Source organism: Antechinus flavipes, chromosome 3, assembly GCF_016432865.1.
Source record: "Antechinus flavipes isolate AdamAnt ecotype Samford, QLD, Australia chromosome 3, AdamAnt_v2, whole genome shotgun sequence".
Taxonomy (NCBI): domain Eukaryota; kingdom Metazoa; phylum Chordata; class Mammalia; order Dasyuromorphia; family Dasyuridae; genus Antechinus; species Antechinus flavipes.
In genome coordinates, this window is record NC_067400.1 from 28,232,184 (window position 1) to 28,302,606 (window position 70,423).

Here is a 70,423-nt window from a genome sequence, read left to right on the forward strand (position 1 = left end):
CAGCAGCCCAGAATGCTGGTATGCCGCAAATTCTCTAGTCTGGGGACGAGGGAGGGGCTGCGTGGGGCCGAGCCTGCGTGGGGCTGAGTCTGCCTTGGGCAAGAGGGAGGGACGAGGTCTGGAGCTGGGTCAATTAAGCCCCGACGCCCCAAGTCCTTCATTACCCACGAAGGCAGTGAGAAGAAAGCAACTTCCCGGAGCCTGCACGTGGAACACCCGGAAAACCTTAATTCCCAGAATCCCTCGACAAGAGAACTCCAAGTCCCAGAATCCCGTTCGGAAACTCCAACCCTGGCGGGCGCTTTGATTCCTTCAGATTGCGGCGGCTCTTGGCCCCCGCCCCCACCTCCTCCAGGGATGAGCTGGACGGAACTATCTGATCCAGACGGGGTAACTTGTTACCTCTGGGCTCTACCGCCACCTCTTCCTCGCGGTTTCGGGGGAAGGATGTGTGACAGGATGTGGATGGAAGATTAACTGTCGCTCCAGTTTGGGACTGCAGCGAGGTTGCCTCTCCTGAATGGCGGGGAGGGCTGGCTCTTGCGTGGGTCCCCCCGCCGTGTGGTGGTGGTCCAGCCCGGAGGAGGCCTTTCTCGGCGGGGGCCGGAATGGTGGCTCGGGCGGCCCCGCCCCGCCCCGCCCCGCCTGGGAATGTGGACGTTTGGAGGGAGCGCGGTGGGCGGGCCGGAGGGAGGCGCCGAGGCGCCGGGGCCGCGGCGGAGGAGGCGGAGGCGAAGGAGGCCGGCGGCGGCGGGAGCGCCCGGAACGGCGGCTGCGGCATCGGCGGCGGCGGCGGCGGGGCAGCGGCGGCGGCGGCGGGGCTCAGCCAGGTTCCCCGCGGCGCGGCCGCTCCGACGCGGGGCGGCGGGGAGATGCCCACGCAGCGGGACAGCAGCAGCATGTCCCACCCGGGCCCGGGCGGCGGCGGCGGGGGCGGCGGCGGCGGCGGGGGCGGCGGCGGCAGCGGGGACCACGCGCACCAGGTCCGGGTGAAAGCCTACTACAAAGGGTGAGTGAGCGCGGGGGCCCGGGCGGGCATCCGGGGAGTGGAAGCCCTCGGAAGGCGGGGGCTGCGGTGTCCTTGACTCTTTGGAGCCTAGCGTGGGGTTTGTGGCACGGGCTAGGGCTGACCGTGCCGGGAGAGCTCCCGGGGAGGGGAAGCTCCCGGAGGGCAGGCGCTGCTTGTGCCTTTGTGTCCCTGGAGCCTAGCGCGGGGTTTGTGGCGCGGGCGAGGGCTGACCGTCCCGGGGAGGGGAAGCCTCCGGAGGGCAGGCGCTGCCTTTGCCCTTGTGTCCCCCAGTCTGACAGCGCCCTCCCCGTGGTGTGGGGAGCTCCGGAGGAGGTCTGACTGGGCAGAAGGAAGATCAGGAGGAGTGGAAGCTGCTGGAAGGCAAGGCTGGTTCCATCCCGGTGCCCTCCGAACTTGGAACTTCCAAGTTTGTCTAATATGGACCAGTTCGCAATCTAGCAATTACTACGCCTTTAGTAACCATCTCCTGGGTCCGGCACTTTGGTACAGAAAGGGGGGACAGACAATCCCTGCCCTCCGGGAGCTTACGGTCTGAGGGAGAGCGCAGAGATTGCACACGAACGAGACAGGATTAATAATTATCGGAGGGCTCCCGAAGTAGGGGGTGGGCACTGGCTTTCAGGTAGGACTTGTAGGCGCGGAGAGTCACTTTCTCTCATTCTCTTGGTAGCCCTTTGTCAAAGGCCGTGTGGTGGAGAGAGCGGAGTAGGTGCAGTTAGTCCCAGGCCCGCTCCTGCCCGAGCCAGCCGCCTCCTTGTCCGGTCCTTTGTCTCTTCGGGGAACTTGATGACTTTTGTGCGGTTGAGCGAGTCCTGGGTTGTGAACAAAGCCCAGAGAAGTGTGTGTGGTCCAGGGAAGAGGTCTGGCATTGGAGTCAGGGCCTGCCTTGGAGGCCAGCAGGGGTGTTAGGAATTGTGGGACTGCCGGCCTCAGTTTCCCCCTCTGAAACCTCAGCTCGGTGGGGCTGCGCGGCCTCCACGTTCCCTCCCGGCTTGGAGGGAGGATGCCGGTTCCCGGGGCTGGGGGGAGGCCCTCAGGAAGGCTATGAGCTCAGCAGCTTGTTGAGCGTTTGCTTTTTCTTTTTTCAGCGCTTGTGCCCGGCTTTGAGGAGCTGGGCTTGGTCTGGAATGTGGGGCAAGTGCAGCCTTCCTCTGGCCTCCATGTGGTGAATCCTTGAGGGGGTGGGCCCCCGGAGTCCCAGAGACAAAGAGAACTCAGAAGCTACGCTTAAAGCTTCCCATGCCCACGGGAGGCTGTGCGGCCTGGGAAGGTCAGCTCGGGCTCGGGTCCTCAGTGTCTGGCATTTCAGGGGGCTCCCTGAGCACTGCCTGGGGACCACCAACCCTGGCCCGGACCGGGGGGAGAGACCGCCCCACCGCCCGGGCCGGCTCCCACTCATCCTGGGTGGGGACCCGGGGCTCGCATGGGCAAGAATAGGCTTGGCTGTGGGTTGGCCTGTGGCAGGAGTTTAGGAGGAGGGCTGCGGGCCAGGCTTGTTTTTCCCTGGGCACAGGCTGCGGGGCCAAGTCCCGAGGAACAATAGGAAAACCAAGTTACGCAAGTGACCTCTGTCCGAGGCATAAATCATCACCTGTTTGGGGCTGCCGGGCTCCCCCCAGATGGAGAAGGGGCCCGGGGACCCGGGACGTTTGGGATGAGAACCCTCCAAGTGAGAACAAAAGCTGCCCGTGCCCCCGGGCCGCCCAGCCGGGCTTCTCCCGTGGTCACTCTGGTCCTGCTGCCCCGTCTCGGCCCGGGGAAAGTGCTTGGGCCAAGCTTCTGGGTTAAGACTTTCCATTTCGGGGCTTTTCCTCTCCCGGATTGGAGGCTTCCGGCTCGGTGGGACAGTTTTCCTTGGCCGTTGCTTTGTGAGGCGCGAGCCTCGGTGGTCGCTGGGACCAGCTTGGGGCTCCCCGGGAAGCCGGGGTTCCCCGAACACACACCTGGGAGCGGGAGCTGGCCGCTTATCCGGGCAGAAGTAAGTGGCTTACGTGTGCCATGCCCGCATTCCTGAATGGATCAGTGGCTTTGTGAGTGCCCAGCCCGCCGCTCCCTCCGTGGCTAAGGTCGGCCCGGCTTCGTCCTCCGCTTGTAGTAATTTAGGGTCACGCTGGTCACGGGTGCGCGGGGAGAAGGCCACGGACAGCAGGGGTTTAGCGCCTCGGCCAGAGGTGGGCTGTTCCTAATGGGCTCTTGTTCCTAGCGGGGTTCGGGGATTTTGGGGTTTTACCTCAGCTGCGGCTCCCCCGAGCAGCGTGGGGAAAACGTGTTGTGGGCACATGCATCTAAATCGAAACACTGATTTTAAAGGTTTTTATTTAACAGCCAGAGCTCCTGAATCCCAGTGTTTTTCCTTGGAGGCGTTTTCCATTTTTGAAAGAAACCGAGATAGATAGATAGATAACAACCAAGGTGCTTGGTGTGTGATTGGCATTGGGATCCCATGTTTCTCTGACCATCGAGTTCTTGAAGGGGACGGTCTCATTTGTTCAGGGATGTCTTTGTGAATTCCAAAGTGCAGCTGCTGATAGCTGGGTAATTATTAGTTGTGACTTCAGTTTTTTATAAGAAATCGATGCTTTCTTCTTCATTTAAAAATTGGTAAGCCAGGAATCCTGGCCAGGAACTCTTCCAGCCTGCTCCAGCTCTGATAGAGAGCCACCAATGAAAACTGCACTTGTGTCCTTGAGAAACTGTCTCACTTGATCATTTCTCTACTTCCTGCCCTGAAATCGAACCTAAGGAGGACTCCATTTTTATTAGCAATATTCTCAGCCGAGCTGGTTGTTGGACTACAGATTACAATGAGTCACTGACGGAGCTGGTGAATAAACAGGTTGGCTAACTAGGACACCTTTGGCCTGATTTTCATATTTTAAAAAATCCTCTTTCCCAGAAGACATGTTAGCCTGAGAATGACTAGCATCTTCCTCCTGTTCTTCATTCCGAGCCCTCAGCTTAGAGATCAATGGGTCAGTCTCTTTCCTCTCTCCAGCATCATTTTTTTTGATAACAGCTAGGATCATTTTGTAACTTCTTTCCCCCAGAACGAGAAGAATCCTCAAGTTCCTTTAAATTTGATCTTTGTGAAAATGTGCTGTCTCTAGATAAAGAAACTTAAACCACACACTTAATTTGATTAGTTTCAAGTGTTTAAGTAGGAGATTGGTTTCTCCCCCATCCCACTGGCAGCTTTTCCTTGGATTTCCTGGGATCATTACTTTGTTGTTTTACAGAAATGGAATAAAAGTTCTGTTGGCTAGTGAGAGATTAACATCACAGAAGCATTTTCTTGGTGAGCTCTGGTTTAGTGGGGCAGGGCTTATCAGTTAAATACTTAAGGAAAAAGTCAAAAAGTCGGATACCTTGTAAAATAGACAGGGGATGTGCAGAAATGTTTTCTGAAATGACATTTCTCAGAACACTATTGAGCCATGATAATTTTGAAGATTTGGCTGTATATACCAGCATGATAGAATTAGGAAATTGTGGAGTAACTGTTTGTATTTGAAATTGACCTTGAGAGGAAATAAGTAGAATTTTTCTCATAGTTTACAAGTCTTGGCAAGACTCTATTCCGCTGGTACATTTGCTTTCTGATTGCTCTAAAGATGACATTAATGAGCAAGAAGGCATGTGTCTGGGCTGTTACGGGCTCGTTTGGATCCTCTTTGGGCCTCACTTCCCGTCTTTGTGGGGGTAGTTTCTTTGGAGAGGACTCCAAGCCCCTGATGTCCAGCTTTTGTTTCTTTCCTCCTTACACTCCCTTGAGGGCTGTTCACCTCAGGAGGGCATCTCAGCCGCTTGTATTTAGGTTAACCACCTTCTGGTATCCTTGACTTTCTTGGCTGAACTCTCTCTGTCCTTGGCGATCCATTCTGATTAGCTGTGACTCGCCTCCCACCTCTTGAAATTATACTATATTACTCTTTACATATTTTGGAGGGCATGATCTAGGGCTGGAAACCCGGGGCGACCCAAGCAATGGACTTGGCAGAGAAGGTGCCACTGGTGGATGGGCCTCCCCACAAATTCCACGTGTCGGTGCCCCCTTCGCCGTTCCCCTGGGGATAGTGTCAGCTCCTCGAGGCCGGGTCTGGCTTGCTCTGTGTCTCCGAGACCCTCTGGGGTGCCTGGGGTCCTCATGTGTTTGCAGAGTTGGTGCTGTTACACAGACCGGGCTCAGTGCAGCGCCTGGCACAGAGCAGGGGCTTCTAATCAGCCGGCCGCTGCAGCTCCGATCAAAATAACCTGGGGCAGCGGCCCCAGCGGCTCTTGCCAGGCTCCCGGGGAAGCGGCCCTCACCAGGCTCTGGAGGAAGTGGCCCCAGCGGTCCTCGCCAGGCTCCCGGGGAAGCGGCCCTTGCCAGGCTCCTGGGGCAGCAGCCTTTGCTAGAACCTGTCTGTGTTTTCAGTCCGTTTCACCAATGTGCACTCTAATTCTCCCTTGTATTCCTCAGCCGCACCAGACCCTCTGTAAGGGCTCGGCCCCCATGGTTCTCATCTAAACTTTGTATCTCTTCCAGAAACTAACTCAGCAACAAAAGAGAAATGCTTAATAAGATGTTTATTGAATTGGATTTACAAACCCTTTTCCAAGCCTGTAATTACAAGAAGGGAGAGAGATTCCTCTCTAGGCAGCACAGTGACAGCCAAGGAGTAAATGGGAAAAACAAACAACGTCAGGGGCAGAGAAAAAATAATAAGCTTCGTCATTAAGTGGCCCCAAACTGACTTCCCTTCTCCCCACTGGCCCAGCTTGTCTCTCCCTTCTTGATTTTTTAACCATAAGGTCTCAGGACCCCCAAAGTCAGAGTTGGGGGCTTTGTCCAGTGGGATCTCTGCTTCTTACTGCCACTCCCTGCGGTGCAGCCTGGCTGTGGGCACCCCCTGACTGAGCAGGGAGCCCTCGAGGTCTGCCTGACGCCTCTGGAGAATAGGCTTCTAACTCTTCAGGCCTTGGCCCCTCCCTGCCTGACCAGGAGCCCCTCCAGGCTCTAGGGGAGTGGGAGACCTGGCTTCCTGTCTCTGCTGACAGAGCTGCTGCGCAGCAGAGCCGATCGATCAATGAACATGGATCCAGCACTTAGTGGTGTCTGTGCCCTTCAGGGGCTCTGCCTTCTCATCTGACAGGCCCAGAACCAGTCAGGGCCTCCCAAGATGCTCAGGCCAGATGGAAGGTGACCTCCGGGGGGCTGGCCTGCCATCGCCCTGCCTGGAGAAGTACCCGAGGGCAGGCCGCTCATTTTACAGATGAGAAAACTGAGCCCCTGCTGGCCCTTGGCAAGGCCCAGTTCTACTTCTCTTGTCCTCCCAGGGTGGTTCAATCCCCCTTTAATTCCAGGCCTTCCCTACCATTGTTGCCAGTGTATGTGGAAAACTCTCTTTTGTTTCCTTTGCTAGCCCCAAAGCTCAGCTGGCCTGTCCTGGATTGGTGATCCACGGATCTCCTCCTCACCTTGGGCTCGGGGTCTGGCACCCCATGATCTGGAAAAACCATGGGGAATTTTTTGCCCTCCCCCTTCACCAGGGAAAAAGTCTTCTAGCTTTGTGGATTTCCTTCTCTTTTTTTCTGGATATTATACAATGCTCTACATATGTTTTCTGAATTTCCGAGTTTCTAAACTTATTCTATGTTGTCTGCTGCCTGCACAAAATTTCCCCAAATTTCCTATTAATAATTTCTTATGCTGACACACTGCATGTGTGGGGGGCGATGGGGCGATGGGGAAAGTTGCAGTGTGGAAGGGATAACTGTAATAATTGCTTTGAACCAGGAATGGGAAATAGATCCCACTCCATCCTTTCTTTTACCCCTTACTCCTGATGGATATTTGGATTGGGGGAGGGAAGGCAGGAGGTCAGCTTGTGTGAACTGGAACGGATTTGGTAGGGAACAAAGAATGCCCGGTTCTTTCTCTCCTCTCTTCCAGCCTGTCGTGTACATAGGGCATCGTTAGATCTGGGAGGAGACTGTTGAGTCTCCCAAGAAAATGGAGCCTTATGGACCTTCTCTGGGGATACAGAAACTGCTTTATGGAAGCGCTTTTTGGAAGGAATGATGAGCCAATGATGGCGAGAGAGGAGCTCCATTTTCTGTGTTTCTGACTTCAATGAGACAGACTGGCTTCAAACCATTTTGTGAAGGGAATATTCCTCATTGAGAGAAGTTAGATCATTTTCATGGAGTTCCTTTTCAGAGAAGGAGCGGAAGAAGGAGGAGTACTTTTAAGGTCAAGAATGTAGAACTTAAGCATGCTGGATAAAGGTTAGATGGGACAGTCTTACATTCCTAGTATTTAAGATGGTATTGAGATGCGTCATTTTAGGGAGCCTTGTGAATGAGCACAAATGTTGAAGGCCAGTAGTAGGCAGAAGCTTGCTGCTGCTGAAGGGGGAGCTGGAAGTAGAAATCAGGGCTCCTAACTTAAATAGCATCTATGACTTTTTTTCATTAACATTTAAAATATTCCAATAAATGGGATTCATTGTTATTGCTTTCCACTGTTGATCCCAAGTTTTGAAAGAGTCCCTGGTCTCCCTGAAAGGGTCTGAACCCTAAAGAAAGTGAACCTAGATTGCCTTCTGGTTCTCATTAAACCCTTAGTACTCTAACTGGGATCTAGTGATGGTGAAGTGTGTGTAAATACCGCCTTTCCAATTACTCAGAGAAATGTTGATCTAAAACCACCTGACATGATTTAGTTCCCAAGACTTAGGGAGCTCTTGTTGGGGAGAGAACACACACTTAATGTGACGTCCCCTAGCCCTGTACAGATGGTGTCAGGGGCCTTCCTAACCTCCCTTTTCTCTGCAAATGCATTCCACCACTTAGATGGTTTTGTGATGTTTCAGTGTGAACCAAAGCATTTATATTTACATGTATCATTACCTAAGAATAATTTTAATAGCTCCCTCCTTTATACTGTGAAAAAAAGGAAATGGTTGATTCGTGTGCAATAGTGCTTTCTGTTTTCTTGTAAATGAAAAACTTTAACAAAGAAAAGATCTTTTTCTTTGCCATATGTTCTCTGCTGGGCTGTGGCTCCAGCTAATTTTAAGCCCATTGCTTTTTTATTTAAATAGGCACCTTAAAATGCCGCATTTGAGGACAAGAGTTTCTTTTTTTCTCTTTCCTTTTAAAGAATCAGTTTCTTTTCTCTTATCTTTATGTGAAGGGTGATTGGCAATAATTTTTCCTGTAAGTGGAAAGAAAAGTGAGGAGCTTCAGGACTTTTTTAAAAGGGTATTTTCCTTGCAATATTTCCCGGAAGGGGTACATATCCTCTCTTTGTTCAGTATGTTACTTTATCAATCAAACAAGAATTAAGTACCTATCATGTGTCTGATAGAACAGGCTAGGCCATGGAATGATGGAGATAAAATTAAAACAATCACGAGTCACTGAGTGCTAATATTCTCTAATCCATCTTTTAATTTGTTTATATTAATTTTTTTTAAAATTTGAGTTCCACATTCTCTCAGTTTCCTAATTCTCCCCCAATCTTTGAGAAGGCAAGCAGGTCAAAATGGTCTAAATGGATACATGACCTAAATATAGAGAGATTACAAGAAAATTTGAAGAAAATGGAACATATGACATCAGATTTATGGAGAGGTGAACAATTTATGAATAAACAAGAAATAGATAACATTATGTTAAATTAAAAATCTTTGTACAAATAAATGTAGGCATAATCAGAAGAAAAACAGAAAATTGGGGGGGCGGGGTTTATAGAGCTTCCCAGATAAAGGTCTTATGTCTTAAATATATAAAGAACTTTGTAAAAATCCACAAGAATATTAGTCATTCCTCCAATGATAAATGGTCAAAGGAAATTGAACAGGCACTTTTTGGATAAAGAAATCGAACCAATTTATAGTCATGAAAAAATGCTCAAAAATCTGATAATTGATTAGAAAAATACAAATTAAAACAATCTTGAGATATTTCTCACCAATCATATTGCCTAAAATGATTGAAAGGGAAAGCTAGGGAAAAAGAGCTGATATGTTTCAAAATATTTATAATAGCATATAAATGTGGGGGCAAAGAACTGGAAAATGCAGAGATGCCTATCAGTTGGGGAATGGCTGAACTAGTTGTATATGATCTTGATGCTGTGCCTATGCTCTAAGAACTGATAAGCCCAGTGATCTTAGAAAAACATGGATAGACTTGCATGAAATAATGAAGAGCAAAATAAGCAGAACAAGAGAATTTGTGCACAGTGACAGCAATGTTGTTTTAAGAATGACTTTGAGTAAGTGATTTTGACTATGATTAACACTTGTATTAACTGCAAAGAACCTGAGAAGGAAGAATCTATTAGCATCCAGGGAAAGAACTGATAAACAAAAGTAATATATAGAATGATTTTGCAAAAAATACACATTTGTGTCTAATGATGGGTATCTCCAGAATAAGGAGAAAGGAGGAAAGAAAAAGAAAAGAAATTTATGTGATAATTGTTATATATTTATAAAGAATAGCAAGTTATATACAACAGATTTGCAGCTTCTTGTGTAGTCATGCTATATTGTCGAAGTGCTTATTTTATTTCATAAATTAAAAATAAATAAGTAAAAAGAAAAAAGAAAAGTAAAATATCAATTATACATGTGAACTTATGAAAAACATTTTATATTATTCATGTTGCAAGAAAACAATAAAAAGCAAGAAACAAAGAAAGTGAAAATTTTTTTCTTTAGTCTGGACTCAGAGTTTTTATCAGTTCTATCTTTCAAAGTAGGTATCTTTTTTCATCATAGGTCCTTTGGAAGTGACTTGACTCATTGTTTTGTTCAGAATAACTAAGTCTTTCACAGTTCATCATCCTTAGAACATTGCGTTTACTGTGTACTATATTCTGCTGGTTCTGCTTGCTTCATTTTGCACAAATTCATATAAGTCTCAGGTTTTTTTTGAAGCTGTTTGCTCATCATTTTTTATACCACAGTAATATTCTATCATGTATCTATCATGACTTACTTATGTTTTTTTAACTTGGTTTCCATTTCTTTGCCACAACAACAAAAAAGTTATTATTAATATTTTTGTCATATGGGTCATTTCCCCTTTTCTTTGATCTCTTTGGGATATAGACCTAGGAGTGGTATTGTGTACTTACTTGCAAATTGTTCTCAAGAATAGTTGAACTTGTTCACAACTCCAATAGTAGTGCATTAGTATCTGCATTTTTCTCTGTTCTCTCCAGCATTTATCCTTTTTCCTTGTGTGATGTTATCCAATCTGATAGAATTAAGGTGATTTACAGAATTTTTTTTCAGGTGACTATTGATAGCTTTGATTTCTTCTTCTGAAAGCTACCTAGTTCATAGCCTTTGATCATTTATCATTTAGGGAATGGCTTTTGTTTTCATAAATTTGCTGCTGTATTTGGGAAATGAGGCCTTTATCGGAGAGACTTGCTGTAAACATTGTTTCCTCAAATTTCCTTCTAATTTTGGGTGCATTGGTTTTGTTTGTGCAAAAACTTTTAAATTTCATGTAATCAAAATTATCTATTTCCTATGAATCTGTCTCTTGTTTAAATAGATTTATAAATTCTTCCCTTATCTGTAAATCTGATAGGTAAATTATTCCTTGCTCCCCTAATTGTGCTATTTCCCTTTACATCTAAATCATGTATCCTTACAGCCAGGCCTGTACTTTAGGATGATGACATGATTTTGTGACAGCATTCTCTTATGATTTGCTTGTTTAAACTCAATTCAACAAACGATGTGCCCCTACTACTCGGTCTTGGAGAAGTAGACCTTTCCCTCAAGTGACTTCCTCTATATTTCACATTTTTATTGATATAAAACAAAAGTTGTCACCTTCCTTTGTCAACAGGTGTCTCCCCCTCCTCCTGAAGGAGCTCTTTTCATATCAGGGAAGCCCAGCAAGCTGATGGACACATCGGCCAAATCCGGAGGGGGCTGCCCTGTCCGCCCTCTGCCAAACGGAGGGAGAGGGTGCCAGCTGCTTGCTCCCTGGGGGCTGCCCTCTGCCTGAGGATGACCAGGTTGGGGCTCTGCTGCTGTTGGAGTAATTGTGCGTGGGTGTCCTGCTGACTTCCCTTTGCGAGGCCTTCCTGTCATCTTGTTTTGTCAGAGCGTTCCGGGACGCTCGCGTTTCCCTACGTGTTTAGCCAAGGCTAGGCCAGTGATCCATGGTGGGCCCGAGGAGGGGCCGTGAGCTGAACAGCGAGTTTGAACCAGCCGAGCACAGTGGGGAGCATAGGAGGAGGGGCTGTGTGTGTGTGGGGTGCTCCGCAGAATCGAGGTGCTCCATGAGCCGCTGAGGATGGCAGGGACTGAAGGCAGGCTGCGTGTGGAGACAGTCTCCAGCCGCTTGAGCTGAAATCAGCCAGTCCTCGAGTTGGTGAAACACCGGCTTGGTGCCAGTCACTGTTGTAGGTTCTGGGGATCACTTTGGCAAAAATGGAGCGCTTCCTGCCCTCGGGGAGCTTCGATTCCATCCCAGTCACTCACACACAGAATCAATGGGGGTGGGCGTCCTGGCACCTGGGAGGGGGGGGGGTCAGGAAAAGGTTCCCGTGGAAGGTGGTGCCTAAGGGAGAGAGGTGCAAGGGGGTGCAAACGCAAGGCAAGCCCTGGTGCCTGCTCGTTTGCCTGGGCCTTAGCATGGAGCCTGGCATTGACTGACCGACTGACCTTAGAGTGAGGGAAAGAGACTCAGGGAGGCCAAGGTGGTAAATCACTGAATCTGAGAGCTCTGGAGGATCCCAGGGCAGAAGCAGGCTCCTGGGACGCATTCGGACAGGCCTTGTCAACCCTCTCTTTAGGAGGATACCTCTGAGGGTCCTTGTAGGATGGGCTTGATGGGGCAGGCGGGGAGAGTGCTGTCAGCATCCAGGGGAGGCGACAGGGTGGAAGTGGGGCTGTCCGGGCCGTGGATGCCCAGGGTACGGAGTTAGAGATGGCCAGCTTGGTTGGATATGTGAGGGAGAGGGGGCGAAGGGCCCAAGGTAAGGCATGGACCCTGAGCACTGGGTGGACGCCTTTGACAAAAAGAAAGTTGGGGGATGGGGTCGGGGGGAAGTAGCAAGTTCTGTAGTGAGCAGATGGGGTTTGAGACACTATGGGATCCCCGGTGTGGGGCGGCCTTGGTGAGGGCCGTCCCCGCATGGCCATAGTCTTGAGGGATCCACTGAGGGCACCAGGAGAGATGTGGAAGACGGTAGAGACCCTGGAGTGCACCCAGAGGTGCTGTGATTGAGGGATGAGAAGGGGAAGGGATGGTCTGGCAGGGAGGGGAGAAGCAGGAACCTACATCTGGAAGCCCTTGGGAGGCCACAGTGTCAGGCCACAGGAGGTCACTGAGCTTCTGCCTGGGCACATTGGAGACTTTGGAAAGAGCAGGGGAGGCTGTCTGATGGGGAAGGCAGGCAGGCTGGATCTAGCCTCCAGGCAGGAGACAGGAGCTGTGGGAAGTGGGAGGTGAGACGGAAGTGCATCCCCTTGAAAAGAAGAGGGAAGGTTCTCTGTCGGGGCTGGGGCTGGGGATAAAGGAGAGAATCTAGAACTCTGAAGTTTTTAAAACAAATATTTTAAAAATTGTTTGAAATGTAACTGGGAAAAATAGAAATTTAAAAAAAAGAAGAGAAAATGAGATGTCTTGTCAAAAAGGGTGCAGATGGAAAGAGGGTAAGGCGAGCTGTTGGCTGAGAGGATCAGCTGGGAGGTGAGACTGAGGACATTGGAGAGGCTGTCAGTGTTATACATTGAAGTCTGGAAGCAGATAGGAAGACTTAAGAAATTCTTTGAACAAGAATTTGTCATTTCCTCTGGCCATCCCCCCATGGTAGAATGCCCTCCCTCTTCCTCTCTGCCCCCTGCCTTCCCGGTGTCCTTCAAGTCCTAGCGAGATGCTAACCTTCTGCGAGACAACTTTCCCCTAACTTTTAATGCCAGGGCTTTCCCTTTAAGATAGCTTCAGTTTATCTAGTGCAAGTCTTGTTTATACAGTTATGTTTGCCTCAGGTCTTCTCCTTAGAGCTGAAGGACACAACTTTAGGAAGGGAATTGTTTTCCCTTCTCATTGCATCCCCAGAGCTTAGCATCTTGCCTGCTTTGTGAAAGCAGAGGGAACGAATGCCCTTGGGGCTGGTACTCAGCTGCTTTGGGCTGTGGATCTGCTGATGAATTTGGAGTGAATCTCAAAGGAGACATGAAATCCTTGTAAAAAATCATGGCCTCCACTTCTCCCTGTGCTGCCGCTCTGCCAGAATGACCTCCATCCTCCCCAGGGGCTCGTTACTGTGCCGGATGGTGACCACTAGCCAAAGATGTTGGCAAGGAAGAGGGAGGGGGAGGAGCACTCTTAGGCCAGAGCCAGAGGCGATGATGGGTTTGGGGGGTTACGTGTTCTGAGGGGAGAGACTTGGGTGTGTTTGCAGGCAGTAGCAAAGGAGCTCTAGGGAATGAAGAGATTGAACACGAGGGAAGGAGCCTGGAGCTAGGGCGAACCAGGGCTGCCAGGGCCCCCTCCTCAGAAGCAAGACTGGAAGAGGCCTGAAGTGGGGGTGATAAAGAGGCTTTTGTTTTGGGGGGAGGGCGCTATGATGCAGCTCTGCTGAAGGTTTGGAGATGTTGTGGTAAGAGAGTTAATAGGCTGAGAATAAAAACCTTGTTACTCAGCAGTGCTCAGAAAACCAAAGGATAGAAAAAGTGATGGAACAGGAAGAGGGGAAGCTGTTCTGAGAAGAGGGGCACAGCCTGGCCTCCCATGCCTGCTGTTCTGGTCTGGCTCAGCTGCTGGTTAGGAAGCATTTCACTCCCTTCTTGTTTAAAGCTCTTTTGCATAGATTAGCCTCCCTCTCTTCCCTCCCTCTGTCCCTTCCTTCCCTCTTCCTTTCCCTTCCTTCCTCCTTTTCTCTTCCTTCCTAACTTTCTTCCTCCCTCCTTCCCCTTCCTTTCCCTTCCCTTCCCTCCTTCCTTTTCTTGCCTCCTTTCTGTCTCTCTTACACTTTTTCCATATATTTTCCTTCCAGGGAATGATTGTATTCTACTGTCATTTGTCCATTACAGATTGTGCAGCCTATTCCCCAGGCAGTAGGCCCTCGCTACATTTCCTCCTTTTTGCTCTTGCTTGCTACCACAAGAAGTGCTTCTAGAACACTTTCGGTGGACCTAGGAACTTCCTGTCCTTGACCTCCTTGGGGACGTATGCCCCTTAATGAGATCCGGTTTTTCTCACATCCTTCTTCGTGTTTTCCAGAGTGGTCGGGCCAGCCGGCCCACAGCTTTGTCGTGTCCGGCAGCCCTTTGTCGGAAGGCCCTTTCTGACCCAGTCTGGCCCCTTGCCTGGGATGGCTCCTCAGCCATCACCCCCTTCTTTCCTTCCCAGACCTGCCTTTCTCTCCTCCTTCCTCTGGGGCTCAGGGGTCCGGGGGCAGCTTTAGAGGCCTGGGCTGCCTCCCAGGGCTTTGGCTTGTCGCAGGGTGCTGCTCCTCTCCTTCCTCGGTGCCCATGTGGGTCACCCAAAGGGGGTGTAGTTGCTGAATGGACCCGAGCGCCATCTCACCTTTTCTCAGATGAGGAGACTGAGCCTTCAAGCAGTTTGCCCACAATTACATGGGTAGTAGCAAAAAGAACAGATTGGCAAAATTTGGGGATACATGAATGGAACTAGGATAAACTTCCAGAGTTGTCCACATTTGGAATATTGTGTTCCGCTTAGGGAAATGTCATTTGACGAGCTACACGGAGAAATTGGAGTGTGATTAAAGGAGGACATCTGGGATAGGAAGGGGTCTGGGACCCTTGTCACTAGGACAAATGGTTCAGAGCAATGGGAGGTTTACAAAGCACTTTCTGGGAAACTGAGAGACTCAGCGAGCTTAAGTGATGTGGGACCCCACATGTCCTGCCTTCAGGAAATAATCTAGATGAACCTATCTAAGTGTATTAATACCAGTAATTGACCCATCTCTTGATCAACGGAACTAGTTATCCCAGGGATAACAGCGCAATCCTATTTGAGAGCCCATATCGAAAATTAGGGTTTCCCACCTCGATGTCCAGTGCTCTCTAAATTACCCCAGGTGGCCTCCCTCATAGAAGGCCCTTCATGGCTCAGCCTAGGAAGGAGGATGCCAAGTCACATGGGACATTGTTAACTGACTTTATGTGTTTGAATGGGTGTAGCAATGAACAGGTTGTAAAGAGCTAGTAACCGGGAAGAAGTTACAGGAAGAAGGATTTTGCTTTGGACCCAGGAAGGATTTCCTGACAATGATAAGTTGTCCTGCATTGGGACTGCCTGCTTTATGAAATCCTGAGCTCCCTGTCAATAGACATTCAAGCACGAAGTGGAATGCTGTGTCTGATAGTGAACACTCACATAACTCTTTAAGGCTTACAAAGTTCTTTGCATATATGATATGATTTGATCTTCTGGGAGGAAGGGACTATTATTTTTCCAGTTTTACAGACAAGAAAACTGAGGCTGAGATCTATTGAGCCGTCCAACGTATCACCTCAAAAATTCCTGAATTGGGCAGAAGGTTGGACAAGAGGACCTCTGAGCAGCCTTTCAAGTCTAAGGACCTAAATTCTAAATTAACAATGATCAATTTTATTGTAATTATAGAGTGATCAAAATATCTTGGGCTTGTTAGTAATAGGAATTGTCTCTTAACTGGTTATTCGTTGACTGACCAGCACCTCAGTATTCAGTTGATTTTTTTATTGTTAAGTTTAAAACATGTGTCTTTTTTCCCTCAGGGACATCATGATAACACACTTCGAACCATCTATTTCCTTTGAAGGACTTTGCAATGAGGTTCGCGACATGTGTTCCTTCGATAACGAACAGCTCTTCACAATGAAATGGATAGATGAGGAAGGTGAGTGAAACAGTAATCATCAGCAAACATTTAGTAAGCACCTGCTGTGTGCCAGACACTGTGCCAAGTGCTGGGGATACAAAAAGAAGCAAAAGCCAGTCCCTCTTCTCAAGAATCCTGTAGTCCATTGGGGAAGACAAGCAACCAGAGAGACACACACAAGTTCTGTCCAGGCCAGATAGGAAATGACAGAGGGAAGGGACCAGAATTAATAGGGACTGGGAAAGCCTCCTGGAAAAGTGAGCTTTTAGCTGGGACCGAAAAGGAAGCCATGGAGGTCAAGGGCCAGAGCAGAGGAGAGGGGGTGTTCCAGCCACAGCTGGGAGAGGGGGCACTTTGTGGATCAACCTGGATGTCAGCGGATCAAAGAATCCACGTTGGGGAGGGAGGGGTAGGATGGCGAGGGTAGTGTTGGGAAGGGCTTTGACTGCCAGGTGTGGCATTTCCTCATTGATCTCAGAGGCGAAGGAGGACTGACATGGTCAGATGGACACTTTGGGAAAGTCACTAGAGACTGAGTGGAAGGCAGTCGAAGGGAGAGTGTTCTGCGGCCTCAGAGCCCCGACAGCTGCTGCTGTGGCCCAGGTGTGATGACGGGGACCTGCCCGAGGAGGGGACACGGTGGAGACGTGTGCCAATGATAAATGGCCTTGGCAGCAGCTTGGATGTCGGGGTCCGGGATGAGCTCTAGTTTGAGAACCATCTGTAGTAATAGAGAAGGTGGGAGGCAGGGAGGCTTTAAATGGAAAGATAATGAGCTCAGTTTTGGCTATGTTGAGTTGAAGATGTCTGGTGGACATCTGGTTTATAAAATGTCTGAAAGACGCTGGAAGTGTGAGAATGGGTCAGCAGAGAGGTTGGGGCAGGACAGTGGATCTGGGGTCATCAGCATCACCGTGGTCATTAAATCCATGGGAGCCAATGAGATGATCACCAAGTGACATAGAGTAGGGGCAGAGAAGAGGGCCCAAGACAGAGCCCTGTGGGAGAGACCTGGGGAAGGATCCAGCAAAGGAGCTGTCAGGTGAGACGGTGGGCATGTCATTTGTAAATAGTCTTTTTGCTTTTCTCAGTTGTATTTTTTCTAAATACATGTAAAGATAGTTTTCAACATTCATATATATATATATATATTTGCAAATACAAGTGTTTTTATTTTTTTAAATTAAAGCTTTTTATTTTCAAAACATAAGCATGGGTAATTTTTCAACATTGACCCTTGCAAAACTTTCTGTTCCAAATTTTCCGCTCCTTCCCTCCCACCCCCTTCTCTGTATGGCAAATATTCCAATACATGTTAAATATTTAACATTCATTTTTTTAAGATTTTGAGTTTCAGATTTTTTTCTCCTTACTTCTACCCTCTCCAAGACAGCAAGCAATTTAATATAGGCTGTATAGATATACAGTATTTTTAAACACATTTCTGTATTTGTCGTGTTGTGCAAGAAAAATCAGACCAAAAGGGGAAAAACCATGAAAAAGTAAAAGCAAACAAATAAAAAAAAGATGAAAACACTATGCTTTGATCCAGTTCAGTTTCCATAGTTCTCTCTCTCTGGATGTGTACAGCTTTTTCTATCCCAAGTCTGTTAGAGTTCTCTTGAATCACTTCATTGCTGAGAAGAGCTAAGTCCGTCTTAGTTGTTGTTGTTGTTGTGTACAATGTTATTCTGGTTCTGCTCATTTCACTCCACATCAGTTCATGTAAGTCTCTCCAGTCCTCTCTGAAATCACCCTGCTGATTGTCTCTTTCAGAACAATAATATTCCACAATATTCATAGATATAAATTATTCAGCCATTCTCCATCTGATGGGCATCCACAGTTTCCATCTCCTTGTTATTACAAAAAAGGCTGCCACAGACATTTTTGCACACGTCTGTCCTTTTCCCTTTTTTATGATGTTTTTGGGATACAGGCCTAGTAGAGACACTGCTGAATCAAAGGGTATGCACAGTTTGAAAGCACTTTGGGCATAGTTCCAGATTGCTCTCCAGAATGGTTGGAGCCATTCACAACTCCACCAACAATGTATCAGTGTCCCAGTTTTCCCGCTTCCCCTCCAACATTCATCATCATTTTTTCCTCTCATCTTGGCCAATCTGAGAGGTATGTAGTGGTATCTCAGAGTTGTCTTAATTTTCATCTCTGTGATCAATAGCGAGTTAGAGAATTTTTTTCATTTGGTGTTAATTTTGTTATCTGAAAATTGTCTGTTCAGATCCTTTGACCATTTACCAGTACAGTGGATAAAAATGGATGTTTTGGTATTGTTTGTAACTTATGCATGCACACACATAACAGAAATTTGATATCTTTAATTCTTCCTCTGTCAATATTTCCCTCTTCTTCAAGCAAGAAGTTTGACTTACATTGTAAACACAGTGTTTTGTGCTTCCTTGCTCCCCACTGGGAATGAAATTAACAGGTTTGATTTTGGGGGGCAGTCAAGTCCTCTTCTGGCAGGGAGCTCGTTGTGGTGAGGAAGTGACCTCCGGCTTCTCCAGACTTCCTGTCAGGACTAACCAAGCTGGAAAAGCTTTGGGTGCAGTCCCGTGGAAGGCCGGGCCAGCCCTGCTGAGGTTCGGGGTGTTCCTCTCCTGACTGGTCACAGGGTGAGGCGTGCATGGCCTCAGCAGTCTCAGAGACCACGTAGTGACTTAGGCAGAGGGCTTGGGGTCTGGAGATCTGTAGTGGTGAAGGGACTGCCCCCAAGATTCAGTCTCACGTCCTAGGGGGCGTGGCAGAAACCACTCTGGCAGGACTTTATAAACTCCTGTCATTCCAAAGTGGAAAGTCGGCTTAAGAAAATACTCACACATGCAAATGGAGTATAATCTCATTTTCAAGAACATTGATTCAGCAAATATTTGTGGACCAGTTATGCGCCTGAGAGAGATACAGAGATAGTGGAAATACTGTCCCTGCCCTCAGAATTTAAAGTCAAGGTCCAAAATGTGTCAGTGATGGAAGATATGGATTAGCCCAAAAGAATGATATGGGACCCACATAGGAGTCACCGGGAGAATGCAGAGAGGGAGTGGGGGGGAGAGGCACATAGACTGGGAGGGAAGGAGGAGAGATTGACCAACAGAGAGGGAGGTTTAAGTGTCCTAAGAAAGTTCATGGGGGAGGCCACTGCAGGAATGGATGGGATTCCTTCCGGAGGGGTTGGGGAGGAGGCCTGCGGGGGCAGGGGAGGCAGGAACCAAATTGCTGAGGGGCCCCGAGTTAATGAGTGACCTTGTTCACTTTGCAGCAGTTAACATGGACTCTTCATACAAACAGCTTTTCTGCACTGGCCAACTTTCTCAGTTAATAATCTTAATTTTAACAATTCTAAAGTAGAATTCCATCTTAAAGAATCCCGTTATCTTTATCTTCATAGAATGAGGTCATTTCTGTAATTCTTGAATGGTGGGAAGGCCCTTCACCACACAGGCAGCCTTTATCAAGCACCGAGCTCTAGGCGGTAGAGAGTTGGAGCCAGATCCAAGCGCGTGGCCGCCCGCCGGCTCCTCTTCTGGCTGCCGCGGGAAGCCTGTGCCCAGCTGGCCTGTCCAGGAGAAATGCCAAACTCAGGGGCACCCACTTCCCATCAGCCTCCGCTCTATTGTCCGTAGCCTGCACTGGACGTCGTCCTGGCAGGAAGCTTCCTTACTGAAGTCGATAGGCCTTCTTCCTGCCTTTCAGAGCCTCATTGGAGTGTACATGAGTCTGCCTGGCCTGGGCTCCAGCCATCCTGGAGGTCCAGCTCCTGCATCCTCCCCTCCTTCTAGCCTGGTCGTTTTTTGCACCCAGCCCCTGGGGTCTCCAGGATGCATTTTTTTAGGGAAAAATTTCACCAGGGTCACAGGAGACCCTTGTAGGATTATCTAAGGACAAATGGCCAATTTCTGGTTTTCCTAAAAATGCATCTTAAACATCGCAGTGTGTGTGGGAGGGTTGGTGTCTAGGCAGGGAATGGTCTCTTTGAGTATAACTGGGCCTCGAATATATGCAGGTTTTTGTAGTATTCATTAAATTATTTTAGACTGAAGGATCATGGAGTCTGTGTTGGCTTCTTTCTTTGATATTGTTGTGACAATAATTTAAAATAACCCGAACTTTTTGCCGATTGAATGAAACAAACACTGAAGGAGGGGAAATGTGTTGACCTTTCACACTGTAATTCATTGTCACGTCCCCCTGCCCGGTACAAGCAGAATCGTTACTCCACAAGGTTATAGATTTTTTGAATATGATTGAGCTGGTAGCTCTTATATTATCTAGAAAATAGTTAATTTTGCTGTAGAATGGTATTTTGGGTTCCCCCTTCACCCAGCCTTCCCCCGCTTGGCTTATGGCATCAGTGTGGTTTTCTTCCTGTTCTAAACTTGAAAGTGCCAGGCAGAGCCTGGGCCTCCAGGAAACACTTCATCATCACTGGGACTGGGGCCATTTTTGTTTTTTTTTCTCTGTATGGGCTTTAGGGTCTTTTATGAAGTTATTTAACAGTTTTTCCCAAGGTGAAGTGGAGGCCCAACTCCTAATTAGAGTAGAAGAGAGAGCTATAGTCGATTTCCCAGGCAGATCAGAAAAGCTATTATTAAGAAAAAACTATCTATCTAATTGTAAGATTTCATGTTAGAATAAACAAAGAGCTTAACTGTACTTAATCTCTTAAAACATATTTAAAAACATCTGCCCTTTTTTTTTATTTGAAACATGTTCCACAGATTTGTTTTGATATGCATGTGGAAAAACTGGTTTACTTAATCTAAGCAAACAATTTAGAACAAAAATAGCTGATTTTCCTTCTTAAGTAGGCATTTTTGTAAAAGACTAGTTCTTGTTCCAAAAAAAAAAAGTCTTTTAGACCATGTACCCCATAATCTTGATTTGTGGTTATATAAGCACCATGATGTCACAGAATTGGTAGGGGACCTTGGGAATGAACCGTAGTTCCACCCCTTATTTATGGATGAAATAAATCGCGAGATCTAGAAGCATGAAGGGACTGGCCCACAGTCACCCAGAAGGAACAGAACTGGATGCAGAACTTGGTCTTCTGGTTTGAAATCCAGTCTGCTTGGCTGTGTCTGAGATGAATTCTCCTGATGCAGCCTAACATAGTGAATAAACTTCAAAAATAGATGGCTAATAGGGAAACTTTTTCCTAGTTAAGACTAGAACTATAAACCATAGGTTTCGGAGATAGATGGGACATTAGAGAGATTTTTTAATATATTCTCTACAAGTATCCTGCTGTGTAACTGAGGAACAGCTAAGAATATCTGCCAGCCAGCTCCTGCGGCTTTGGGCTAGTCGGCTGGTTTAAAGAGTAGTTTTGTATTTCTCCTTCCAGTTAGTGTCCAGCTCTTTGGAGAGCTCATTGTCCATTTTGTGTTTGGTTCCCAGAGAGTGATTAAGAGAAGAAGGAAGTCCCGGACTAGTTTCTGAGCTGCTCATTAACCATCCCAGTGAAAGGTCTGCTCAGAGAGGAAGTGGAAATGAGAGAGAAGGGTTTGTGTGGCTTTATATTTGTGTGTGTGTGTATTGTGTGTGCACAAGCATGTGTGTGTTGTACACATATGTGTGTAATGTGTTGTATATGATATACAGAATATATATATGATGTAGTTATAAGATAAACACATAAAATATGAATATAAATATTATCTCATTTGGTCCTCACAGTACCGTGAGAGGTCCGTGCTGTGGTTAGTCCTCATTTTCCAGATGAGGAGACTGAGGTGCACAGCTGGTCAGTGTCTGAGGTTCATCTGCTCCTGGCCGGTGCTCCTCAAGCTCGCGCCTGCCCAGCCTCTCCCCCACTCCAGAGGTTCGGTGGCTCCCCGCTGCTTCTAAGAGAAGGTGCCCGCTCCTTTCTGGAGGCTTGGGCTGGGGCTTCGGGGCCAGTCTCTGTTCGTGTCCCTCGCACATGGCCAGGGCGTCCAGCAGACCTGGGGGCCGGCCTCTGTTCCTGCCAAGCTCCCCATCCCCAGGAAGCCTTTCCTGCCCCACCCCCTGGTCTGTTCCTTTAACTCAGGCCCAGTGAGGAGTGGGTGCCTTCCTGAGAGAGGCCCCCCCCAGGTCAGCTTTTCTGTGGCTCGCTTCCTTCTCTGCCCTGTCCCCGTAGAACGGGAGCTGGCTGTGGGGAGGAGCCCCGTAAATGCTCGTTCCTCGTTGCTCGCCCTGCTGCTGCGGAAGGGCTCGGCGGGCTTTCCGCCCCAAGCAGATTTACACCCCACCTGTTTGCAGAAATGCTAAGATGACTCTTGGTGAGCCACGTCTGTGTGTAACCCATTTCTAGAGCTTGGAGATTTGCATTCGGTCCGTTTTCTCCTTTGAGCCCCTCACCCTGAGGATCGGGGGTTATGATTTGTTGCGGGATTGGTTTGCGGGGAATGCAGCTTTTCTCTCTGACTTCCATGGGGAGAATCGCTGAGGGGAGAAACAAAGTCCCCCCGGGTGGTGAAGCCGCGTTTAGAAGTGCGCCCACAGCCGTTCCCTGCGGGTGTAGCAGCCCTGCCAGACACTGCAGAAGCTTTCCCCACACAGCTTTGGTTTGGCTCACATGCAGCTTGTAGCGTCTGTAAGAGCCGTCTCTTCTTTCCGGTTTCTCCCTCCTCTGTAATTAGGGCCAGAGAAGAGACGGCAGGGTGGCGTTGTTCTGGCGGGCAGGGTCCGTCCCCTTAGCTGCTGGCAGGGACAGCCCCTCCTCATCAAGGAGAAATGGGCCCAACGCGCTGAAGCTGCCCGGGATGGCGTCTCCCTCCCAGCATCCTTCTTCCCTCCTTGTGCCTTTCCCCTGGCTGGGGAGGGGGGAGGGCGCATGTTCCTTCACTTACGGCCTCCCCTCCCCCGGGTGCTCCCTTATACCCTTGGGGCTCCGGGGCCTCCTCCTCTGCGGGGAGCCGGGCGCTCTCGGCCTTCCTCAGGCCACATGAGAGAGCCGGGCGCAGAAGCATTTATGGAGCCCCTGCTGTGTGCAGAGCGCATGGGCTCCCGTTCCCAGGGCAGGCTCTGGCTGCTGCCAGGCAGGGAAGTCTCAGGGTCTTTAGGGTCATGTCATTTCCACAGATAAGATCTTATCAGTCCCTGATGTGGAGCTGTTTGAGGGGGCCTGGGACTTGGGACCTGGAGAAGGAGACAATCCCGGGGAGAAGCCGCAGATCAGGCCGCCACACTTGCTGGGGGCCAGTTCGTGCACAGAGAGAGCCATGGGAGAGCGCCCGTTCTGCTGGGGGGACGAGCAGGCTACTAAGTGTCTCGGCAGCGGGTGGAAGGCTCTGCAGGCGGCTGAGAAAGGCCTGTGCCAGAGGTGCTGCGAGGTGGAGGGCAGGCCCGGGGGGCCAGCGCAAAGGGGCGCAGCCAACGTGACGACCGGCCCCGGGCCCTCCAGACAGGGCTCAGTAGCAGCCCCTTGGATTTGCAGGGGCCGCCGGCCGCAGTGGCCCTCTTCTTGTTTCTAGGGTTCCTCTCCAACCCACAAGGCTGTCGCGTGGCTTCAGGCCATGATGGATCCGCCAGAGGCCATTTGTGTGTGTGACAGCTGTTCGTAGCTAGGCTCCATCTAGTGGTGGGGCAGCCCTGGGCCCAAAGGCGCCTGCCAGGGTGGCCCAGCGTGGTTCCTGGAGGAAGCCGAAGGGTCAGCCAGGCTTCGGGGCCCCTTATCTGCCCCTGCATTCCTTTCTTATCTGCATCCTCCTCCTCGGACCCCCCCGCAGCGGCCCCTCTCCCCGGGTCTGGCTGAGATTAGCCGTCTGAATGGCGACCTTGCCCCCGCCCCTCCTCCCAGGGAGGCAGTGCCGTCCGAGATGTGCCTGGTTCTCCGGTGAGTCTCCAGGGCCTTCCTGGGAAGGAAATCTTGGTAACTGAGCGGCTCTCTCTGTTGTCTTTGATTCCTCCCCCATCTCCCCAAAGGAACAGGAATTAGCGGGGGAAGCTTAGGGTGTGCTGAGCTTGCATTCCGTAAGTCTGAGTTTTTAGTCCTTGTGGGCCCTTGCTTCCTCTTGGCAGAAGTGGGCAGTCTCCCGGGCACTGGGCTCCGGTTCTCCCCGCTTTGTTTCAGGGAGTCGGGCTCGAGTGGCCCCGGCTGGTCCCCGCTGTGGAGCGAGCAGGGGGGTCGCACACGTCCTTTCTGATGGAGAGCACACGGCCCTTCGGCTGAGCCTGGGCGGCCCTGCAAGGGCGCTTCGTCCCTCCCCCGGCTTCCTCTTCTGTGACATGGGGATAATCACAGCGGGCCCCCCTCCCCTCCCCTGATCGAATGATCATGTGTTTCAAGTGCTCCCCTAAGTGTGAGGGGCACCCCCACTCAGTAAATGTTACTGCTCATTCCTGGTCCCACCCCCTCATCCCCCCAATTTGGAGAGTTGGGAAGGGGGTGGCCAGGGAAGAGGTCCTCACTTGATCTTCCCGCTTTTGTTCAAGTGAAATTTGAGTATTGGGTAATTGTACCATTAAGGTGGGATTCTCCTGTAAGCGGAGCTGGAGATTAGCGCTTCCCTTCATTTTCTTACCAAACCTACTCAGAAATCTGAGCTGGACGCTGCCCGCCTGCACGCACAGGGTGACCAGAGACGGCGCGCCTGCGTGCGAGCGCTTCCGTCCGAGGCGGCCCCGGTGCGGAGAAGCGTCACGCGGCTCCTTCCCCGGCTCCTCAGACAGCAGCCGAGCCTGAGGCGGCCGCGCGGAAGCGAGCAGATGGCGGCTGAGGCGGGCGCGGGCTGCGGGGGCGGCCGGTGTCTGGCAGAGAAAGGGCTGCTTTGTGTTCTCCGGCTCTCTGGGAGAGGCTCCGTGTGGGCAGGTGCGTTAGTGTGGCCGCGGTGCCCGCCACTTCCTTTTGTCTTCTGCTCTCTTTACCAGAGGGATGGACACAGACACACACAGGTGCACACAGGCGGGCACCTAGGTGTGCAGTACACACGCTCACACGCTCAGACAGGTGCACACACACACTCACAAACGCCTCCACCCCCAACCTGAGCCGAGCCCTCCCTCTGCTCTCAGCCTTCCCCGGGGGAAAACGGACATGCACCCCCCTTCCGTACTCCCTCCCCCCCCCCCCCCCCCCCCCGGTAGGCTCCGGCCTAGCCCTGCTGCTCTGGCTCTGTCTGTGCACGTGTGCCTCCTGTGGAGGGAGAGGAGGCCGCCTTCAGTCCTTTCCCTTTGGCCCGGGGGGCAGCCTCACTCCAGGGCCGGTGGCCGGTGCCCTGCGCCCGAAGCGCCTCATCTGGAAGGAGCCTAGTGAGCAGTCCCCGCCGCGGCCCTGGCGCCCACTTCTCAGGGAGGGGAACGGAGCAGCGGGACAGCGGAGTGGTTCACTCAGGGTCGGCCTGTGAATCATGACTCGGTTAGGGATACAAGTGTGGTGTTGGTCTCTGATCCAGTCCGTCTCTCGCTGGAAATTGGAAGTGCACAGATTGCCTTTCTGTGGAGGTGACTTAATCTCCTTAGATTTCTCTTGAGAGGTGGAGTGACGGTAGATTGTTGGGTTTGGAGTCAGAAAGAGATGGCTTCAGTTCATGTTTACAGCTTAGTAGCTGTGTGACAAAGGGCAAGTCACTTTTCTTCCTGCCTCAGTCTCCTCATCTGTAGAATGGGGTTGATAACAGCATCCACTTGAGGATTGGATGAGGTTAAGGTTTGCAAAGTTTTTTCCAGTGCTACATAAACACTAGCTCCTTTTGTTGCTCTTGCTTTAAATTCCACTGAAATCTTGCAGAGACATTGCAGCATGTGTCTGGCAGATTTAAGCCTAACTTTCGGCTTTTTTCTCATTAATATTTCATAAAAATTGTACAAAGATCTCTGAACCAAGCCAACTCTGCTATTCAGTGAATTCAGTTAACTGTTAGGAAGCCTGCAGCGCCCAAGGTCTCAGGCGGTGTGTTAGGAAGACAGAGACGAGCGGCCACGGGCCCTGGCTTTGGAAAGCCCGCCCTGCTCCGTGGAGCGGCACGGAAACAGGCGGGCAAAGCCACGTGAGGGCCTTCGTGTCAGCACCTCCAGGAACTGTCAGCGACTAAGAAACGCTTCCTGAGTCGTGGCTCGAGCTGGGAAAGCTCTGTCCGGCGGGGGCGGAGATGCTGGGCCCGTGTGGCTGGAGGGTGGGGTGTGAAAGGGACGCTCAGGACAGGTGACCCAGGCCCCCGTGTATTAGCAGGACTTTCAGTGCCGAGCTGAGGCTGGCTTATATTTGCACGAAGGAGAGGCTGGTGCTTTTTGAGCAGGAAGGGACCCCCGAAATTATTATGGCCAGTTTGGAGCGGAGAGACACTGAAACAAAAGAAGGTGCTCCTCCGGTAGACACAGCGAGGTAGTGATGGCTTGAACCGGGGCCGTGTCTCTGGGCGCAGAGATAGGGACGGATGGGAGAAATGTTACGCTCACAAACGCCAGAATCCAGGAGGACTCTGAGTTAGTGAGTGTGAGGCAAGAGTTGGGGAGTTTAGAAGAAGGGAAGAGTTGGGAGGGATGGCAGTCCTGGTCAGCCACCCCAGCAGCCCACATGTGAGTGGATGGTCCCGGCCTGGGCCGCACAAAGCCTCGGGTTGGGGGTCTGGGGGAGCCTTTTGTAGCCCAGAGGGCAAAAGCAGGGCACAGGCGAGTGTCCGAGGGGATAGCCTAAAATGTGTTGGGAAACCCAGTCCAAGACTAAGGAATGCAAGAGGCCAGCGGCTCATAGATTATTCAGGCGACTCCACATTTATAGTTCCTGAACACTTTTTCCCAGAAGAAAGGAAGGTGCTAGAGACAACGAGCCCCAGACACTGCAAAAATGAGGCAGTGTTCCCAGTTGGACTCTCAAGGGGAGTAATTTCCGAATCCCCTTTTTGTGTGCAGTTGGATCATAGATTTGTTAGCGCAAAAATCAAAATCAACATCTTTTGGAAGAGAAAACAGCATTCCGCTGTAGTGGGTTCAACCTGACCTACGCAAAAGAAGCTGCGATGCTAAAAGAACAAAAAATACTAATACAGGAAAAGATCTTAACGTAGACGCACTTTCTCCAAAGTATAACCTTTGCCAAGCACCGGTGAGCCCGGAAGCACCCAGAAACCATCTCACTGAGCAGATATGGCAGCCAAGGGCAAAGTCTAACTCATTTTAAAAATAAAATTACAGAGGAGGGTGGTGGGAAATCAGGAATATCTCCTTATAAAATAGCTGAGAGAAAGGGAAAAAAAGTCTGAAACACATGGCATCAGGACCAATTAACATGCGATTCAAGAAGGTTTACAGGTGAGATTGGAGGGTGTCCTGTGAGCATTCACCAAAGGGAAATGGGCTGTCATTTTTGGTTCATGCTTCCTGTTAAGGAGTGGGAGCCCTCACTTGTGGGTGCTGGCCCCTCAGTGCCTGGTGTGTTTTGGGAGGAAGAAGAAAATGCTACTAAAGAAGCCAGAAATATAGCGGGAGCAGATCAGGGATACCAGAGGCAACATGGCTATGGAAACAGCAAAGGAGCCATTTCCAAAATAGGTGAAGAGATGAAGATAATCCTGAGCTGCTCCCCAGCATTGAGATTTTAAAAGTAAGCTGTTAAAGGAAAAAAAAGTTTGAATTATTAGCCCCCTCCCCCCCCCAAAAAAAAAAAAAAGCATTCAGGAGAACATCTGTGAAAAAAAGCCAGCTGCACTTATTAAGAGCTACAGTTTTACATGCAGTTCTTTTGCTCCCAAATCTGTGGAATTATTCATTTTATTTGATGAATGTTATGTTCAGAACCAAAATAAATTTTATAAAAAGGGGACATAGTTGCTACTGATCCATGTGTTTAACTTCTCTGGAAATTGAATAGGAGATTAGGCTGGAATGCATTTGGTGAATCAATGATCTCAGGCTTCTCTCTGCAAAAATTTTTTTAGTATATTTTAGTACCCTTGTATTTTTCCAGATATGACTCTCAATCATCATGTTTTTTAAAGAAACAAAGTTTTAGGTGGTAGAAAGGCCACTGAGAGGAGTGTGATAGCCAGAAGTTGGCTCTGGCCCAAAGCTGATGAAGGCTTGTTCTCAGGACCCATTGTCAAAGATCTCCAGGGAAAAGAGGACGTGGGTCAGTCACGGGCCCCAAGCTGGGAGGCCCAGATGCTTCCTTAGTGGCAACTGCCCCAGAGAAGGGCATCTTTAAGGAGCTCAGGGTCAGACATCCTGGAGAAGGGCATCCTTAGAGCACTGGGTCTATCCTTTGTGGAAGATTTATGGGGGGAGCATAGACAGGCCCTGCACCAGTACAGAGAAGCTGGTTTGGGAGCCTTCACCTAGAACTAGAAGATTGCATTTTCCTGGCCTTTTTTTTTTTTTTAAACAAAGTTTCTATAAATGATAGGTTAAGTGTATTTAATTAAATTTTTTGGTGTCTTCCTCTGCATCTCTCATATCCTCAATCTCACATTAAGACTAGACAGTCACCAAGGCCCCTTTTAGCTGTGCAGCTTTCTGATTTGTTCACTCTGATTTTTTTCCTTAAGCAGAAGAATATTTGAACACTTTCTCAAACTTTTAGATTTTCTGTCACTCTTTTAAATATGTTTTTCGGTTTCTAACTATAGCTTGTACTTTGGTATACTGTGTGGGAAGAAGTTTTAAACTTGAGATGGTATGAATATTTTAGGACAGAAATGGAATCTGGTTATGTATGTGCAACCAAGTAGGAAAGATCTGCTAAGCTGGAGCTGCTTAGTTCTCTGTAAGAGAAAGGGCTCTCTGTTCTTGGGTCAGAGAAGAGAGGATGGCCCGGCGATCCCCTCTGCAACATTGCCCTCCTGTGGTCACCTCTAGGCAAGGGAGATCCACAGCTTCCCAGGCTTGCCTTGCCCTTTAGATGCTCTCCCTGCAGGAGATCGGCCTCCCTGGGACAGTCTGCTGATTGTTTCCTGTGCCCAGGCTAGTCCTTGCAGCAGCCGTCCTGCCTCTCCCCTTCCCCTCCCCCCCCCCCCACTTCTTAGTTTGCCTCCAGCTTGTCAGCGTTGTTAAAATACGGTGGCAGACCCAAAAGCAGTGGATTGGCTAGGGCAGGGTGGGGACCGCCACCCTGGCCCGGCCGAGACCCCGACATCCGGCGTCGGGCTCAGAAAACACCAGTGCCGCTTAAAGAAGAGGCGGAGCTTCATTGGGGCCGGTCTGGGGCAAAGACCACGTTTTGCCGTGGAAGTGACAGTGTCACGTGTCGCATTTTTGACTGGCCCGTAAATTGGCAGGAAATGGGAAGGAGAGCAAAGGTGATCTCCGGACTAGGGTCTTCTACTTCAGGTGCTGGGACCATCTTGCCTCAGCAAGCATTTATTAAGTACCTGCTGTCTGCCAGACACTGGGCACGAGGACCCAAACCTGCCCCATCCGATGGAGGGGAGACAACGTGCAAGCAAGCCTGCACAATACAGACACGGGAGAGACTGGGGCTCGCCTTAGAGGTCGGGCGGTGCCGCTCACGTCCACCAGAACCAGCTGCAGGGCCGGAGCAGGGCCGGGGGCTTGCTGAGCATCTGCTGGGAGGGTCCCCTTACCTCGCTCCTCACCCTGCACGGCCTTGTCCCTGGCTTTCTCCTTGATGCGCCCGTCTCCAGGGTGTGTCGCCTGACCGAGGGGGGTCTCCAAGGCTCCCTCTCAGCTTCCCCGGGATTCCCTCCTCATCTCTGCTTCTGCAGCCCTCACAGTCATGAGCTCCAGGCTGGCATCTGCCCTGGCAACACTGGGTGCACCATCCTCGCCCCACCTCCTGGCTTCCCTGTTACTGGTGAGGGCGGCAGCGTCCTCGCGGCTCCCAGCTTCCCTGGTCCCCCGACTCCCGGCCCGGGATCCACCTGCTCTCAGTGTCGCGGGTCGGCCCTTCTCCCCCCGAACGTGGCCACCGCCTCCCTGCAGACGCCGGCCCTCCCCGGCCTGACCTGTTTGCCTGTTCTCTCCCCTCCGTCAGACGGGACTGGCTTCTGCCTTTCTTTGTGTCCTGAAGGCCTAGCAGTGGCTGGCACGCAGCAGGCTCTCAGTCAGTGCCTGTGGGCTGGCTGCTAGGCTTTGGGGGGCCTGACGCCGAAGTGAAAGGACCCCAGCAGCCGGGAGCTTGCATTGCTGAGCAGGGACAAAATGCATAGTGTACAGAGTGACTGACCACAAAAGGGACGCAGGTCATTCTGGGGCATTTGGGGCAGTTGGAACTGCTGTTAATGGAGACAAAAATGCCTGGGATGTGCCTCACAGACCTGCGGGAAGCTGGAGAAGGGACCGTGTGTCTGAGGAGGACAGGACTGGCGTGCATTTGAGGGAGACTTGGGTAGAGCAGCTGGAAAAGGAGGTGAGGGTGTCTTCTTCCCTCCCTCCTTCTCTTTTCTTCCTCCCTTTCTTCCTCCCTCCCTTCCTCCCTTCCTTCCTCCCTTCCTTCCTTCTTTCCTCCCTCCCTCCCTTTTCCCTTTCCTCCCTCCTTCCTTCTCTCTGTCCCTCCCTTCCTTCCTTCTGTCCATCCTTCCTTCTTCCCTTCCTTCCTCCCTCCCTTCCTCCTTTCCTCCCTTCCTCTGTCCCTCCCTTCCTTCCTTCTACCCTCCCTTTTTTCCTTCCATCTTCTCTTCCTCCCTCCTTGGCCAGCTTGATTCAGGAAGAGAAATCTTTCTGACTCCAGCTTCTGGGTGGGATTAGAACTCAGGATCTCCTGATTCAAAGGTTTGCGCTCTAAACATGGCCATCTCACTGCCCCTAGTACAAGGTTTCAGGGCCAAACAGAAATTTATATTTAATCCAGAAGTAAAAGTAAGAAGTCCTCCAGAAATAGGAGGAGAGTCTGGGGTGACTGGAGAAATTCAGAGACTATGGACCTATCATTGCTGTCATCTTTTGAAATTTTGTATAATGCTTTTTTTCCTCTCTTCCCCTTGCTTGTTTCTTAGTTGTCTGGATATGGGGGTGGGCTCCGCACTGATCGCAGCTCCCGAGTCATTGGGGGCTGCTGGTCTTTGCAGTGTGGTTGGAGTGTAAGTTCTCATCACAGAAAGTGAGTGCGGACGTGTCCCCACTGTGACGGCCCCTCGGTCCCCCTAGTGCTGGCAGCGGTGCCCTCTCCGAAGTCCTGGCCTGGGACTTCTCAGTGCATCCATGTTCTTACCTGCTTAAGGTTACAAGGCCTACTGACATGTGGGGCCAGAGACCCCAGATTAAGAAACCCTGATCTAAGTAGGGGGTCACAGGCCTGGAAGAGGCCTCAGAAGCCCTCCAGGCTGACTGCCTCATTTGAACAGACTGAGACCCAGCTGGGCCACCTGTGGTGAAAGCCATAGGTCATGTGAGTGTCATAAATCATTCAGCAGCGATCCCATGGAAGTGGCAGGCCACCTACTCACAGTAAATGCAAAATAGATAAGGAAAAGAACAGAGCATTTGCTTGTGGTATATCTATTAGTCATGCGACAGCAGTCATTTTTTGTCTTTTGTATAATTGGTATTTTCTTGCCATGTTAGATGTGAATCTCAAATACAAATGCAAGAAAACTCAGCATGTTTTATGATCCATATATAATCTCATTTTTGTGTATCTTGTGAGATATTGTGGAAAAATAGAAATCAACGGGGTTTTTAAATTCCTACACGTAATCTCATGTTTGTGTATCCTGTGAGACATTGAAGAAATGGAAATCAGCGGGTTTTTTTAATTGTCTGACTCGTTTCAAACAAAGAGAATCCTTTACATGAGGCAGCTCGAGAGTCACCCACATGTCAGCAATAGTTTTATGTATTTTCAGAGAGGAAAAGCCATTTTTCTTTGAGAGGTCCTCTATTAAGGAAGTTGCTTATTACCTGTGCCGTTGCAGATTTTTCCCTGTTAACCTCTGCTTTACATCTTATCCCTCTAGGAGACCCGTGCACAGTTTCATCTCAGCTGGAGTTGGAGGAAGCCTTTCGGCTCTATGAACTCAACAAAGATTCAGAGCTCCTAATTCACGGTAAAGTGTCGGCTCTGCCGGCTTCTGGGCCCCCTCGTCTCCCTGTTGGTGGTCACTGAAGAGCTGCTGGAGAGGCTTTTCCCCGCTCCTCACGCTCCCACCTTCTCTCCTTCCCCCGGCCTTGCCCGCTCACCTCTGCCTCCCTCAGCACTGGCGGCCAGGCTCTGCCGGCAGCTGCCCTCGATCCCATCCCTTCGGACAGGCCCGGGTGGTTCATTAGCTCCCACCTCTCCCCGGGAATTGGTCCTGGTGGTGGCCTCCCCACCATTAGTGAGCTTTATGTCCATCTGGCTGAACGCGGAGCGCTCCTCAGACCTTTCCCCTTTTCCCAGAAAGCCCTGCCCCCCATTGCTTCCCCTGGCTCTGGGCTCCCACGTCTTTCCTCTTCCATGGCTGTTGCCAAAAATAGCTCTGATCCCTCATTTGCCTCTTCTCCTTCCTTGAAGCTGCTGCACGTCCTTCTTTGGGTCCCGGCTGTGTCAGGCCTGGCCGAGTTGTGGGCCCCGGCCATGTAGTGGGTGCCAGCCCTGTCGTGGGCCCCGGCTGTGTCTGGCTGCGCCTTCTCTGTCCCCTGGATCATTAGCCAGGCGAGTGGGCGAGACTGACCAGGTGTACGCCATGGCTGTTGGGGCCCTCTCGGCTTCTCGGTCTGCCCACGGCTGCCACATCTGTCTCTGCAGAGCTCCAGACTTCCTGCACAGATGGCACTGGCTGTCTTATAGGTGTTTAAAGTCAGCATCGTTATCTCCCGCAAATGCTCTCCCTTTCCAAACACCCCTCTTTTTGTCTGGGGCACCACTGGCCTTCCATTATCCAGACTCCATCTCACCGCTGCCTCCTTCCTCTCCCACAGCCAGCCAGTCCCACCTCATGTGTCCACATCCACACCCCCATCTGTCTCCTCAGGTCTTCTGAGCCCCACGGGTCAGGTCTCCTCTGTGCAGTCCCTCCTTCCGCAGCTGCCGAGCCTTTTTCATGGGGATGACTCTGGGACAGGGACAGGTACACTCTGTGTGGCACCTGTCAGCTGCAGGGTCAGACACAGCCTCTGGGCATGTGAAGGCCTTCACAGCCTGTCTCCAGCCCGCTTTTCTAGCTCATCATGTATTATTCCCATTCAATCCACCCAAATCAACCTCCGCGCTCTTCCTTACACTGAATATTGTCTGTCTTGTAACCCTGCCTTGGATGGTAATGCTGCTTTCTCTGAGGGTCCCTGTTCTCCTTCAGAGCTCACTTAGGCACTTCCTCCACTGTGAGGCTTACCCCATCCCCCCACCAAGTGTTCATCCACTGTGTTCATCCATATCTATGCAGACACATATGGTCTCCATAGGGGGAAGCTCCTCAGTGACTGCTTTATTTTTGGTCTTTACATCTCAGCTGCCCAGCATAATGCCTGATGCCTAGTGGAATAAATGCTTGTTGAATGATTTTCCTCCAGCTTGATTGTTCTAAATCACCTCAGAAAATTTGTGGTGGTCCTTGTGTCTTCCCTCCTTAAAAGACCACCTGTAAACATTTCCTTATTTAGAAGGGAACCTATGAATTGAGTCCAGTGAGCCACAGTCATTTAACATTTCACTTAGACTGTAAACAAGAATCGCCATCACCAGATCATTTCAGAAATCGAGCGCATGTTAATGAAACACTTGGATGCAGCTCTGTACACTCCAGAGGCAGCTGGGACGGAGCGCTGCATTCGTTCCAAGAGGGGCTAACAGATAGCCTCTGCAGAAGTGTGGAGGGAGGAGATGGTGGAACCTGCTTTCCTGCCAAAGTGCAGAACCCATCTGCCTTCCTTTTCTTTTTGTTTAATTATATCAGATATAATCTGATATAATATGATCATGGTGATACAATCCCCCACAATTCTTTTCCCAAGACCAAGACTGTGGAACTTCATATTCTTGCAAACAAATGAGATCTTTTCCTAGACTGGGGAGGGGAGACAGAGACAGAGATAGAGACAGAAGAGAGATACAGAGAGATAGAAGATGATTCTATCATAGGCTTAGGTGAACCAGAAAAGACAAGGATGACAAAGTGAGCAATTTCCCTAAAATGATTGCGTAAATTAGCTGTGTTTTTATGTTCCTGCGTACATTGTCCATATCATGGTTTTCCTTGAAGAGTGATGGAGAAGTTCTGAGCCGTACCATGTTGACAAGATCCTGGTGCTCGCTTCAGTTAGCAAGCCTCAGATTGGAAGCCTGGTGGATGCTGATGTTCTTAGATTGTCACGAGTATATTGTACATTTTGTGTTTTCTAGTGCTGGCTTAATCTCCATTTTTGCTTTTTTCTTGTTTTCTTTCAGTATTTCCATGTGTACCAGAAAGACCTGGAATGCCATGTCCTGGAGAAGATAGTGAGTTGATGTGATTTTATAACCTGTTTTGGTGTAAATGTTCTTTATTGTGACATCCCATGTAAAAGCACAACCAGAGAGTCCTTTATGGCAGTCAGGCAGTTACTTTGTTTGAATCAGTGGGTCAGCAGCCAGTCTGATTGTGACTGTTTCCACCTGTTCCTCCGCTTTTAACAGCCTTTTTCCGCATCAGTTTTAGCTTTCTCCCCACACGTCTTTCTCGCCTATGAGGGTCCCAGTGCGTGTGTCCCTACGGTCGAGGGGACACCACACACACGAGTCTCCTCCATGGGCCTGTAGCACATGTCGGGGACAATCAGAGACCCCTCCATTGTAGGTGGGGTTGGAGCTGAGGGCTTTTCCCATGGCCTGCGTGGGTGTTGACCTGATGGACTGCAGCCTGCGGACATGTTTCCAAGGACATTTAGTCTGATGTAATTTGTGAAATACGCAAACTTCATGGCTAGAGTCGGGGGCTTTTCGCTGAGGCCCTGCCTGGGAAGAGAATAGGGAGGAGTGAGCCTGACTTTTTGACTTTGACACTGATTTTGATATCAGATTTTTGAGAGTTTTTAACTTCTTTGACTTTCTGTAAACTTGAGAAATGGTGATTTGATTTATGTTAAGCTGGATTGGGAAGAAGGGAAGAGAGTACGACAGAGAAATGGGGAGAAGAGAGCAGCAGGTGCAAGTCCAAGGAATCATGACGTCTGCATGGGAGTAATTAAGGACTTAGAAGGGCTGCACATGGACTGACCAGCACAATCTGACAGAGTGGATGGGATGGATGAGCGGACCCTGAGATCTGCTGACTTTGGCTGCAGATCGGTCCGTGCATCACATGCCTGGGATATGACCGGCTGTTTGTGGAGCTGCTGGGGCTGTGGGCTGGGAGGGGAAGTTTAGGGAAGTCCGAGCCCCCACAGCCTCCAGGGGTAGTAGCACCCACAGAGTGCAGCTCCCCCGAGGGCTCAGATAGCCAGGCTAAAGGAGAGCAGCAAAAGGGGGTGAAGTTGTGGCTCGTCTGAGATCACGGCAGGGCAGAGAGAGACGGAGCAGATGGAGGGACGTGTTAAACCCATGGATAGAAGTGGGTGAACAGAGGGGTGAGGGTCTGGGGGCCACTGTGCAGTCCTGCTGGACAAGGGGAGGGGGTCTGTGACCAGCCTGGTAACGACAGAGGGAGGGAGGTGAGATACACCACAGAGGAGAGACCGGCTGTTTTGTGATGAGCTGGAGCAAGCCACGCTGGGCTTCTTGGACCAGTTTTTGTAATAGCTTGATAATGGTTTCATGGAAACTGGCTGCCTTTGCAGCCTCTTTATTTTATTTTATGCATTTAGAAGGTGACACTGAAAATGTGGTCATTAGACTTCAATAGACTGCCAAAGGGGCCCCTTGATGCAAAAATGGTGAGCGCCCTCGAGTGAACCACGGGCAGACAGACAGGCAGAAAGACAGAGAGACAAGACAGGCAGACAGAGACAGGCAGAGACAGATAGGCAGAAAGACAGGCAGACACACTGGCAGACAGACAGATACAGACAGATGGGCAGAAAGACAGTCAGACACACTGGCAGACAGACAGACAGAGGCAGAGAGACCCAAGAGACAGGCTCTCGGGGGCCTCACAGAGAGCCAGGGAAGGAGGGTTGGTGGAAGGAGGACCAGGAAGGGCCAGAGGAAGAGGGCCAGTGCTTGGCTGAGTCAGCAAGAAAGGCTTTTGCTGCTTTGGGCTGCAGGGCTCTTTGGAGAGGGAGGTGGTGGGAAGAGAGTCCTGGTTGCAAGTCTGTGGGAAGGGGGAGAGAAAGAGGCAGGTGACGGAGACAGTGGGTCAAGGGGAAGGATGGGGCGTCTGCTGGGACCAGAGAGAACATGTGAGCTCAGTGCAGGAGGGAGAGGGAGCCCCAGTGAGCAAGGGGACTAGGAAAAATTTCCCTGGGAGGCAGTCCTGGCTAAACTGATGCACAGGGAAGTCCTTCCAAGGCCTGGGGAGACTTGAGAGTGTTGGTAGGTGGTTCTGGAGGGAGATGTGGAGTGTGCAGGATGCAGAGGGCTGTTAAAGATGTTGGAGGCCCAGCGGGACCTGAGTGTGGACGGTGCCACGTTTCTTTTCTCAGCCCCCAGTCTGTGTCTTCTGACTTCGGGCTGGTGGGGAACAGGCCTGCAGAGCGTGTTCCAGGCCTGGCCTTCAGCAGGTTGGAGCTCTCATCATTTCTTTCCTGTGGGGCCAGAACACTTAAAGGCTGCTCTTCAGAGCAGAGTTTGTAGTCTGTCTCACCATGTTTTTGGTTCTGTCCGAACTCCATTTGACCTGATGATTTCAGGAATGAGAAAAATGAAATTATATTTTTCAGGATAATCGTTTTCCTTTGTAAATCTTCTCATTTAAGAACATGACTCTGCGGAGTCTCCACGTTGACCATCCCTGGAATCCAGGACCCACACAGAGGCAGGAACTCCTGCAGAGCATGGATTCCTACACTGACCACACTTTTCCCGCTCCCTTTGAACCTTTCTTCCCACAGTGGGAGGTCCCTCAGAGAGCCTGCCATGAGGATGCCTTCCTAGCACTACAGATTCCCACGCAGGGAGCAGAAAATCCTAGTTTGAGACAGACAAAGTTACCAGTTCCAGAATCATCTTTAAGGCTGAGAGTGAAACAGAGTGTTCAGGTTAAAGCTCCATTAATGGAAAGTCCTTGTCTGGTTTTACTAATAACAAACGAGAAACCAAAACTAAAACTAAACGGGCCCTTTCAGCTGCTTGTTGGTGAGGGCGCCGTACTCGGTACCAGAGCTTCAGAGGCGAGAGGTGCAGCCCCCGTCCTCAGGCGGCTCCCGCTGGGCCGGGCTTGTGGCCCAGACCGAAGCGGGCAGGTGGGACGGGCCCGTGGAGAGGAAGCCCTCGCGCCTAGCAGAGTTAGGAAGGGCTTTTCCTGGGAGGGGCCCGGAGCCACGCTGGGCGATGAGGATTCTGAGCCAGGGCTGGTGAGGGAGAGCCTTGGGGCGGGCGCGCCTCGGCCTGTTTGGCTGGGACGTGACGTGGCCTGAGGCTGAGACACTCACGGGGGGCTTAGAGACGGGGAGGCCGCTGAAGATGCGTGGGCAGGATTGGCGCGAGTTCTGGGGGGCAGGGGAATTTGGCGGGATTATACTGTAACGGCGACTTCCAGGAGACGGGATGTGTTAGGGAGTCAGCGTGCCAGAAACAGACGGGGGCCCTCCAGCTCCACCCTGCGCGGCAGTGGGTCTGGAGAGAAGTGCTGCCATCTTCCAGCGGTGGTCTCTGGACACCATCGGCCGCTGCTCCTCGGCCCGGGCCTTGTTCTCCCCGTCCCCGTGCTGCCGTCCCCAGGCTTCGCCCTTTGACTCGGGCCTCGGCGGCCTCTCAGGCCTCTCTGTTCTTGTCCTCCTCAGAGTCCATCTATCGCCGAGGCGCCCGCCGCTGGAGGAAGCTCTACTGTGCCAATGGCCACACTTTCCAAGCCAAGCGGTTCAACAGGGTAATGTGGCCTGGATGGCTTGTGGTTGTGTGACCCCCGCCCGCCTCCCTTCCCTTGTGCCCTGACGCAGTCTCTTTGATTGCAGAGAAAGATTAGGTTTTGCTTTTTTGTCAACTAAGCAGAGGCTGGCTGGGTTCTTCGGTCACTGCCAGTGACCTCAAAAGGCAACAGTGAAGTTGACTTGTGTCCATGTGGATCTTCCAGGAAGGTTCCACACGTTTCCCTGGGCTTCTGGTCAAGTACCAGAGCCATGGCTATTTAGGAAAAGGGCTCTTCATTCACACCTGAAAGCAGGGGTTCTTCACCTGGGGTCCCCAGACTCCTAACACTGGTGAAGAGAGTTCCAGGCATCTGTGAACCTTGGTAAAAAAAATCTTATCTTTCTTTCAATATTATTAGTTTCTTTTGTAGTCCAATGTATTTTATTTTAGGCCTTTAAGAACATTCTGAGAAGGGGTCCATAAGCTTTGCCAGATTGCCAAAGGGGGGCAGGTCTGTGACTCACATAAAAGGTGGTGAGCCCTCCTTTTAGAGAGGTCTTCATAGCCTGCTGCTCTTTGCTAGTGCCCAGTGGATCGACAGCATCCCTGGTACTCCCCAGGCTGCCAGCTAAAAAGGCAGGCCGAACAGTCTTGGGGAGGAGAGGATGTGGAGGCTTCCGAGGGTTTCCATGATTGTCTCTTAACAAGGGCTTTTCGTATTCTGAGTTAGCTCCCCTTTCTGTCCCTACTCGTGGCCATGAAAAAGCCCAAAGTGTCCATAGGCTCTCTTCCACATTAAGATGGCAGCCCACTTCACTTTTATTGAAGGTTGCATCTCTGTTTCATTTTCTCCCTGATTCTGTATAGTATTGGGAAAATAAAAGGCATGGGGGAATATTGCTCTGTAGTCATAGAATGGAAATGTAGATCCTAAAGGAGATTGGGAAGTCACACCCATTCCATGGGGCCAGCATCGCCCACCTGGGGACCATCCACATTTGTCTAAGTGCTGTTCTCCCCTCCTTTATCCTAGCGAGCCCACTGTGCAATCTGCACCGACCGAATCTGGGGCCTTGGGCGCCAGGGCTACAAGTGCATCAACTGCAAGCTGCTCGTTCACAAGAAGTGCCACAAGCTCGTCACCATTGAATGTGGACGGCATTCTCTGCCCCCGGTAGGACAGTGGCTCCTTGGGACCAAGGCTGGGCCGGCTGGTGGGCAGTGGGCAGGTGGGGCTTTGCATGGGTGGAATGCGCACCTACACATCCGTGTGCACATATGTGTGCACACATACTTATACACACGTCAAGGTGCCCCTGATTCTAGGACTGAGTGCCCACAGTAGTGTTGGTTTGTGAGAGTAATTTTTCACAAAATCTAGAATTTCCAGATAAGTTTTTACAACTAGCAATTTTTTGACAAATTTTGAGAGGCTAGACTGCGATCTCACCCGTGTGCTGAAACCTGCTGTGGAAAGTCCTTCCAGCCGCAGCTTGGCAGCTCTGCGAATGGCCAGGGCCACTGGCCTCGGGTCACTCGGGCAGCCTTTATCCCCCGCTCTCTCTTCCCCTGCACCATCAGGTGTTGTGGTCTCAGGAAGAGACGCCGGAGGATTTTCTTCACTCCACATGACTTTACTTCTGCTGCTTTTCATTTTATCAGTGGCATTTCTTAAGTAATTACTGCATCCTGGGCAAAGGAAAAACAAAAGAGACACCTGTCCTCAAAGTGCTGATGTCCCAGTGGGTGATGGTGTATCTAAGAGAGACTGAGGAGGAGGCTGTGTGGCACAGGGCACCTGCAGCAGGAGGCGGTGCTGCCGGAGCCGAGGCCGGGGCCAGGGGCTCTGCGGGTGGCAGTGGGGAAAGCCTCAAAGAGACTTTGGGCTGGGTGCAGCAGCCCCCAAAATGTGACGCCTCCCTGGATTTGCCCAAACCTTGGGTTTTCATTTTCTTTTAGTGGAAGCTTCTGAATGAGGAACTGATGGGGCAAGTGCTGAGAGCAGAGTTGGGAAGGGAGGCTTGGTTCTGTTGCTAAATTAAGTCGTAGATTGGCCCCACATTTTGCAGGTAGGGGAATTGAGGCCCAGAGAAGTGAGGTTGAGCCAGTAGCAGGAGCTAGGGTGCAAACTCGGGACGCTGTCTGCACTCAGCAGGGCGGCTTCTCCAAGGCCCCTCAGGGAGGAAAGGCAGCAAGGGGGCACAGTGAGGGAGGGCTGGGCTCAGCATGAGGAAGCCTGGATGAGAATCTTGCCTCATCTAACCTCTCAGCCTCAGCATTCTCAGCTGCGAAATGGGAATAACAATGGCATGGTTGTGAACATCAGGGAAAGTAGCCTGTGCAAAGTTCTTCACATGCTAGCTCGATCCTCCTCCTCCTCAGCTATCAAAAGTTAGTGTCAGCATTAAATGAGGAAGGTTCACTTTCATTTACTCTTTCCTGCTAGTTTTTGTTAAACTGGGGTCTTCTCCAGCCTACAGTTTTGGCTGGCTGTGGGAAGGCTGTTTAAAGTTGCCTTTTCCCAGGGAGGGCTTGGGACAGAGACGCTGCTTCACAGGGAAGCGATTTGGTCACAAGCCTGAGCGCTGGGAATTCTTGGGTCTGCTTTCTAAGCTTTCAAATGAGAATGATGTTCCCTCATCCTGGGGAGGGGGTCAGGCTGCAGAAACTAAGGCCTTCTGAAGACCATCCCCTCACGGGCAGTCATCTGTCTTGGTTACACTCTGGCCAGAGTCAGAAGTGCAGACTCTCATCCTGTTGAAATCTTTCTCCAGGAACCAATGATGCCCATGGACCAAACCTCTGTGCATTCAGACCACGTGGAGACAGGTAGGACTGATTGCGGCTCTCTTTCGGGGAGGAAGAAGGCTGCGGGGACGGGGTGCTGTGGAGCTCCCCCGTTACCTGTTTGGTTTCTTCATTGGAGATTTCCCTCAGGGCGAGACCCCAGCACCAGCACCCTCGTTAGTGTCAGGAAACTGAAGCTTGCCCAGAGAGTGTGGGGCCCGCCCGGGGCCAGAGAGTGTGGGACCCACCCGGGGCCAGAGAGCGAGGGGCCCACCCGGGGCCAGAGAGCGAGGGGCCCACCCGGGGCCAGAGAGCGAGGGGCCCACCCGGGGCCAGAGAGCGAGGGGCCCACCCGGGGCCAGAGAGCGAGGGGCCCGCCTGGGGCCAGAGAGCGAGGGGCCCACCTGGGGCCAGAGAGCGAGGGGCCCACCTGGGGCCAGAGAGCGAGGGGCCCGCGTGGGGCCCGCCCGGGGCCACTCCATGGGAAGAGTCAGGAAAGGACATTCGCTCAGGTCTGCAGTCCAGGCTCCCCAGAAAAGGTCCCTGGGCAGTTAGTGCGAGCCTCCAGAATGTCTAGAAATAGACACCCCCCTCGACCTCCACCCCTCAGGCCCCATTCTGCCCTTCTGCGCCAGACACGTCTGATCGTTATCCACGTAGAAGCCCTTCGCAGGCTTGAAGACCGTCTTCACGCTCCCCCACGGAAGTCTCTCTTCCTAGTTATTTTAGTCACACTTAGACACATCCTGGACAGTGTCCAGGATGCCGGCAGAGAAGGTCAGGACTCTTCCTTAGGCCCAGACACGGGCCCTTCCGAGCCCAGCCCGCGGGGGTTCGCCATCTACGTATCCACAGCCCACTCACTGGTGCTTTAGGTTCCTCGTGAGGCATTTTTCCGGTGTGTCTGGTCCCTTGTGATGTGCTCACACAGATGAGGAAACCGAGGCAGGGGTCACACACCCAGGAAGCGTCTGAGACAGATTTGAATTCAGGGAGATGAGTCTCTTGATCCAGGCCCGTGCACTGTCTAGCTGTTCCTTTAGGAGGCTTAGTTTATTTCAAATCTCATTTTATTTTTAAATTGGTTTCTCACTGTCCATAAACATTTATTTTCTCTCTGTTTCTTTTCCCTCCATGTGGGAAAAAAGAAAAACAAAACTTGCCTTATGCCTTTTTCCCATAAACTGTTTAGTCAACTCACACTTAGGAAGTGACTCCTGGGAACCCGCTTATCTCTGTCGGATTTCATTAGTCAGTTTGGTGTTCTACTAGTCCAGGTCTTTTTTTAACTTCCTGTCACTCAGGGTGCTCGTTGTCACTCACAGCTTTGCATCTTCTGAACAGCTAGTGAGGTGCCTTCTGTGTCTGAGCCAGGCACCGACAAAGATGGTCAGCCGTGCAGCTGCTCCAGACGCTCCAAGACGACCTGGAACAGGGGAGCCCTGGGTCTGGCGCACGCCCACGGCCCCCATCAGGGCTTTAAGGCCTAGGGCAAAGATCTCTGTTTCTGTCAGAAAAGGGAAATGAAGTTGGGCTGGCCGATCTGTTTTTGACAAGGCTTGCTGACTCTCTGTAGCAGCTGTTTCCTTTTCTGGAGGCTTGTCGCTTCCTGTTCTAGAGGTTCTAAGAATCATCCCAGACAAGTCCAGCAACCTCTAAATTGGTTAAATTTCTTTTGTGCCTTCATTTGTCTTTTTAATTGGCGGCCCTCATTTCTCCCTCACTGAAATTGTCTCAATGTCCTCAGAATTTCAGTCTTGAGGGTGTTTCTTCAGCTTGGGCTGGCATCCCCTTGTAAGAGATATTGAGAACACAGGATCCTCCTTTCCTTCTCACCAGGTCCCCATCAATTCCACCTACCCAGCTGACAGTTGTTCTTTGTTAGTGAGAATTTGACTCAGAACAGGAGTTCCGCTTACCGGTTTCTCCACCCCATTCAAGGGTGAAAATTATTATCATGACAAGGCAAGAAGCTATTGGTGTCCCCACTTTTGGCAACGAATTCCCACGGCTAAGTTAGAGAGATACCGAGCCTTAGTCACAGGGACACGGGCAGATAGAAATGGTGAAAATCAGAGATTGTTGTAGTAGTGGGAAATGGCATTTCTTTCCCTTACCTCATGTTTTAATGACTCGTTACCTTCTTGCTCCATTTTTATAGTGTGTTTTTTCTTCTAGTGATTCCATATAACCCTTCAAGTCATGAAAGTTTGGACCATGTTGGTGAAGAAAAGGAGGTAAAAATTACTTGTCTTATTGTAGCTGACAGTTTTGTTAACCAATTGACTTAATGGGGGATCATGGTGCAATCCAGGAGATCAAGGGCCAGGGTGTCCAAAAGTCTGGGGGATGTTGCCTGCTCCTCACAAGGTACTGTCCACCTCGGCCCATCCCTTCACCACTGAATTCCCAAACTGAATTGTTTCTTCTCTCAAGGGAGGAGGCTGGAGTGGTGATATTGAAGGCCCTTTCAGCTGTAGGATTATAGGGAACTTGGAGTTTAGAGGTCTTTACAGAAAACGTGTCTTCATCTTGTGATCTCCTTCCAGGAGAATGGTGGTTTAGACACTTGTACTCTGTCATTTCTCAGTGACACTGCCCTCTAGGAGAAACTCCTCTCCCCTCTATCATGAAGAAGAATATGTTAAAACAGAAGAAGCCATCCTTCTGTCATTGGTGAAAGTGCAGCTTCATTCTGCCCCTGTAGCCTGCCTCTTCTCTGCTAATGAGGTCCTTGAAGACAACCCTTGAGCAGAAGGATTTAAACACTGGCTGCTTTTCAGTGGCATTTGGTTCTCCTCCCTTCACTCCACATCAGTTAAATCAAGTCTTCTCAAGTTTCTCCGGAGCCTCTCCCTCTCTCTCCCTCCCTCATTTCTCATGGCACAATCATAATTCCATTACATTTATATCTTTCACATACCACAGTTCATTCCAACATTCTTCATCACATGGGATTTTTCCCAGATTTTTTGCTACCGGGAAAAGGCACCCATTTTCCCCCTTCAATTTCTTTGCTTCCTTTTCTTCTTGTGACCCAGCAGAAAGAGGAAAGGACATGTACAAATACACAGACCACAGAATAGCTTTGCCTAGTAAGTAGTTCTCTAGCAGCTGGCTTCAAATTCATGGTGACTCCCCCATCTAATAACTAACAGCATCAAATGGTTGCCTAGTGATCCTTACTAAGATAATATTAGATTCTTCTGCTCTCTGGGGGAAAAAATAACCAAATTCCTGTTTTCTTTTGGAAAAGGGTCTCAGATTTAGAAAAATTTCTGGCCTTTTCTAAACAGCATTTAAACTTAACATTTGTTTATTATGTGGTAGAAACTATAATGTTGTGGCGAGTACTGCTGGGAGATAAAAGAATACATTAGGATCCATTCCTTTATCGAGCTTTCGGTCTCCTGACATGGAAGCTTTTTAAAAAGAAGCCTAAGATGATTTCCTCACAAAATACTGTCTCATTTCCTTAGCACCCACTTCCTCCTTGACCTCTTCTGGTTTTTGTTGCCAGCATGTCAAGGCACTGCCTCCCAGAAGGCCCTGAGTGCCCAATTTAAGATTGTAAAACCGGCCAATTGTGCATCTCCCGGGAGTCCAGCTCCGCAGGCCCCCTGCTGCGTCTCGTTTGTAGCTTGCCCCTTCCTGACTGAGGAGACTTGGTTTGGGCTGTCCTAAGTCTCCACCAGAGGTGTCAGACACTGGGCACTGCAGGCAGAGCTGAACTGGATAAAAATGTAACTGGGAAATATTGAACCAGAAAGCAAAGCTGCAGCGTGACATCAGCAGAGGTGGCTAGGGGTTTTCTGTGTCCCTGAAGCTCTGCCGCGTGCATTAGACTCGCCTGTCTGGCCTCCAGTGATCCCTTTGCTCCTTCCTTCCTGAACTCCTCTGCGAGCGTCTTCCACGCTCTCTCTTTTGCTAGTCCTCTGTCTCTGGACCTTGAGAGACGTTGTGGAGCTAGAGCGTCTCATCGTTGCAGGGGGAGGGGTCCCTTCGTTGGGTGTTTTTAAGGGTGTTTTCCAGATGTTGCATTTTTTTAAAAATGACAATCCCTTTGACAGGCGATGAGTACTAGGGACAGCGGCAAAGCTTCGTCCAGTCTGGGTCTCCTGGATTTCGATTTGCTCCGTGTGATAGGGAGGGGGAGCTATGCCAAGGTGCTGTTGGTACGACTTAAAAAAACTGAGCGCATTTATGCCATGAAAGTTGTGAAGAAGGAGCTGGTCAACGATGATGAGGTGAGCGGCCCTTGGGGCTCCAGGGCTGGGCCCGTCTACATTGTGTTCTGTGATCGGCCTCGGCCCAGGAGCTCGTAGCCTGCCCCTTCACATGATGCTGTGCCCCGGGCATATTGGGAAAACGCGGCTTCCTTAGTCATTCTGTCCCCTCTTTGGCCCGGCTTCCGTAATCATTCTGTCCCCTCTCTGGCGCTCCTCTGCCCTGGGCTTCTGTGAGGACCTGTGGCCTGACAGCATTGGTTGTCGTGTTTTATCTCATGCGTCAAGGGGACCGTCTTGCAGATTGTGAATTGAATGGACTTGCTTAAAGGACCATTTTATGGCCCATATTTTGGTAATCAGCCTTGCTGGTTGCTTAGGAACGGAGAAGACTTGGGGTTTGGGGGGCATGTTGGTGAAAGTAGAAATCTGAGCACTTGGGGTTCGCTCTCCTGTGTCTCCTCAGGACATCGATTGGGTGCAGACAGAGAAGCACGTCTTTGAGCAGGCCTCCAACCACCCCTTCCTTGTGGGCCTGCACTCTTGCTTCCAGACAGAAAGCAGGTAAAAGGGAGAGAAGGGTCGTGGTCAGGGCCGATGTGTGGTGCGGGATGGTGGATGATAGCTTTATCCCAAGAAAGAGGAAGTGAACATGGTCACATGGTGCCGCGGCTGCCATGGTGCCCTGTCCAGGTCTCCACCATGCTCCTCATGGGTGGGGCACGTCACTTTGTTTAGGAGCCCTGACCTTCAGTCCCTTGCTGCCTGAGGCCTTGGAAGACCCCTGGAGCAGACATCAAGGGGCTTCATACAAAGGGTTCTGAGGCCCTCCTGATGATCCTGTGGGCATTGAGAAGTGTCTCCGCTTATCCAGGGGCTGCCTCACAGGGACTTACTTCTCACACGCAGGCTGCCGGGTCACTCTGTCAGTCAGCAGCCATACAGAGCCCTGCTAAGTACTAGGGAATGTTTCCTAGAGCCTCTGCTCACTTTTCGTTCTTATGGGGGAGAAACAGCACATACAACACATTCATAGGCAGACACAAGATCTAGGGACTCACATACAAGGCCCCCAGCTTGATTACTGAATGAAGAATAATAGCGAAAACCAAAGAACTGTTTGGGGGAATGTTGACATTGTGAATGAAATGCATTTCCCTGGGGCCTCCAGGTTTCTGAAGCTCTTTGCACACATTACGTTAATGGTCTGTGGGCCTGGGGTTGAGGGGAGAAGACCCCCTGCCTCCTGGAATGCTTGTGCTGCTGCTTCTGAGTCGAAGTTGTTCTAACTCTTGCTGGCACAATGAATGGAGGGGAAGAATGGGGCCAGGAGAGCAAGATTCATTGCAAGGAAAGCCAGAGAGTATCCATAAATGGAGAGGAGCCCCCTGGGGCCTCCAGAGGCCTGGTTATGGACCCCACCTCTGGCCCCTTTTTGCACTGTTCCTGTGGCCGCCGCCTCCTTGGCAGTAGCTGCCGCCAGTCTTGCCTTGCCACCGTGGGCAGACCGAGCAAAGCATGCGCTCTGGCTGCTTTTCATTGTATTGTCTACATGTGGCTGTGAAGGCTTGTCCCAGGTTGGAGTTTGAAGGGTGCTCTTCTTTTTTAGGTTGTTCTTTGTGATAGAGTACGTAAATGGAGGAGATCTCATGTTTCATATGCAGCGACAGAGGAAACTCCCAGAAGAACATGCTAGGTAAGCTGTGTGGTCTTCCACAGGGTGGGATTTTTGCCACAAGGGGGAAACCCTCGTAAGTCCCTCCCACTCCTTTGCAGTTCTTAGCTTTGCTTTAATGTTTATTAAATATATCTTAATGTACATTATAGTTTCCAAGGGCTCCTAAACAAATGAATAGTATGATAACATTTTTGAAGGGAATGTTTGCCCTTATTTTCAGGGTCCGTTTATATAACGATATGCTATTTATATAACTTTTTTCTTCCAATTCATCTGAGAGGGCCCCTTGTTGGTAATGCCATTAAGCTCATTTTATGTGTGCTTTTGAAAGTAATTACAGTACATTTCTATTATTTAAAAAAATCTCTCCTCAGCCTAGTCGGCTTTTATTTTGGTTTGGATCAGGCTTTAAATTGGGGATCCTAGTTCAGCCCTGTTAATGAACAGGTGGGAAACTTCTTTGACTCTCTTGTGTTTTATAATTTTGGTTTTATATTATTTTGGGGATATTGACCTTCTTTTGAGATCAGGGATCAAGAATGGAGTTTCAGACCTGGTTCTGCTTTGTCTCACTTTGGACAGACCACTTCCTTCCCATCAATGACTCGGTTGTTTTTTCCCCCTGGTTTTACATCAGCAATCATTCCTGTAAAACTTAAATGGAGCCAGTCTCCAATTAGTGCTGTGTTTGTAGTATTGTTATCAATTGTGATAATTTGTTGAACTGAGAATATCTTGCAGCTATGCTTACTGGTCTACCAGTAGGGCATAGTAAGCTTGGAAATCACAAGGTTAGGAAGTAGAATAAGGTAAATTGAGGCACAACGTTCCAAGAACGATCAGTATTCGTGAAATGTGAATTTGCCAATAATTAGGATCCCAGCTATCCTCTACGAAGCTTAAGACGCTGAGTTGGGGAATGGCTGTCTTGGTTGTGGTTTTTAGGGAAGTGTTAAACAAAGAACAGACTTCTATAGGAGGGGGCAAAGGAATGTTTGGTTAAACAAGCTCAACATTATAGATGGCTAAATCATTGTTACTGGTTACAGAGCTGAACCGTGGGGGCAGTATAATCGGTTGTAAATTGGGAATGATAACTCCCTCTCTGCCTCCCCTAACTAAGACATGCTCACTGTTCGAGTCTACCTGCCAGGTTAGAGAGAATGGACCAGACTTCCTTGGATATCAAAGCAGACATCCTTAAAGGATAGTTTAGCGATATAAAGATACTAGACATGATTCCCTGGTGTCCCCCTGCCTCCTTTCAAGGGTAACAGATTTCTGTGATGTAAGAATACAACAGTAGTTAACAAGAGGTCTAGATTTCTAAACTTAACTCATTATAGGACAATGAAGAACCATGACTTAAACAGTTACAGTACAAAATTAATTAACTCTAAATAGGATCAATTTTTAAAATAGAATCAAGCTGTTATTTCAGCAAGGAACAGTTAAATGAATGGTCTCGGATCCAAATAACAGTGATTCCTGATAGTCTGGGTTATTTAGGACAATCTTTTCCAAGGCTGCTACAAACAGTGAAGCTAATTAATTAATGATTTTGTTGAGATTTATTTCATCTTGAAGTTTGTCCAGTGAGGTTTAGAGAATGAATTTGCTGATTTGCTTTACTCACAAGACCTCAATATTTTTTCCAAAGACCCTCTTTTTATCCAGTAACCACTGATCACTGGGTATGTTTTATATGAACTAATTATGCCACTGCTAAAATAGTGACTAAATAATGTTTTCCTGTGCTCTTTTTTTGTGCCTTTTATATAAAAATTTTGGCAGCCCAGATAGTGTCATAACATATAAAGCAGTACATATGGACCATCATGACTGTTGGTTATTAAAAATGTTGGATTTTTAAAATCCAAAAATCACCTTCTTGTTGGTCACCTTGCTCTTGGCTGCCTTTCTGAACATATTTGGGCAGGTCCTCAAACATGAGACAGGCCTTATGTCAGAATCTGCCTCCTTTCTCCCCCCCAAAAACCACACTTCCCTAAAAACCCTAAAAACCCGGGTTTTGGAGGACCCGGGGTCAGCACCTACAAGATAGGCTGAGGCGTCCCAGGAGGGCTTTTGTGATCATACATTAGCTAATGGTAAAAATACTCCCTTTTCATTCTTGTTCTGAGAGTCCAGTGTGAGGTAGGTGATTGTTGGAAAGGTTGGTAGTTTTAAGTCATTCATTAGCCTATTTGAGGTATGAAAAGATTTCTGTGAAATATAGGACTTTAATGAAAAAGCAGTATTTTAAAATGTGTGTTTTCCAGCTGGTTTATGTGTGGGGTCTGGCATCTGGTGTCAGAATACTGTTGGAGTATGCTTTGGGTATTTTTGACTCCTAACCAGAGAAAAAAACTTGTAATGTGACTTGAGTGTTATTTACATTTGTAAAGCAAATACATATATTTGTCCCTACCAATTAGGTACCAGGTAATTGCAGGTTTAGTGTACATTTCTTTTGAAGCAAACCAGTGACCTTTTTATCTCATTCTAGATTTTATTCTGCAGAAATAAGTCTAGCACTAAATTACCTTCATGAACGAGGGATAATCTATCGAGACCTGAAGTTGGACAATGTGTTGCTGGATTCTGAAGGACACATTAAGCTCACTGATTATGGCATGTGTAAGGTGAGGGAGAAAGACTTCTCCTGGGGAGGGAGGCTGCCAGCCCTTCCCTGAAGCTACTGGCCGCTTGGGGAGAGGCTGAGGAAGGCCGGGGAATGGCTGTTTCCCACCAGTGCGTTCTCCCTGGTGTTCCTGTACACGGCGGGTCAGCTCTTTGTCTTCTCTTTTTCAATGGTACCTCCTCTGGGAGCCCTGGGCAAGACCTCATGGAGGGCACTGAATGTCACAGGCAGCCTTCCTAGTGGTGACAGGGGCTGCCGAGGTTCCATTTGGATACAGATTCCAGATGAGGAGAGGGCAAGGCCTCTGTTTGTAAAGGATTCCACTTGGAGGGTTTCCTCTCTGAGGATATCTGTTCCCCCTTGTTTCCGGGCTCCATGAAGTGATCTTTGCCTGGTCCAAAGGGGTGAGAAGCGCATGGATCGTCTTGTTGGCTGAGCTCAGTGTCAGCTCCAGAGGCTCCTGGGCGAAGTACTGACAGAAAGCCACGCTGTTGTGTAGGCCCATACGGCTATTTCTTTGCATAGGCAAAGGTACTCACTGGACCCTTTTATGTGTATTTCCCATGGCTTTGAAGAGAAATTTTTTCTTACAGTGGTTCTCTCACAGCCTTTTGGATCCTTTTGTATGTGGCTTTTTTTTTTTTTTTTTTAAGTGCCTAGAATCGGACAAGAGGAAGCACAGACAAGCAGGACAATTTTGAAAGATAATATTTATTAGATACTTTTAAAAAAACAAGCAGCATGAAATGAAGATTCATAATTTCATGTGGAATCCTTTTTTTGTGTTGGCTGGAAGTGGGGAAATGCCCTTTTTTGGCATTTTCAGTTCAGAATTTTTTGAATGTTAAATATGGCATATTTCTCAGTAAGTTTTACATTTCATTTCTTTAAAAAGAGAAATTGTAAGAGCAAAGACTTAAAACTACTTTCTTATGTTTAGAAGAGAATTTTTGTTGGTTTCCATTTATATGGTGCTCTGGAGAAATTCAGTGGTCTTCAAATGATTTGGATGAAGAATTATTTTTTTTTGCTTGCTCCTTACAAAAAGGGGGTCTCTTTAGATTCCAAAATCTGACCTACGTGGCATTTGAAGCGCATCCCCACTAGCATGCTGGGGAGGCTCTCCCAGCCAGCCAGCTTAAATCTTCAGGAAAATTAAGTTTCCTCCCACTCCAATCAAAAATCTCCTTCCTTGAAGATTTGAGGCCAGTGATAAGAGAGAAGCAACTTAATGCCTTTGGCTAAATGAATTTATTTTTCTTGTAACAGGTTTTTTGGAAATCAGAAACACTTTGTGAAGCACTTTCACAGTTTTCTTCCAGAAATATTCCCTGTTACTTTCTGCAGGCTTCCACTAGCTGGTTTAGCATTGTGGAAAACTTGCTGGTGGATGGAGGGCCTCTGTTATGAATTCAGCTCACCTGGTTTGGAGTTGACATTGGAAACGATTCATGAGCAGTTTTGATTTACTAATTTTGGACCCAAAATAGAGTTGTGCTTCTTTGGGTGGGTTGTATTCATGTTGTGTAGACTTTCTATTGAGCGATGAAGACTTCATGAGAGAATTGTTTGTCGTTCCTCAGAGCTGATTACGGGAAGAGGACAGGATCTGAGCTCCCTAAATTATTAGTGGTTAACTTCCTTCATGCATATTGGAGCCCTAGTGTAGCTCCTGTATATTATGACAGTTCCAGTATGAAGCATCATCACATGGACAGAATCATTAAAACAGGGTGTTTGTGGGACAGGTTGGATTTATTTATTTAGTTAGTTTAGCGTAGTTTGAAATGAGAGAGTGGCAAGGAGTAAAGTCAGTCTTTTTGAAAAGGTGGTTTTTGTCATAACTATGCAAGACCGATGTTCTCTGAGCTGTGTGTGTATGAAGGATGTCATAGGCATTTAAAAAAGTGGTTCTCATGCTAGGGATCCTTTTTTTTAATTAGGCTATCAGGAAGCATTTCTTAAGCAGGTGCTGTGCATGAGGCACTTGGGATTTACAGCTCAAAGTGAGTCGAGCCCTGCCTTCAAGGAGCTCATACGCTTATCAGAGGAAAACAACCTATAAATATGGCAGCAAACCAGAATACATATAAAGTCAAGAAAAGGTCATGGGGAGAGGGTCTGGCACTCCAAAGAGCTTGAGCTTAGCTTTGAAGGAGGCTGCAGAAATGAAGAAGACAAAGGCATGGGAGAAGTGGGCAGCAAGTGGGGGGAAGGAGGGGTTGACGCAGGGTAGAATGTGTGCAGAGGAATGAACCATTCTAGTTGGGAGGGATTGATTTAAATTAATCCTCGTCTGACCAATGGTGGATTGAGATGAAGCATGTGGTTTTAGAGCAAAATTTAGAGTTCTGCAACACCTCTTTTCTCTCTCTTTTTTTTTTTTTTAAAGGAAGGATTAAGGCCAGGAGACACAACCAGTACTTTCTGTGGTACTCCAAATTACATTGCTCCCGAAATCTTACGAGGAGAAGATTATGGTAAATAAAACAGTTTTTGTTGTTTTGACCTAGGCTGTGGATGAATTAACTCCATTTTTAAAAAAAAGATTATCCGCTGTTTTAGGCATTTACCTTAGAGTTCTCCAGTGTTTTTGTGTTGACTTTATTGGGGGGGGGGGGGAAGCAAGTTAACCTCCCTAGGCCCTAACTAAATTAGAAATGAGAAGGGGGGAAGAGCTCTTTGATCTGCCTGTAGCTAAAAACTTGGATGGGGGCGACTGGAAGAGTGAAGATGCATTTGTATTTTAGGCTGCCCTTAGTCAATTGGGAAAGTTTTACCAGGTATACCTCAGCTAGGAAGGAAGGTCATACTGTCCATCTCTTGGTAGCTCATAGCTTTGTCTGTGAGGCAATTTGATTCCTTACTACCCATTAGATCCCATGGAGAAAATTGAATAGAGGTAAAGGGCCATTGTTGGCTCTTTAGGAACATTGCAGCATCAATCAAAGAATTCAGGCTTGGGGAAGCTGCTCCCCCAGTCAGAAACATTGTTCTATAAAGGTTTATTTTATCCTAAAATATAGTTTCATTATCCTAGGATCTGAGCTTATCTCTTAAGAATTCAATTTCTGATATTATGGAAATTTAAAGGTTCATTTTCTACAAGTTACTCTCTTGAACAGACTTTGAGGAATGCATCATTTTATTTAATCTAATAAGACCTGTAAACCCTGTGATTTTTCTGTGATGAAGGTTGGAATGTATTTAGAAGACTATATAGTAACATAATACTTTCATATACTAGGTAATAAGGACTTTAAGAACTGGGGCTTGAAATTTTTTTTCTTCATTAATTCAAACCTCTTTTTTGAAGGTTTCAGTGTGGACTGGTGGGCACTCGGCGTGCTGATGTTTGAGATGATGGCGGGAAGGTCTCCCTTTGATATTGTTGGAAGTTCTGATAACCCTGATCAGAACACAGAGGATTATCTCTTTCAAGGTGATTAACAGTCAGTCAGCAAAAGTGGAGCCTTTACTTTGTGCCAGAGGCTGTGGCAAATGCTGAGGATACACAGAAAGACCAAAAGAGAGTTTTGTTTGCTTTTCTCCAAAGTAGTCTTTGCTGAATCCCAGATAAGAAACAGGGAGCTTTCTCTGACACTGTCATCCCTGACAGGCAGAAAAGCAGGCCGTGGGGACTTTAGCCCAGCTCAGTTTGGAAGGCGCCTCCATACCTCTGAGGCATTCTGTCCCTCTCGTCCCCAGTGCAGAAATGAGCTGCTTGGTTCTGTGTACCCAATATCTGCAGCCTAGCTGGGACAATGCTGTGGGACAAAGAATTCAGTAACTAGAGTGATCTTTTCCGAGGACCCCCAAAAAGAAAGAGGAAAGAGGACAGCCTACCCAGAAATAAAAGGGGGTATAAAGGGAGAGGCGGATCCCACAGTGGAACAGGATTAAGGCCTGCAGCCCATGAAAAGGTCAAAAGGAAGCATTATCTTTGTTAAGCACCTCTTGGAGTAGTTGAACATTTATTAAGCACCTACTGTGTGCCAGGCTCTGTACTGAGGGCTGGGGACAAGAAAAAAGACAAAAGGGCCTTTAAGGAACTCACAGTCTACTGGGACAGTGTGCAAACAAAGAGACATAAAATAAGCTCTGTGTAGGATTGGTAGTAGATAATTAACAGAGCAAAAGCACTGGTAAGAGAGCTTGGGGAAGGTTCCTCTAGAAGGTGAGAGTTTTGCTAGGATGTAAAGGAAGCTGGGGACAAGGGTGAGTGTTATTCCAGACCTGAAGGGCAGCTCAGGAAGATAGCAGAGCTGAGACCCAGAGGGTCTCATTGGGGAGAAGAGCGCAGGTCAGAGCTGTGCAGGAGGGGCACGCTTTGGAAGCCATAGCCCCCAGGGTCCATTGGGTAAGGGGGTGACGGGCTCCAAGTTGGCTTTTGGGAAAGCCACTCGAGAGGCTGAATGGAGCAGGGACTGGAGTGGGAAGAGATTGCAGGGAAGTCTGCAGGGCTTAGATGTGGTAGGGGAGGAGAGAGGAGAAGGGGAGTCATCTAGGTTGGGAACCCAGAGGATAGCAGGACGGTGCCGGCCTCTACCGCTGTACTGCCCTCACTATTTTCATGCTATTGAAAATTACTGAGCCTCTTTCCAGAGAGTTTTTGTTTGTTTATATTTATTATAAATATCTACCATATTAAAAATAACAATTGTGAATTTATAGACACTCCAACAGAGTTTCAGATAGCCCCAGCATTCTCCGAACCACGCTTTGAGAACCACCATGAGAACCACTAGGGAGGGTATGGGGGAAAGAGATGGAGTTCATTTTTGGACATATTGAGTTTGAGTTCCCTGAACATCCATGGGATAGGCAAGATTGGAGATCAGTAGAGAAATGGTGATGATGGTGATGTGGAGATGAAATGTGATCTCTTTCCTTTCTAGTTATTTTGGAGAAGCAGATTCGAATACCCCGCTCCCTGTCGGTCAAAGCCGCCAGTGTCCTGAAGAGTTTTCTTAATAAAGTAAGAGTCGTGTTTGTGGGCGTCTTAGGTACAGCTGCACTTCTGGGGATCGAGCTCCCAAGCAGGGGGCCTGGAGCTTGAGTCCCAGAGCTGCCCAAGAGTCCTCCTTGGTTTTAGTTCATTCTCATGTCAGATTCTTAGAAGTTCCATGATTGTGCTTAATAAACCCTTTTTTTGTCATTGATTGCCTTAATTCCCCCCAGTGGGTGAGGTGAGATGAGGTTGGTTTATACATAAATGTCATCTACAAAGCAGCCCCTCCCCTTCCCTCGCCTCCTTTTCCAGGCCTGTGTTTGAAGTCACTGTGGAGCAGTAAATAGGGCATCAGTTCCACAGAAGGTAGCTCCCCAGGGCCTGCTTTGTGCTGGCTGGATGGGAGATACTGGAGAAATAGAGAAGAAAGATTGGTCTCTCCGCCAGGAGCAGGCCACGTACCTGAGAAAGCAAGGCTTGCCCAAAGGGCTAACCATGTTCAGTAAGAGGGCAAGGCAGGCGGGGAAGCGAGAGCCAAATTGTGGGGTCGGGACAGTAAGTGCAGGGGACCAGGTAGGAGAAAGTAAGTGCTTCCCTGACGTTACAAAACAGGGACAGGGAGCTGGGGTCCCTTTCTCCGGCCATTGCCAGTCTCCTAGGAGCCGGGCCGGAGAAGGGGCTGCCATGGAGCCCTCCTGCAAGGTAACACCCCCTCGATGGCGTCACAGCAAGTGGGATGCACACCTTCCAGAGGAGATAGCTCAGCTTGAGACTTAATTGTTAGCACAGTGACAAGGAAAGGCGAGAAGTGCTAATATGCAGATTTAAAAACTACTTCCACCAGAAAGAAAAATGAGTCCATGTCCTCATTCACAGGAGTGAAGTGACCAAGACGTCACGAGCCCCGGAGGAGATCATCTGGGGGAAAACGGGGTTTTCTTGTGGCTCCTTTAAGTGACACATGAGTTCACAGCAGGCCTGGGTGTTGTCTGTAATTGTGAAGCCATGCTTAGGACTGACTTAGAACCACACTGTATTGGGTATAACGTTTGGGGTGGCCTTTGAGGCTTTAGGTAACAGAGCTGATGGTTCCTCCTTAACTTGCATGATGTATTGGGGTTGGAGAAGGGACCCCGAGGCTGCAGGAACATTTTGTTTTAAGCAGCCTCTAGGAAGAACTGTGAAAGATTCCTAATGCCAGAGGCATAAACATGTGATCCCCCTTTGACATACATTTAATACACTGACTGTTTCCCTACCTCTAGGACCCAAAGGAACGTTTAGGCTGCCATCCGCAGACAGGCTTTGCTGACATCCAGGGCCATCCGTTCTTCCGAAACGTTGACTGGGATATGGTACGAAGAGAATCTTTTTGTTGTTGTTTAAACAGGTTTTGTTTCCTCTGGGTTGTGTATCCCAGTTGTTTCTTCTAGAGTACACGGCCGCTGATAGGCTGACCCTTTAGAAAGATGGTAGAGCATTTGTTAAGCACATGAGCCAGGATCCAAGCAAGACAGTCCCTACTGTCGAGGAATTTACAGTCTCACGGGGCAAGAACAAACTCAAAGGGGAGCCCGAAAGTTGGGGAGGAAAGAAAGGTGCCCCTTGTAGAGGCAGGAGTGGGACTGAGTGGGGTGGGCCAGGCTGGCACCCTCAGTTCCAGAAGTCCTGGTCCAAGGCTGGCCAATCAGAGCAGAGCTTGGGGTCACCCAAGATAGAGCACGCAGCTGGTGGGGAGGGGCCTGCTAGGTCTCTACAAACTTATCATCTGCCCAGCATCAGAAGGCCCAGAGTTAGGCCTGAGGAAATCCTCACACCTTAGTAACCCGAATGCTGTTTAGAATTAGCCTTCCTCCTTCATTGCCTCCTGGGACTGGAGGGAACAGAGGTAACCCCGGCTTCCTAAAGTTCTGGTCAGAGGAGCGCAGACTCTGGCTGACCGATCCTGTGAGCAGTCAGGGCGTGGGATGGACAGGCTAGATTTCTATTCTCAGAGGATACCCCCGACTCCCCCTCTCCCCCCCAGTTCAGTTGGGGAAGATTTTTCTTTTAGTTGGCCATGAGTTTTTAGGCCAGAACAACTTCCAGAGACCCTCTGAGCTCCAGCGGGGTCAGCTTCAGCTTTGGTGTAGGGATCACTCTAGAGATGGGAGTGTGTGAGAGTGAGAGAAAGAGTGTGTCTGCATGTGTACTCATGTATGTGTGTGCGCGTGCCCGTGGAGACCTAGTGATCGATGTACACACATGTAGCACGGTCTGTATGTCCAGTCATAGGTGTAGAGATGTCTGCAGTCACGTGCGGGCCAGGGCTCAGAGCGGCCCTGTGTGTGTGGACCCAGGCTCGGGGTGGGCCACATCATCCCCGTTGGGGAGGCTTCTCTTTTAGGGCCAAGCCCAAGGTCTGAAATTGAGGCTGAGGAGACAGGTGGGCTGCGTCTTCTCATGTCGGCTTTCATTGAACATGTCTTTCTAGATGGAGCAGAAGCAGGTGGTGCCTCCCTTCAAGCCAAACATCTCGGGGGAGTTTGGTCTGGATAATTTCGACTCTCAGTTCACTAACGAGCCTGTGCAGCTCACTCCCGATGATGAGTAAGTAGCAGGACCGAACCTTCTGGTGCTTCTTCGCCCTGAGCTTGTGGGGATAAAGCAGTTGTCTGGGGGCATCCGTAGCAGCTGTCGCAGGCTCCTGGCCCCCTCCCTCTGGGCCAGCTGGCTTCACCCCCATCCCCGCGTCCAGACTGTCTGCCTCTTTGCTGTTTGGTGCCCTTCTTCCTTTGATTCCAAGAAAAATCCCTTTGATCCTAAGCAGTCCAGCACCAGCAGCCCTGAGGCCCGGTTCTGTCAGCTCCCCGGGGGCTGTGGAGCTTGGTTGGATGTTGCCCTCTCAGCACCCGGAGCCTCTGAGAGACCCAAGCCCTCCTTTCTGGCCCCAGACTCCCTGAAGGAGTCTGTACTTTGCTGTTGGTCAGCCAGCTTTTCTCATTCCAGTTCATATGGTGCTTTTTTTTCCCCCAAGTTCTCCCAAGTTAAGGACCCTGATCTAAATGATTTCTGTTCTTCCATTTTGTTTGGTGCCCTGTCTATGCCTATAATTTTGTAAAGCCTTATTTCTCATGTGTGTGTGTGTGTGTGTGTGTGTGTGTGTGTGTGTGTGTGTGTATTTTTTTTTTTACCAGTTTGCTGTCTTAATTAGTTTATGACTACTGATACTACCTTTCTTAGCATTATTAAATACATAACGGGTTTCTCCACCAACAGTGACATTGTGAAGAAGATTGACCAGTCTGAATTTGAGGGCTTCGAGTATATCAATCCCCTGCTGATGTCTGCAGAAGAGTGTGTCTGATGGGCCTCATTCCTTTTGCCTGTGTCGTCCCATATGCATGGATAAACGAGTTACCAGTTTGGATGCAACCATATAGAATAAGCTGAGCATTTTAAATTTGTCATCTACTGTGACACACTCGGTATCATTTATCCCTGATTGTAATGACCGAATGATCACATTTAAGTTCAACTGCAAGAAAGAATCCAAAAGCACATTCCAGAGACCTGGACCAGGAGGGATGGAGCTGTAACGCGCTGGGCAGCTGCTGGCACCTAGGGGGTGCCCGAGGAGCGGCTCCCACGTGGCTTGCTGAGAGGTAGCCACGTCCCCTTTGTTATTTGAAAGAAACACTTGTTACAGCTTTGAAAGAGGACCTGGTACATTGCATTAAGGCACACTGTGAAACAGCATCGTCCGAGCCTCTCCTAGTTACACGGTCATCAGCCGGCGCCGGCGGCGGTGCTGGTGAAGAGTTTCATTTGGGAGGAGGAAGAGGGCTTCCAAATACATTTTCCCGTTCTTTATCTGTAGGAGTTCAGTTTTATGTTTCCGCCTTGTCCTGAACGGTCAGACTTGTAACTTGATGACAGTCCCTAAACTGGTGAGGATAAGAAAGATGCTGCTTCCTTAGAACTGGAGGATACCCTTTCCACTCAGGAGAACACTAGGCACACTCCCGTCAGCCGTCAGTCAGTCTCGCCCTGTGGGGGTCCCGAGGAAAGAATGTACCCCACTCAGATGTTGGGCCAGAAATATATACACCTGGGCGTCAGCTCGCCAGGATGCAAAGGAGCCAGGGTACAGCCAACGGGAAAGGAGGTCATCAGGAGGTAGAAAGGAAAAAGTGTCTTTAGCAGAACAGGGAGGTTGAAGTTGGAGAAGCTAGATGATGATATTTATCTCTTCTTCCCCCCCATACCTTAGGGAAGCATTCCACAGCTGCTTTTTTGTGATTCAGCAACTGTTTGTTTCTTTGAGGCAATTGGGAGAGCAAAGAGAAGAAATGCCCCTGTTTCCCAACCTGAAAAGGCATTACATTTAGCCGGTTGAATTGGTGTATATTTGAAAACAAGTCCTTTACAGCCTGATACAGAGAGGAGACGATAGCTTCTGATTGAGACAACTCAGAATTTTCTTGAATATTATCATGGGAATACTTGCTGATTTTCTCCATGGAATCTTCCATGAAATCCAAGAAAAAATGATTATAATTAATGTGAGAGAAAACTGGCCATTATTCCAGTTCACTCTGGATTTTATAAACTCTTATTATGTAGATAACAGATATAATATAGAGTAAGAAGGCAGACTCTTTAAGCTATTTTTGAATAAATATTAATATGTTTGAGAAATTTATTGGTTGAATAAATGCCCAAAGTATCATCCTTTCATTATTTTTTGAGAGAATAATTTGGAAGCTGGAATAACCCTATGCATAGAAATTGCCTCTACATTCCCAACCTTATTAAAAATTTAATTCTGGGAAGGCAATCAGACGTAGTCCTAAATTCAGAATGACTTAAGGAATTCGTCCTATACATTTTACAAATTTTCTTCCCCTCCTTTCTTTAGAAGCTATTAGAAATATGATTTTTTAAAAATTTATTTTTCCAATGCCCTAGCCAGTATGGAGAAAGTCATAGAAAATAAAATTATCATCTAAAGGGGTTCCTTTTTTTATTAGATGATTATAAATCTAAAATTTGTTTTGAAGACCCAAGGGTTTGCCCCAGGTCGTTGATGGAGAAATCTGTCATCCGAAGGTATTGATGACCTTGAACTCAAAGTGGTGATGCTTCCTCTGTGGTGGGGTTGTCTTTGTCTTTATCCCGTGATCTGATTTCAGGAACGCTGTGCGGTACACAAGAGTCGGGGCCAGAAGTGCATTTACTGTTCTCATCAGCTAAATACTATTTAAAGGCATATGAGTAACAACTAGCGTCTTCATTTTAAAATGTCTGCACAAAACTGATCAGTTTTCTACCGGTCATGTTACAGGTGATATGCATTTTTCTATGATGTGGCTTTAACCTCCAGGGTGGCCTTTGGTTTTAATATAATTTTTAAAAACAAATAAGATGTGTAAATTTTATACAGATTGCCATTGCAAATATGTTTTTACTTATTTTCCTTTTTCCGCAACCTTTTTCAAGTGCCATGCCAGTTTTTTTTAACTTGTGTTGTAGAGGCTGTCTCAAAATTATTCAGCAGGGAAATCAGGCATCGGACAGTCAGAGTAGTTGGAATTTTGGGTTTCTAGGAAATAAGATTTATTTTTCATAAGCATGACATGTTGTGGAGTGACCTCATTTTATTTGTGTGAAGACTGGACTCCAGGTACTCTGCTCGTTCAGTACTAATGCAATTTACATGTTTTCTTTCATGTGAAATACTCAGATATATTGTAATCTGTATTTGTGCACCTTTTTTTTTTTTTACTTTGTCTTTAAATAAACTGTTTAATAGTCCCCATACCAGTGGTTTTTTGGGGGGCAGGGGTAAGGGGTGTAGATCATTTTAGCACCATTAAAATAGTTTTGCATAAATAAAAGAATTTTTTAAAAACAGTTTTCAATCAAGGAACTGAAAGAAAAAAATTCAAGTGTGGAATCCTGTTGCTCCCAGAGGGATCCCTCTTGGCACACACCTGCCCTTGAAGAGTGTGTAGAAAGACCACCTCGCACCCAAACATCCCCGTGTCCTCAAGGGTTCCAAGGCAGCAGTCCTGAGTGCGGGGTGGGGATGGGGGGGTTCCATCCACCTCCATGGTGATCCAAAGGAAGCTCTGACAAAGAAGTTTAGAGAGAAAGGTGTTTCTCTGGAGTTCCAAGAACTGCAAGTCACTGCAGAAGACATGTTCCAGCTTGAAGCTGAGCTTGGGCGCCCGTGCCTTCGTCAAAAGTTCAGGGTAGGGCTAGATGGTGTCAAGCCAGGTAACGCTGTTAAAGACACGTCGAGCCATGAACTTTCTGGCATGGGTGATGGTACCTGGGAGCTCTGCCTCCAAGGTCTCCAGCTGCCAGTCTCGGGGTGCCAGGGTTTTCTGGAACAGGTCAGCAGAGAGTTTCAGATTTATTGAGAGGGGGAATAATTTTTTTTAAATTAGCCCATAGGTTCCTGTCTTCCTCATGGGATTCCAGCTGAGTTTGTGGAACCCGAAGACACCTGTACAAGCGTCCTCCCTCTCACTAAGTTAAATGTCTCTGCACACGCCACTCGCCAAGCGCTGCAAAACTCGCAATAAAATCCCAGCTCCCGCCCTTACAATCTGGACTGGACAGCAGGGTCAGGAGCAGATGCCCTGAGAAAGATAAGACAGCTGTTCTGTATCCCAGACAAGATGCAGCAGTGAATGCCAAGTGTTTTAAAATATACATTTTGTGCAACAGTATACGTCTGTTCTCTCCCAAGAAATGGGAGTGGGACCTTAAGTGGGTATGGGAGAAAAACCGGGAGAAAAATCACCAAGTAACTTCCCTCAAAACTAGGTCTTGGGCAGAATCTCTTTACAAAAAGAAGGAGCAAGAGCGGTATTTATCGACCGCACGATACACTGGTATGGTCGGGTTCTGTGCAGCTACTTGGCCAGTTGAGTATTTTTCATGATGCTTTTGTCACCTGAAAAAACCAAAAGGACTGGTGGGTTTTTTAAGACTAATTTCCATTTTCAGTCTGCATAAATCTCGGTGTAAGTATCTCGTGGTCATGGGATGGAGCCAGAAGTGTTTCCTAATACAAATGCCGTCAATTAAGAGGCTTTAGGGTGTTAGCAGAAGTTGTCTTCAGAGCTCGGGCCGAGCCAATGCAAACATGGATCGTCAAAGGCCACAGAAAAGTTTCCGGCCCAGGCTTTGAAAGCCAAGGTGCGTTTGTCAGTTTTAGGAAAGGACAATTCTGGGTCCCTGATGGTTGTAGCCTATGAAAGACTGGCCAGACATGAATTCCTTTGCTATAAATTATCTCTTGTCTGTAATATGAGCAGTGCTTTCTGGGGCTACCCAGTGGCTCTTACATTATGTATAATTTGGCTATAGCTAAACTCATGTAAGTGTAATTAACCCCTATATAAAAAAAAAAATTAACTCAGATTTTACATCATGAGAAAGGACATAAAATGTGGAAAGAATAATAAGTATATCTAGAGCAAATGGCTATTCTCTTTGTCCCCAGTTTCAAACAAAGCAGCCAGAAATGGATCCCCGTAAAAGCACAATTTTGTTGATTTTTGCTTACCCACTCGGGAGCCTAAAATTACTTTCTTACCGATTGAACTCCGTATACAAAAGTTTTGCTGGTTTTTTGCTGTAAAATCTTGCTCATCTTGCAAATGTGACATTTTAACATTTGAAATTTGGAATTCGAGAGTTTAAAGGGTATCTGTTACATTCCAAATTGGGAATTGGGCAGGATTTGGCAAAGTAGTACTAAAAAGAAAGCCTCCAGGACATTAGGTAGTGAGGGCCTGCACAGGATGAGAGGTGACCTAAAGGAGAGAGAGAGTTTTGTCCCGGTGGAAGGATCTCCAGATCTGTTGAAGCAATTCATAATGCTAATAATAGCTAACATTTATATCAAGTTTGTAAGTCTACATATAGCATGTGAGGCAGTTTATAGATGAGCAAAAGTAAGATTCAGAGCACAAGTGACTGACTTGACCAGGATTACGTGATGGTTCCTTCTAAAGGAATCATTTGTAACCTCGAAATAGGGACTTTTTTTTTTAAGTTGGCCTTAAAATGTGAAGTCCTGTTCTGTTATTAATTCCCCTTACAAATAAGCGAAGTTGTGTTCTCCCAGATGGTAGACTGAAGGAGATTGGAGGTGGAGATAAATGGGCCATGGGTTCAATTCCTGTCTCAAACTGTCGCTGGTTCTGTCGTCATCCCATAGCTGTATTGAGTCAATTAGAGTGACCCAACAGATTATAACCATGAAGGTGGTATGATATTAATGCACCATTTAAAAACCGGTGAAGGGAATGGTTTGAGAGAAGCCATGTGAACTAACACAGAGTTGGATGAACAAAACCAGAAGGAAGTCTCCCGTAGCAACCACGCTCTTAGGAACTGACCGGTGCAGTTGATTCTGGGGTACTGCTACTTCCCTGACCTAGAGGGGATGGATGAACCCAAGGGGCAGAATTGCGTGGGTACACACCTGTGGGCCGTGATCAATGGGAGATTTTGTTTTGTTATGTTTTACAAAGGCTTTTTTTTTCCACTTGGGGTCAGGTTTCCCTGCCCCACAGACTACAAATAAGCAGGACAGCTTTGAAATTTAGATGCGGTAATCTGGAATTATGCCCAAAAAATTATCAAATTGTGCATACCCTTTGATCCAGCAGTGTTTCTATTGGGCTTATATCCCAAAGAAATACTAAAGAAGGGAAAGGGACCTGTATGTGCCAAAATGTTTGTAGCAGCCCTGTTTGTAGTGGCCAGAAACTGGAAAATGAATGGATGCCCATCCATTGGAGAATGGCTGGGTAAATTGTGGTACATGAATGTTATGGAATATTATTGTTCTGTAAGAAATGACCAGCAGGATGAATACAGAGAGGACTGGCGAGACTTACATGAACTGATGCTAAGTGAAATGAGCAGAACCAGGAGATCATTATACACTTCGACAACGATATTGTATGAGGACATATTTTGATGGAAGTGGATTTCTTTGACAAAGAGACCTAACTGAGTTTCAATTGATAAATAACGGACAAAAGCAGCTACACCCAAAGAAAGAACACTGGGAAACGAATGTGAACTATCTGCATTTTTGTTTTTCTTCCCGGGTTATTTATATCTTCTGAATCCAATTCTCCCTATGCAACAAGAGAACTGTTTGGTTCTGCAAACATATATTGTATCTAGGATATACTGCAACATATCCAACATATAAAGGACTGCTTGCCATCTAGGGGAGGGGGTGGAGGGAGGGAGGGGAAAAAAATCGGAACAGAAACGAGTGCAAGGGATAATGTTGTAAAAAAAATTACCCTGGCATGGATTCTGTCAATATAAAGTAATTATTAAATAAAAATTAAAAAAAAAAAGAAATTTAGATGCCGTGTTAAAAATATAAACAAGATTTAGATAATAGTGATTTTTATAATCCTTTCCTGTTTTGCAGTATTTATGGAAATGCTCGCTTTATTTGGGTGTTAATGTCCAAATGAATATAAAATTCAATGTGTTTTTTTTTTAATAAAAATGAACATTTTTGGATTTGAAGACTCAGTATGGATACAGAATCTTCACTGTAAAACCCTCAGGTCTCTGAGTCTCTATTTCCTCCTCAGTAAATGAAGAGAATTGGGCTAAATGAATTGACAGGTGCTGGGTCCTGACTCAGCTTCCAATCTTGTCCGTGTTCATGGCAAGGACAGCAAGAGACCGGATCGACCAGCTTGGCCATCTGTCCTCCAGGCTCAGCTCCACAAGGGCCAGGGAGTATGGCTCACACTAAGGCAAAGCTGGAACAGCCATAGACACTGAGCTTTGCATTGGGATGTAAATCAGATGCAGACTCTGGCTGTGTGATTCGAGGAAACCATTGTCCTGTGCCTCAGTTTTTTTATCCAAAATAAAGGTTCCCTTCCAGCTCTAAACCTTTGATCCTATAAGCAGTTTGGGGAGTGATCCCTCTTTTCAAATCACGTGAAATCTCAGCTTGACACAATAGGTAAAATATGACATCTGTAGTTCCAGTCCCATCCACCTGAGCCACTTTAACTGGAAATCTCCATCTGATATCATTACTTTGGGCTCTTTCTTCCCGTGTATCTCTCCAGGGCTATTTCTCATCTCTAAAAACCAGTTTGTTGATATTTCCTAGTGTTGGGCCCATTCCTTCCTCGAATCCTCTTCCTTCCCATATGGACAGCAGTATGGATTGTCTTCAGCTTTGCTTTGCAATTCCCAGGGGATACATTTCTGATCCCAAGAGCGCAGTGAAGCCCGGGACTCTGAACTGCCTCTTCCCTTCTCTTACTGGGAGTCAGAAAACTGGAGGCTGAGGTTGAACCCTTGGCTCTGGGACTCATTACTTGTGTGACTGTGGACAGGTGACTGTGGGTCTCTGGGCCCAGGTCTGAATTTTTTGTTTGTTTTGACAAAATCAAAGTCCTTTCTAGTTCTAAATCCTATGAATAGAAATCAGAGAGTGTAAATACCCCCATTTTATACTTGAGATTGAGTAAATTATCTCCAAATCACCCAGCTTGAAAGTGGCAGAATTGGGCCTTTAATCAGGCGGCATCCAACTATGCTGTTTCTCAAGAGTAAATATTATTATTATTCCTTATGGAGACACAGCTTGGCGGGTCGGATGGAGAGCTTAAGAGCTGCCGTGTAATCCCGGAGAAAAATTGCTCAACAGTTCTGTCCAAGGAAGTTCTATAAGACTGAGTAGCAGAGAAGGTGCTGACCTGCATTGTTGGAGGGAATTTCCTATCTGGAAGGACTCCGTATCAGTGAAATCACAAGTTCACTTCCAATTCTGGTACCTTCCCCTTATCCCCTATGCAACAACTATATGTTTCTTTAAAAAATTTTTTTCTCTTATTACAAACTTGGGAAACATTGATAAACATGACCTCTTCCATATAAAAGAACAGAAAACCACAAATCTCCATTACATAAAGCTTGTTTTTTTGTCTGATTTTATTAGCAGTTCTCAAATTTGCCCTGTTTTATACATTGTCCACCATTTGTTTTCCATAGTTCTTAGTAACATGAGAAAGAAATAATATGGAAACTCCTAAAGCTCTCCTTTATTTGTTTGTTTGTTCATTCATTTAATTTATTTTTGGAAAAAAAATCTTTCCTCCACTTTGTACTTTTAGAATTTATAATTTTTCTATTTATTCTCATTGCAAAATTCCCAAGTTCCAGTAGTCACTTACTTGACTACCTCAATTAAGGGGTTGTACAGTAGGTGCTGAGCCCCATCCAACAGCCTCACACGTTTCCTTTCACAAGTTTTTCATCAAAAAGCTATTTTCGATTTGTTGTGTTGTTGATCTACTTGATAATCTGGAGATTATAAGTTTATAGTAAGGATGCAACTAGGAGGTACAAAATCCATCCTGGTTTTTAAAGCCCTGAAGAACCCATGTTATTCCTATTGGGACACCATTAAAAAAAAGGCTGTGATTTATGGTTCATAGTATTTGGAATGAGATGGAACATTTTACCACTAACGGACACATTTTTAATGTCATAAAGTATGTCAGATTGTTGGCTCATTTGGTCCACTCTCCCTATTCAAAATTAGAGATTTCTTCTGCCGCAAAATTCCAGTTTTGCTCTAAGGGGTCCATTCTCATTAGGTGGTTGAAACAGTCACATATTTTCCATCCTTAGCATATTGAGCTGGATGGTCCAGCCTTTTACTGTTCAGATGAGAGTCAGTGATTCGCTGGAGATAACAGGGCCAATAAAGTGCCCGGGGCAAGATTTGAACAATTGTCTTCCTGCCTCCAGCACCTTAGTTGCTGCACTAGTTAGCTGCCTCTTTAGGCTCCTTTGGAGGGAGAATCTTTTTGGTGATGTGAATCAATCTCTCTCTCTCTCTCTCTCTCTCTCTCTCTCTCTCTTTCATTCTTTCTCCTTTATTAAAGCTTTTTATTTTTCAAAACATATGCACGGAAAATTATTCAACAAAATCTTGAATAAAACCAGCTAAATGCTGGAGATACAAAGAAAGGCAAAAGCAGCCTCTCAAGAAGCTCACAGTCTAATAGTGGGAGAGAGACAACATATAAATAATTATGTCCCAAATAATAGAGGATAAATTGGAGATAAGATTAAAGATGAGGGGGAAAGGCTTCTTACAGAAGGTGGGATTTTCAATGAGACTTCAAGGAAACAAGGGGCAGAGATGAGGAGAAAGAGCTTTCCAAGAAAGGAGGACAGTCTATAAAAATGTACCATCAGGAGATGGAGAATCTTGTTTGAGGAACATTGAAGGAGCCAGTCACTGGACCAAAGAACCAATAAACATGGGAAGGGGAGCAAGAGGTAGGAAAATTGGAAAGGTAGGTAGGGGCAAGGTTATGTTGCATTTGATCCTGGGGACAATAGGGAACTACTGGAGCTTCTTGAATAGGAGAGTGATACAGTCAGAAGGGATATAGTCAGAATTGTACTTTAGGAAGATTGTTTTGATAGTTGAGTGGAGAATAGTCTGGAGCAGGGAGACCCTTCAGGTAAGCAGGTTCATCATTGTCTATTTCCATCAGGTATAAAGTGATGAAGACCTCCATTAGTGTTAACAGTATCAGGGAAGGGGGAATGAATATATGAGAGATCTTATAAAGGTACAACCAGCAGAACTTGGCAACTCATTTATTATAGAAGGTGAGAATGAGTGAGAAGCTGAGGATGACACTTAGGTTGTGAAGCTGGGTGATTGGGAGGATCGTGATGCCCTCAAACAGTAGTAAGGAAGTTAGGAAGAGGGGAGGGTGAAGGGGAAGAAAGTAAGTTTAGTTTGCAATATGCTGAATTTAAATTACCTATAGGACAGCTAAGTTATCTCTAGAATATCTAAGTTGCCCAATTGGTATTTGAGATACAAGACCAAAAATGAGTGGAGAGATTAGGGCTAATTAGTTAGATTGATTGATCTAAAAATCATTTCCATGGAGATGATAACTTCGTGGGAATTGCTGGGGAAAAAAGGTGGTTTTTCACTCTATTGGGGGAGAGAGAAGGATGAAGGAAAAGAGAGAGCCAGTGTGCAAGACCTATAAGATAATGCTAATAAAAGAAGATAGAGATTCACAATTCTTACCATGCTTTTTTTTTCTGTTCCTCCCCCAATTTGGTGAACCAGCCTTCCATCCCATCTTCCACAAGAGGTGTTTCCCAATATCTCTTAATCCCACTATCTTCCCTCCCGTTATCCTGTACATACCTTGTTTATACATATTTGTTGTCTCCCCCATTAGACTGAGCTGCTTGTGGGCAGAAACTAATTTTTGTCTCTTTTTGGAGTTTTTAGCGCAGAGCCTGACACGTAGTAGGTGCCTAATAAATAATTATTGGCTTTTTCATGAAGGGAAGGGAAGCAGAGAACAAACATTTGTAAAATATCTATTATGTACCAGCCACTGTGCTAAGTGTTTTACAAATATGGACTTGAAAGGGCAGGCCAGAAATGGGTTACAGGATGGTGATACCCAAGTTAAATGTTGAGTTGTTTCAGTAGTGCATGATTTGTGGTGGTTCTATTGGGGGTTTTCTCGGCAGAGTGGCTTGTCATTTCCTTCTCCAGCTCATTTTACAGATGAGGAAACTGAGGCAGATGCGGTTAAGTGACTTGCCCAGGCTCGCACAGGTAGTCAATGTCTGAGGCTAGAATTTGAACTCAGAGCCTGGTGCTCTATTCACCATGCCGTCCCACCCAAGATAAATAAAGAGTTTGTTATAGGGCACCTTACTGCTCTTGTTAAGTTTAGGTCTGCAGGATGTGTCAAACCAGTGATAGAAAGAATTTGATGAGCCTCAACTATTGGAAGTTCACAGAGAACCAAGGACTACCAACGAAAGGCAAAGGTGGTCCTGGTTCTCATAAAGAGAAGAAAAACCTTTCTTCTCTTGTAAACTAGAAGTCATGAGGTGGCTTTGATTCTGATAATTCCAGAAAATATTCAAGAACATCTAGAAATGAGAGCTAGAGCAGATGACCTCAACATGAGTCAATAATAGCAGACTAAGCTAATTTTTATTTCCCACGGGTATATTAGGAGAATATGATAATAAGGGCAGTTTCATAAGATTTTGGAAATGCATTTGACAAAATTTTTCAGGAAGTTGTATGAAAAAGATAGGAAGGTAATCACTCAACAAGAAGACTATATGATGGTCACTTCTGATGGACGTGGCTCTCTTCAACAATGAGATGATTCAAACCAGTTCCAATTGTTCAGTGATGAAGAGAGTTATCTACACCCAGAGAGGACTATGGGGACTGAGTGTGGACCACAACGTAGCATTTTTACTCTTCTTGTTGTTTGCTTGCATTTTATTTTGCTTCTCTTTTTTTTCTTGTGCAGCCTGATAATTATATAACTATGTATGCATGTATTGGATTTAACATATATTTTACCATATTTAACATGTATTGGACTATCTGTCATCTAGGGGAGGAGGTTGGGGGAAGGATGGGATAATTTGGAACAGAAGGCTTTGCAAGGATCAATATTGAAAAAAATTACCCATCATATGTTTTGTAAATAAAAGGCTTTAATAAAAAATAAATTAAAAAAAGAAAAAGATGGGAAAGGGATGGTGTAAAGTTAGGACTTGGAGCTGGTTGAGCACCTGGACCCACAGAGTGATTATTCACAGTCACAGATTAGGGAAGTCTCCAGTGGGATGTCCTAGACATTTGTGCTTAACTCTGGACTATTTAACAGTTCTTGTAATCAGTATGGCAAATGTTAGAAGTGACCAAACTGAGAAGAATAGATCACATTTTAGATGACAAAATCTGGATCCCAAAAGATTTTAACAAGCTAAAGCAATGGGCTCAATTTCATAAAATGAATTATAATTGAGATAGAAAATTTTACATGTGGATTCAAAAAACAACTGGAGCAAAACAAGATGGAAAAAGTGTGGCTGGGCAGACAACTGGGAGGAATAAAAGGGCTCAGGGTTTCCCAAGAACTGCAGCGTCAAAATGATTTAACAGTATCATGTGCCAGCAAAAGAAAGATAATGGGCTCTTAAGAGAAGCCTGCTTCTGGGAGCTAGGGAGGCTGTGTCCCATTGTGTGCTGATTGAGCACGGTGTTTGGATCTGGGATCACTTTTTGAGAAAGACACAAGCTGATAGGCTGGAGAATGGGTAGTAGAAAGCAAATAGGATAAAGGAGAGGGAATAGGATCACAGATCCAAAACTGACTTGAGAGACCATCAATGCCATTTTTATAAATGAGAAAACAGACCCAGAGAGTTAAGCAAAGTAGGGTGACAATTTAGGTCTCCTAACTCCAAGGAAAGGAGTTCCTCCAAGTTCCTTTCTCTTTGCTTCTCAGGAGCACCAGCTGAAGGAATTGGGGATATTTAACAAGAGAAAACAAGGTTGGGCTGCAGGAACATGGTAGCTGTCCTAAGAGGGAGTGGAGTTATTCTGCTAGACCACACAAGGCAGAACTAGAAGTGAAGAGTGAAAATTGATACGAGGTAGGTTTAAACTTGATGTCAGGAGAGACCCAGTGGTAGAGAAGTCCAGAAGTAGGACGGAATCCCTTGGGAATTCTGGTTCCCAAATTCTTTGAGAATCTTGTTTGGGATATTGGAGAGAAGATGGCCCCTCAAGACTAATTCTGAGTAAAGTTGAACAGTCTCTTGTTGGGATTTTGGAAAGAAACATCTTCAGAAGACTGGATGGCCTTTCAGAGCCCCCCAAGACTGTAATTCTGAGTAAAATTGAACAATTTTCTTGTTTGGGATATTGGAAAGAAACCTCTTTAGAAGATGACCTTCATCTGGGGGAGGGGGTGGGGGGAAGAAGGGGAAAAATTGGAACAAGAGGTTTGGCAATTGTCAATGCTGTAAAATTACCCATACATATAACCTGTAAATAAAAGGCTATTAAAATAAAAAAAAAAGTAAAAAAAAAAATAGAAGATGACCTTTCAGAGCCCCTGAACACTGTAATTCTGAGTAAAATTGAGCCGTCTCTTGTTTGAGATATTGGAAAGAAATGTCTTCAGAAGACTGGATGGCCTTTCAGAGCCGCTCAAGAATCTCTAATTCTGTGAACATCAATATAATCTTCCTGCCCTCCATGCTCCTCTTTAGGGGAAGGATGGAAATAGGAAACTGAGGGAAACAGAGATGGGAAAGCCTGTGACCTCCTGCATGGGTCTTGCACATAGCAAGGACTTAATAGTTGAAGTGGATGGTAGAGACGGAAAGATTGAGGAAAAACAGGGAAGCATCTCTTGGACACAGATTTTGGGCCATAAAACTGTGAAATGGGGAAGCCAATTTAGAGATGTTCCCAAGGGCTGATTCCAGAAAAGCTGCCGAGTGAAGATAAATGGTTACAAGAAGACGTGTTGGTGTAAAACAGAGTGAAGGGCCTATATCGGGTTCTCCACTCTGAG

The 70,423-nt window shown here is 47.7% G+C and overlaps 1 protein-coding gene across 1 annotated transcript; it reads left to right on the forward strand.

Moving 5' to 3' along the window:
* Positions 1-872: 872 nt before the first annotated feature.
* On the forward strand, positions 873-59,772 carry PRKCI (protein kinase C iota). Its single transcript, XM_051983166.1, has 18 exons — positions 873-1,009; positions 15,787-15,908; positions 31,742-31,831; positions 34,150-34,200; positions 37,620-37,705; positions 38,720-38,860; positions 40,461-40,515; positions 42,652-42,710; positions 44,544-44,720; positions 45,166-45,263; positions 46,309-46,395; positions 48,887-49,022; positions 51,414-51,501; positions 52,338-52,463; positions 53,920-53,999; positions 55,238-55,327; positions 56,446-56,561; positions 57,231-59,772. The coding sequence occupies exons 1-18, from the start codon at positions 873-875 to the stop codon at positions 57,316-57,318; spliced, it is 1,827 nt and encodes a 608-aa protein (XP_051839126.1). The 3' UTR covers positions 57,319-59,772.
* Positions 59,773-70,423: the final 10,651 nt, after the last annotated feature.

What these genes read in the sequence shown, in the direction of transcription:
- PRKCI (XM_051983166.1), top strand. Translation starts at nt 873, where the DNA reads ATGCCCACGCAGCGGGACAGCAGCAGCATGTCCCACCCGGGCCCGGGC. An exon ending in GAAATGGATAGATGAGGAAG is followed by an intron (nt 15,909 to 31,741) that starts GTGAGTGAAACA and finishes TTATCCCTCTAG; the next exon opens with GAGACCCGTGCACAGTTTCA. An exon ending in CTGATTATGGCATGTGTAAG is followed by an intron (nt 49,023 to 51,413) that starts GTGAGGGAGAAA and finishes TTTTTTTTAAAG; the next exon opens with GAAGGATTAAGGCCAGGAGA.